Raw genomic sequence first — 58,243 nt, 5'->3', positions numbered from 1 at the left:
TGTTCTAGATGGGAATGCTTCTACCCATTTTGTAAACGTGTCTATAACAACTAACACATATTTGTGACTATTCCTGCAAGGGGGCAATGGTCCTATAAAATCAATCTGGAGGTTAGTCCAGGGGCCATTAACGGGGCAGGTGTGGCTAAGCTGAGCTTTCCTTGCATATCTGTCCGGATTGTTTTGGGCACAGATAAGGCAATTTTCAACATAGTGCGTGATGTCTTCCTTTAAATTCGGCCACCAACAGAGCTGCCTGAGTTCGGCTGATGTGGGGTCAATTCCCTGATGCCCATGACTATCATGGAACAAACAAATAAGCTGATTCCTGTCCTGTTCAAGAACCACATAAAGTGTGTCTTTTAGGACCACACCGTCATGTGTGGTCAGTGCACTTTTAAACCTATCGTATGGGGCTGGAAAGTTTCCTTTTAAAATCTCCCTGAGATTACTATCTTGCTTCTGGGCCTGCACTAAATCTTCGATATTTGTCTGTGAGACCTGAACTGCATTCGGGGGGGGGGGGGTTCCAAAAATGTCCATGTCTGGAACCTGCTTTAGCCAGTGCGTCGACTTTTACATTTCCAGGTGGGGAGGAACGGTGGTGATTTCATACTTTAATAATCCCAAATATCCTGTCCTGTGCTTTGTCCAAAATGTGCCGGAGCAATGGGGCTGAAGGGAGAGGTTTTCCGTCCGCGGAAACAAATCCTCTTGCTTTCCACAGGGGTAGGAATTCTGTGAGGCTGTTACAGACATAGAGGCTGTATGAGTATATGTCTGCTGGGCTGGGGAAGGAATCTGGGTGATCTATAATGTATGCAATGGCTGCTAGTTCTGCCGCCTGCGCGCCTAAGTGTCCTGGTAATTTTAATGAGATTTCTTCTAGGGCGCATCCCTGCGCGTCCTCAACATTGATGCTGCATCCTGTAATGCGCTTCCCGTTTAATATAGTGGAAGAACCATCCACATATATTCTCAAGGGTGCACACGTGTCTGTGTGCTGGGGGCTCTTGGGTGAACTACATATCTTTTTGGGGGGTGTTTTCGCGATAAAGGGGCCTGTGTTGTGGTGTGGTGAGATGATTTCACATTTGTGGGGGGTACCTGGGTACTGAAGGTTGTCGGCTAGGAAAATGTGGGTCTTGGTCCTTTTAACAGTGATGCCCCGTCCCTGCAAAAGGAGGGTCAATCTGGCTGCTCTGATCTGGCTTACTGTACCGCCCTTAAGTCGTCCGTCTAGTAAAAGTTGGGTGGGGGTGTGTTCCATGCGGATTGCGATGGGGTTTAGTCCGGTGATATATGAAAAGTATTGAACTGCCCAGAAAACTGCGAGCAGGTGCCTTTCACAGGCAGAAAATCCCTGCTCCACAGGATCTAAAACTCTGGAGGCGTAAGCCACGGGTCTTAACTGTTTGTGCCGTTCCTGGAGGAGCACGGCCGAAAGGGTATGATCTGTGCTAGCTATCTCTATATCATAGGGGGAAAGCGGGTCTGGAACCTGTAGTGCGGGGGCTGCAATGAGTGCGCTCTTTAAAGTATCTACAGCATCCGTGTGCCGCGGAAGCCATTCCCAAGGGGCTCCTTTCTTTAGGAGTTCCGAGAGGGGTGCTGCTTTGGTGGCGAAACCGTCAATATGGTTTCGGCAGTAGTCAACCAGACCTAAAAACGACCGGAGGGTGGAAACATTCTGGGGAAGGGGCAATTTGACAATCGAGTCAACTCTTTTATGCTCGATCTCGCGTTTATCATGCATGATAATCGTTCCCAAATATAAAACTTTGTTTTCCAAAATTTGGGCCTTCTTGTGGTTCACTTTACATCTAATTCGCTGTAGGAGTTCCAGGAGTTGACAGAAGCGCGATGTGCTCTGCCTTGGTGTCTGTCTGCAGTAATAGGTCGTCTACATACTGGACCAGACATTCGGAGCGAGAAAAATTTGATAAACCATTGGCCAGCTGTCGGTGGAAAATGGAGGGGGAGTTGTGGAATCCTTGTGGAAGGCATGTCCACGTGTACTGCTGACCTTTAAAAGTGAAGGCAAATTTGTACTGGCACGCTTTTGCCAATGGAATGGATCAGAATCCGTTACTGATGCCCAAAACTGTAAAATATCGTGAGTTGAGTCCCTGTTTGAGCATGGTCTCGGGACTTGTGGCTACCGTGGGGGCTGCTGCGGGGATTACTTTGTTGAGTTCCCGGTAATTGATGGTCAGTCGCCATGATCCATCGGACTTTCTCGCTGGCCAAATCGGGGCATTATTAGTAGAGGCTACTGATCTAAATACGCCTTGTTCTAATAAACTATCAATAACTTTTGAGATTTCTCCCTCCGACTCTTTGGGAAATCCATATTGCTGCTGGGGTCTAGGGTCAGGTCCTGTTATTTGAACTGAACCAGCCATCCTGCCGCAGTCATGTTTATGACTTGCAAATGCGGTCCTGTTTTTCTGGAGAACTGCCCTAACCTGTTTGTCTGTGCTAATCGTGGTCGGGTCAAAAAATCACGACTGCGCTAATCTTATTAGCATACTCACCTACTGTGAGCGTTGCGGGGGCTCTTGCTGACTTTGTCATTTTTCAGACACATTGATTTACTGGGTCAAATGATAGGTTGTGGGAGTTCATGAAATCGACGCCCAAAATGCGTTCTGCTGTGTGGGGCAGATCGACCAAAACTATGGGGTGTTTTGTTGTAATGTTGCCAATTTGAATGGGTACAGGGGCTGTGATGTGTCCTTGTTATGAGTGGCCTGTGAAGCCGCTGATGGTGATTGTGGCTGTCGTGGGCCATGTGTCTTTTTGGAACATGGTGGAGGAATTTATTGTGGTGCGGGACCCTCCAGTGTCCCAGAGAAATTCGATGGGCTGTCCCCGTATTTTCGCTGCAACGACTGGTCGGCCGGACCTATCCCAAAGGGTGTCGCAGACCCAGGTGGGGGAGCCCAAACACCGTCAGTCAGTTCTGTTCATGTCTGTCTGGTCTGAACGGGTGCTTACACTATGTATGGGCTTTGTCCTGTTTCTATTCAGAGTGCCTGCCTGCTGGGCTCTCTGTGGCTTTCGTGGGACATTGCACTCTCGTGCAAAGTGACCTAATTGTCCACAGTTGTAACACTCCTGTGGTTTCTGTGGGGGGCTGTTCATGCCTTCGTTCGCCCATGCGGGGTTCTGGTGCGCTTTAACTGCTTGAATATCTGCCTCTGCCTGCTGTTCTTCGGGTTTTCTAATCGCGGGTTTGTTGTGGACAGATTGCTCCCAGGTGCGGGACAACCTTTTTAAAACCCACTTTTCGTTGTGCGTTTCTTCCGAGGGGTCATAATTAGCACAAGCTTTTTGTCCTGCCTCTGTGGCATGGGAGATAAGGGTGCGGGTCCATTTGGCCATGTTGTCTGGGGACAAATGGGCGCGGTCTAAGTTTCCGAAAACGGCTGTAAAATGGATCCACAGGCGTCCAGCAAACGCTGTGGGGTGTTCTGCTTTCTTCTGCCTGCTCTTATTCAGGCCTTCTACTGGGTCACCTCTGTTATAACCGATCACGTCAAGAATCGCTGGGTGCATCTCTGCAAGGGTGCCTCCTCCTACATTCTGTGGGTCGGGAAGGGCTGCTACAACAGAAGGGTCTAAGCTTAAAACTGTGAGCTTCACTTGCTCACGCTCATCCAGGCCGTACATGGTCGCCTGCTGCTTTACTCTAGTAAAGGAGTGGTGGGGGTCTGAGGTGGTGAGGAACGGTGTGATCTTTTCGCACACGTCCGTAATTGGGTCACGGTTAAGGGGGTGGTGTAAAGGAATTCTGCGTCTCCGTCCGATGTGACTGTGCGGTGGGTAGTTACTGGATTCATGGGTGCCTGACCTATCTGCTCTGTGGGGGATTGGGGTGCTTTTCTCCTTTGGGGCTTTCCTTGCGCACATGTTCCCTGTACATATCTATGCGCGGTTTCATTTAGTTCTTGCCAATCAGGGCCATCTTCTTCATCTAATTGGGATCCAAAGGTGCTTTGAAACACATTTTGCACTGAAAGCAAAGACTGCAGTTCCACAATCTGCTTCCGGCATTTTGCATGATCCACTGAGCTTTGTCTGTGCTCTGTGGTGGCAGCATGGAGTGCTCTTAACGCTGCTTTTAGATCGCTGCTCTGCCTTTGCAATGCCTCAACCTGTTTCTCTGTCTCTTCTCTTACCAGGACTGCACGTTGCGTGTCCTGATAGGTCTTATCGTATTGAGTTTGGAAGCTGCTCAGATGCGCTAGACAAGACTGGTGTGCCACCTTGGCATCATCCACCTCTCCGTCCTTTGCTGCCAACTTCCTTCTCAATTCTACATTCTCTCTCTCGATCTCACTAACATCGACCTTGCTCATTCAATGTCTCTCTTCTATCTCTTTGCGGAGCGTCCGAACGACCTCCTCTGTGCCTCACAATTGTGCCAGACAGGACACGATTGCCATCGGCTTGCGAGCTTTCCCTAAGCTCTTCTTATGGATTTCGCTCAGGTTCTCCCACCAAGTATGTCCTATACTCCCGGGACCTGTTTCCTCATTATCACAGAATTCACTCCAAAGGGGCCATCCTTTCCCTTTGAGATATTTCCTGATCTCTTCTTCCCAAACGGGACACTGTCATACTCTGCTGCTGGTCGCAGCGACCACAAATTCGTGAGGGTTCATGAGGCATTCCATTGCCTTCATTGCCATTTTTCCTATCTGAATGCTCTCTTTTAAAATTTGGAACAAGGGGTACTAAGGCGGTGCTGTAAATACGGGTACGGCTTTCACTATTTTCCGGAATACAAACTCCCGACAGTTTTTCGCAACAAAATCTCTCAGTTTTACCTTATAGCCCTGTTAGTTACGCATGCATTAACACGCTTCCGAATTATGAGGATTGATCAGAACTGCTTGAACACTTGTGAATGTTTCTGTTCCCAATTGGATTCTCAATTCAAATTTTGGGTTCTCCCGGAGTGGTTAGGCCACTTCTAAGTCGGGTCCCACCAGAGTCCGCCAGTAAATGTTGCTCGTTGTGTCTTTACTTAATTTGCTCTGTTTCTATAACCTCTGCTCTAGAGTCGCCAGGTATCTTTATGATACCACCACGAGGTTCAAGTTCAAGTGCTGATCAATAACTCAATACACCAGTTAGTAAGCTTCAAATCAAAACACATTTATTATGCACAGCCAATCACTACTCATGCATAAAACTCTACTTACTAGACTATCTCTAACACTAAGAAGCCTATACTTAGCTTTGGAACTGGCCCACCAGGTCAGGGGAACAAATGGCCTTTTGTTCGATTCTGAGTCTGCAGGCTTCAAAGCTGGTATGGACTGGTAGCTAGGAGCGCCTATCTCGTAGCGTGCGTTGATTGGAGACTTACTTGGTTGATGCAGCTACTATGCAAGTCACTGTCAAGGGTTGTTTCGAGCTGCTGAGACACCCTACCAAGAAGGACGAATTGAACTTGGCGACTCTATTTTATTGTCCCCAGGGGCTTCGCGCCATTCGGGGCGGACCCCGTACCTGGTTCCAAGTGATTGGACTAAGTTCTGATCACTTGGATTGATTTCTCCAATACTGGAGCTGTTCCCTGATCGCTGGGCGGTTTCTAAGTGTCCGTTGGCCTTCCTTTGTCTTGGTCCTGCTGGCGCCGAGGAGTCTGGATTGGCCTTGTTTACCTTAACTGTTTCCAATTGTTCCCGGGGATCGCTCATTAATATGTAGATGGTTGTTAGTTTCAGTGCTGTCTAGGTTCCTGCAAGTTCTGATATACAGGAAACTTTGCACCTGCTGTTTTTCCTGCGTTTGACCGAATTTCCCTGCATTCTTAGCGGATCTCCATTTTAAAGTCGGTAAGTGGTCAACCCAGGTGGCTACACCACACCTGGAGTATTGTGTGCAGTTTTGGTGTCCATATCTGTGGAAGGATGTTCTTGTTATTGTGGTCAAATGGCCACCTAAGATGGTGGCTTGCATAGGATGCTGGGAGAATTGGCCAAGTTTAAGGACAAGCAGGCTGCAGCTCTGATGAATAAACTGCAGCCCAGACTCTCCAATACACAGGAGAAGGCCATCTCTAGGCCATCCCAGGAACAATAACACTATCCTGTCAATCACACTTGTTGACCAGACACAGCGGCACCTCAACTCCTTATTTGGAAGGGCCTACCTGCCCCCAATACTTGCAGGCATGACGGCTGAGTACCCACCCCAAAATCAATGTGGCAGCCCCTGATTGGACTTGATCGATCAGAGTGATCGAACCCTGGTCAATCAATTGACAATGACGCAGAGACCGCCCAAAAATGGGCACCAAATCCAAGCAGGTTAAAAGGTGCTGCACCACCTTACAATCTCTCTCTGCAGCAGCAACAGAACAACAGCGACTTTCACCGCCCAATGCGAGAAAGACCAGCACCCGACCAACTGAAGGAAGGCCCGAGCCAGAAACAGACCAGACCAAGGACTCAACATTGAGGACTACAAGATTCAAGATACAGATAAAGGCCAATATCTGTTTGTTACTTGCTCGTCACTCTGAAGTTAAGTTAAGGTCTCGCATGAACTTACTCTGTCATGTAATTGATATTGAGAGTGTGATTGCTGAATGTGTGCGAATAAATACTGATTTAAAGAAATAGTCATTTGTCCACCGTCTATGGGTTAAGGCACACTGTGGTTTAGCAACACTATAGAGGGAGTGCAGCAAAGGTTTACCAGGTTGATTCCTGGGATGGCGGGATCTCACATGAGACACTAAATCGGTTAGGATTATATTCATTGGTGTTTCGAAGAGTGAGGGGGCATCTTAAAGAAACTTATAAAATTCTAACAGGGTTAGACAGGATAGATTCAGAAAGAATGTTCCCGATGGTGGCGGAGTCCAGAACTAGGGGTTATTGTTTCAGGATCAGGGAATCTTTTAGGACTGAGATGAGGAGAAATGTCTTGATCCAGAGTGGTGAATCAATGGAATTCGCTACCTTAGAAAGTAGTTGAGGCCAACTCATTGTGTAATTTCTAGAAGGAATTAGACATAGCACTTGGAGAAAATGGGATCAAGGGATAGTGGGGGAAAGCGGGATCAGGGTATTGAACTCGATGATCAGCCATGATCATAATGAATGGCGGAGTAAGCTCCAAGGGCCAAAGGGCCTCTTCCTGCTTCTATTTTCTATGTATTTTTCTTTTAAAAAAAATAATTTTGGCCTTACATAAGCTTAACTTCACGAGGCTGGTGGAGCAGATGGAGGAGGAGTTTAAGAGGTGGGACGGGCTGCCACTCTCCCTGGCGGGTAGGGTGCAGTCAGTTAAAATGACGGTGCTCCTGAGGTTTTTGTTCCTGTTCCAGTGCCTCCCCATCCTGATCCCTAAGGACTTCTTCAGGCGGGTTAACAAGAGCTTTATGGGGTTTGTGTGGGCGCAGAAGACTCCGAGGGTGAGAAGGGTGTTCCTGGAGCGGTGCAGGGATGGGGGGGTTTGGCGCTGCCTAACTCTGTGGGTATTATTGGGCCGCCAACGTGGCGATGGTGTGTTAGTGGGTGATGGAGGGGAATGAGGCAGCATGGAAGAGGCTGGAGACGGCGTCCTGTGTGGGCATGAGCCTGGAGGCGCTGGTGACGGGGCTGCTGCCGCTTCCTCCAACGAGGTATACCACGAGCCCGGTGGCGGCGGCTACCCTCAAAATCTGGGGGCAATGGAGATGTCACAGGGGGGAGGTGGGGGCCTCGGTGTGGTCCCCGATACGGGGGAACCACCGGTTTGTCCCGGGGAGGATGGACGAAGGGTTCCTGAGCTGGCACAGGGCAGGTATTAGAAGGATGGGGGACCTGTTTGTGGACGGGAAGTTCGCGAGCCTGGGTGAGCTGGAGGAGATGTTCGGGCTCCCCCCCGGGGAACACCTTCAGATATATGCAGGTAAGGGGGTTTGTTCGGCAGCAGGTGGTGGAGTTCCCACCGCCCGGCGAAGGATTCTTCTTCAGTTGGTTTGTTTTTCATTTTTTTCTTGAGTGGGCGTGTGTATATTTGCCTTTGTGTGGATGAAGGCTGTTAATTTATTATTCCAGGTACCTGAAACTCCTCTTCGCCCTTTTTAGCAGGAGCTCACTAATCCCCCTCTCCTGGTCCCCCAGGTGCACTACGAACAACTCGCTCTTCCCCATATTAAGCTTGTACCCGGAAAAATCTGCAAACTCCCTAAGGATCCTCATCACCTCCGGCATTCCCCCCACCGGGTCCGCCACATATAGCAGCAAATCATCCGCATCGAGCGACACCCTATGCTCCTCCCCACCCCGCACCAGCCCCCTCCAGTTCCTTGACTTCCTCAACGCCATTGCCAGGGGTTCAATCGCCAGTGCAAAAAGCAGGGGGGACAGGGGACACCCCTGCTTCGTCCCCCGGTGTAGCCGGAAATACTCTGACATCCTTCTGTTCATGGCCACACTCGCCACCGGGGCCTCATACAGCAGCCTCACCCACCTGACGAACTCCTCCCCGAACCCGAACCTTTTCAACACCTCCCACAGGTACCCCCATTCCACCCTATCAAAGGCCTTCTCCGCATCCATCGCCGCCACTATCTCCACCTCCCCTTCCATCGCCGGCATCATTATAACATTCAAGAGCCTCCGTACATTGGTATTCAACTGCCTCCCTTTCACGAACCACGTCTGATCCTCATGTATGACCTGCGGCACACAGTCCTCTACCCTCATGGCCAAAACCTTTGCCAGAAACTTTGCGTCCACATTTAAGAGTGAGATCGGCCTGTATGACCCACATTGTAGGGGATCCTTGTCCCGCTTCAGGATCAGGGAAATCAGCGCTCTAGACATCGTCGGGGGCAGAGCCCCCCCTTCCCTTGCCTCGTTAAAGGTCCTTACCAACAGTGGGCCCAGCAGGTCCGCATACTTCTTGTAAAATTCAACCGGGAACCCATCCGGCCTCGGTGCCTTCCCCGCCTGCATGTTGCCTATCCCTTTGACCAACTCCTCCAACCCAACCGGCGCCCCCAGCCCCGCCACCTGCCCCTCCTCCACCCTCGGAAACCTCAGCCAATCCAGGAAGTGAACCATCCCTCCCTCTTCCAGTGGGGGCTGAGACCGGTATAGTTCCTTGTAGAAGTCCCTGAAGACCCCATTGATACCCACCGCACTTCGCACCGTGTTCCCTCCTCCATCCCTAACTCCCCCGATCTCCCTAGCTGCCTCTCGCTTCCGAAGCTGGTGCGCCAGCATCCGGCTCGCCTTTTCTCCGTATTCATATACCGCCCCCTGCGCCTTCCTCCACTGCGCCTCCGCCTTCCTGGTGGTCAACAAATCAAACTCAGCCTGGAAGCTACGCCGCTCCCTAAGCAATCCCTCCTCCGGGGCCTCCGCGTACCTCCTATCCACACTTACCATCTTCCCCACCAACCTCTCCCTCTCTCTCCTCTCCCCCTCTCCTTGTGTGCCCTAATGGAGATCAGCTCTTCTCTGACCACCGCTTTCAGGGCCTCCCAGACCACCCCTACCTGCACCTCCCTATTGTCATTAGCCTCCAGGTACCTCTCTATACACATCCGGACCCACCCGCTCACCTCCTCGTCCGCCAGCAACCCCACCTCTAGGCGCCACAGCGGGTGCTGGTCCCTCTCTTCCCCCAACTCGAGGTCCACCCAATGCGGAGCATGATCAGAAATGGCTATCGCCGAGTACTCAGTATCTTCCACTCTCGGAATCAGCGCCCTACTCATAACAAAGAAGTCAATCCGGGAATAGGCCTTGTGGACATGGGAGAAGAATGAAAATTCCCTGGTCCCTGGCCTCGCAAACCTCCATGGATCCACCCCTCCCATCTGGTTCATGAACCCCCTCAGCACCTTGGCCGCCGCCGGCCTCCTGCCCGTCCTAGACCTAGAGCGATCCAATGCTGGGCCCAGCACCGTGTTGATACCCCCCCCCCCATTATCAGGCCCCCTGTCTCCAGGTCCGGAATCCGGCCAAGCATAAGCCGCATGAAGCCCGCGTCGTCCCAATTCGGGGCATATACATTGACCAACACCACCAGCTCCCCCTGCAGCTTGCCACTTACCATGACATACCTACCGCCATTGTCTGTCACAATGCTCGACGCCTCGAACGACACTCTCTTCCCCACCAAGATCGCCACCCCCCCGATTTTTTGCATCCAAACCTGAATGAAACACCTGCCCTACCCACACTTTCTCAACCTTACCTGATCCGCCACCCTCAGGTGCGTCTCCTGCAGCATGGCCACATCAGCCTTCAGGTGCGTGAACACCCAGGCCCGCTTGACCGGCCTATTCAGCCCCCTTACATTCCAGGTTATTAGCCGGATCAGGGGGCTACTCACCCCTCTCCCCCAACCGACTAGCCATATCCCTTCCTAGGCCAGCCACGTGCCCGTGCCCCCCCGCACGGCTCATTCCCCACAGCGGCAGACCCCCGCCCTGACTTCCTCTACCAACTCCAGCTCCCCCTTGGCCATTCCAGCAGCAATCCGGTGACCCCCCCACCCCCCGCTAGGTCCCCCCCGAGCTGCATTGCTCCCCCCCATTGCACTCCCGTAAGTCAGCTGACTCCTGCTGACCCCGGCCACTCCCGCCGCTCCATCGACCCCCCCCCCCCCCCGCCCCAGTGTGGAACTTCCCCTCCCCCCCCCCTGTCCACCAGCGGGATCTCATCTATTACATTCCCAGCGCGGGAGAAAAAGCCCGCGCTTCCCAGCTCCGGCCCCGCCCCTTCAGCCCTAAACGCGGGGAAAAAAGCCCACGCGTTCCACTCGCCGCCCCCACCTCCCCTGGCGCAGCACCCTTTCCAGGCCCGCTCCCACTACCCCCAACTCAGGCCTCTCCCCCCCCCCCCCACCCCCCACGGGGCCCCATCTCCCCTACCGACCATCAACCCCCCCAAGCAGTTTTCCTATCCCCCCCCCCGAGCCCGCTCAGCGGACCTAATTAAAACGGCCAATCAACCCCCAAAAAACAAAGAACCCCCCCCTCGAAACACAACCCAACAATCCCCAACCATCTCCTCATCCCCGACCTTTAGTCTGAGTCCAGTTTTTCGGCCTGAACAAAGGCCCACGCCTCCTCCGGGGACTCAAAATAATGGTGCCGGTCCTTATAGGTGACCCACAGACGTGCCAGCTGCAGCATACCGAACTTCACCCCCTTCCTGTGCAGCACCGCCTTCGCCCGGTTGTAACCGGCCCTCTTCTTCGCCACCTCCGCGCTCCAATCCTGGTGGATCCGGACCTCCGCGTTCTCCCACCTGCTGCTCTGCTCCTTCTTGGCCCACCTTAACACACACTTTTGATCAGCAAACCGGTGAAACCGCATCAGCACCACCCACGGCGGCTCGCTGGGCTTGGGTCTCCTCGTCAGCACTCGGTGGGCCCCATCCAGCTCCAAGGGCCCCTGGAAGGCCCCCGCTCCCATCAGCGAATTCAGCATGGTGACCACGTAGGCCCCCACGTCTGATCCCTCCAGTCCCTCCGGGAGACCCCAGGTTTTTCCGCCTCGACCGGTTCTCCATCTCCTCGAACCTCGCCTGCCATTTCTTGTGGAGCGCCTCGTGCACCTCCACCTTCACCGCCAGGCCCAGGATCTCGTCCTCGTTCTCCGAGACCTTCTGCCGGACCTCCCTGATCGCCGCCCCTTGGGCTGTCTGTGTCTCCAGCAGCTTATCGATTGAAGCCTTCATTGGCTCCAGCAGCTCTGCTTTCAGTTCCTTAAAACAGGGCTGGAGAAGCTCCTGCTGCTCTTGCGTCCACTGCCTCCACGCTGCCTGGTCTCCGCCCACCGCCATCTTGGTCCTCCTCCCTCGCACCTTTCTTTGCTTCAATGCCACTTTTTAAATCGCCCCACTCCTGGTCCACTCCATACACTATCTGGGGAATGTTGCTGTCCTCTTCCCACACCGGGAAACGTAGAACAAGTGCCGTTACGGGCCCTAAAAAGAGCCCAGAAGCCGTTTTTAGCGGGAGCTGCCGAACATGCGACTTAGCTCCGCATAGCCGCAACCGGAAGTCTCTCTGTATTTTTCTGTGTATGCACGGCTGTGTCTGTCAGTGGATTAGATCAGTTCCAATGTAATACTGAATCCAACCCAGCTCCAAGATGAATCTACTTAACTCCCTCAAGGACATCAGTTGATTCATAACTATTTAGACACTTATCTGAACTGGTTCATTTTAAGATCATGTTTTTGTCCAAAGTCAAGCAAGCAGCTTTTTGATCAGTGAAATCAGCAAAACTACTGTGGATGCTAGAATCTGAAACAAGAACCAAAGACACTGGAAAAACACAGCAGGTCTGCCAGCATCTACCAAGAGAGAAACAGAGTTAACATTTCGAATCAATGGACTCTTCAGAAGATTGGATGTTGAAGGTGGTGGATGGGGTGATGCTCAGTTGGGTTGCTTTGTCTTCGTGGTGCCAAGCTGTTTGAGTGTTTGAAGGGCTGCATGATAAATGGAATAATTTCAGATATATTGTATTATACGTATTTAGAACATAGTACATAGAACAGGACAGCACAGAACAGGCCCTTCGGCCTTCAATGTTGTGCCGAGCCTTGTCCGAAACCAAGATCAAGCTATTCCACTCCCTGTCATTCTGGTGTGCTCCATGTGCCTATCCAATAACTGCTTGTAAGTTCTGTATTAAACCTATAAATCTCTATTAAGTTGCCTCTCATCCTCCTCCGCTCCAAAGAGAAAAGCCCTAGCTCCCTCAACCTTTCCTCATAAGACCTATCCTCCAAACCAGGCAGCATCCTGGTAAATCTCCTTTGCACCCTTTCCAATGCTTCCGCATCCTTCCTATAGTGAGGTAACCAGAACTGCACACAATACTCCAAATTGGTGCAGTAAAGGGTAAAAGCCTGGGTTAGTGTGTGTATGACTGCTGCAGTCATGTTTTTTAAAAATCCTGGTTTCCAAGGCAGCTAGGCTTTTTGGAGCCAGAGGCGTAATTAAAACATCGTAAAAGTTTGGGCTGATGGAATATTATTTAAATTAAGATGGTTCCCTGTGGTGTAGTTAATTAAAGACATTGTGTTCAGCTTAGTAGGATGACGTGGTTAATGGGAGGCAGGTATTAAGGTTCAGAGTTAGTTTCTGGCTGGAAGGTGAGCTGAGAAGGTTTCTGAAGAAATACAGCCAGAGATTCTGCATCATTCTGACAGGGTGTCAGGTTTCTGACTTTCAAGCAGTCTCAAAAGATCTCTCTTTCTCAAAGTGGAGTATCCAAGACATCTCTTTACAGCAAGAGCCTGCTAACGGTATTTAAATGTGGATTGTGACTTGAGATTGGTTTGTTATTTGAGTGAAAATAAAGATAGCAGTTAAGGGTTATTGTGTCACTGTATTGATTAGCATTTTTTAATAGGTAATTGTGAGCTATTTTCTTGTGTGACGTTGAAGATATTTTAATACTGTGTTCGTAATAAATTTACTTTAATATCCAATATCTCTATTTTGCGTGAAATCATTCTTGGAGGGAGGTATCTGTTCCTCACAGTCTTACAGAATTAAAATCAAATATTGGTGTTTCTGTCCAGTATCCTCGCCACTGTGGGGGTCTGGTCCAGGATTGTAATAGCTGTTACAATTAGGAAAACAATAATCAGGAATGATTCTAAAGGCTGGGGCTCTGAGAGAAGTCTTTAAAATGGTGATGACTTTTGATAAGCTGGGTTGGAGAAACACACACACAAATTTGCATAGCATACTTCAGTCCCATTAATTTCTGCAGTACCACATTTTTATTAATGCTAATTTCTTTCAATCTCGCTAGTCCCTTGTTCTCCAGTATTTCAGGGAGTTTTTTGGATCATCCTGTGTGACGACAGAGACAAAGTATTTGTTCAGTTTCTCTGCCATTTCCCTATTCACCATTATAAATTTTCTTTTCTCTGTCTGTAATGGGCCTACATTTGTCTTTGCTAATCTTTTCCTTTTTATGTATCTATATTGCCTTTTAAAGTTCATTTTTATGTTTCTCGCTAGTTTACTTTCATATTCTACTTCCCTTTTTTTAAAACCAGTTTCTGGTCCTTCTTTGCTGAACTCTAAAATGTCACCAAACCTTAGGCTTACTGATTTCTTTTGTCAACTTTGTAAGCCTCTCCCTTTGGTCTAATACAATCTTTAACTTCTCTTGTTAGCCATGCTTGGATTTATTTTCCTGTTAGGTTTGTGCACCTCAAAGGAATATATATTTATTGTAAACCGTGTCTTAATTTTTTTAATGCTAGCTATTGCCTATTTACCGTCATAACTTGTAATGTAGTTTTCCAATCTACCACAGCCAACTTGCCCCTCATATCTTTGTGATTTTCTTTATTTAGATATAAGATTCCAGTTTCGGATTGAACGACATCACTTCTAAACGTAATGTAAAATTCCAACATATTATGATCACTCTTCCCTAAATGATCATTTACAACAAGATTATTAATTAGCCCTTTCTCATTTCACAATACTAAATCTAAAATAGCTTTCTAGTTGGTTCCTCAACATACTGTTCTTGTTTACATTCGAGGAACTCATCCTCCACAGCATTAGTACTAATTAGGTTTATAATAATAATCTTTATTATTGTCACAAGTAGGCTTACATTAACACTGCAATGAAGTTACTGTGAAAATCCTCCATAATTACTGTACCTTATTACACATACCCCTAATTTCCTGATTTGCACCATGCCTTATCTTATCACTATTGTTTGGTGGCCTATAAACAACTTCCAGCAATGTTTGCTGCCCCTTGCTGTTTATTACTTCTCCCAAACTGATTCTCCATCTTGATCTTCCGATCTAAGATCCTGTCTCACTAATGTATTGATCTCATCCTTCATTAACATTACTACCCCACCACCTTTTCCTATTTCCCTATCCTTCCTAAATGTCAAATATCCTTGAAGATTCAGTTCCTTGCCTTGGTCACCTTGCAACCTCATGTCCATAATTGAAATTTGATCACCCATTTACTTATATTTGTGCCATCAATGTATCTGCCCTGTTGCGATACATGTGTGCATTCAGTTAGAGTGCATTTAATCTTGTCTTTTTAACAGCTTTCTATGTTTTTACCCTGTTTGATGTTGGCCTTTGTTTCCGCTGTCTTCCAATTTTGCTCACTACTTTTCTTCCTGTCATTACCTGCTTTGTTTCTCTCCTATCTAAATTCCTTCTCTGGATCCCACCCCATCAAGCTAGATTCATCTCTTTCCTGGTTCCCGAAAATCTGCTGTCGGGACCTCATTCCTCTTTCTACTTATGTTATTGCTACCAATGTGGATCATGGCCTCTGGTTGTGCACCCTCCCTCATAAGAATGTTATGCTAGGTGGCACCTAGAAGGCAACAAACTATCCCAGAGTCACATCTACACTCGCAGAAACAGCTGTCTGTCTCCCTAACTATTGGAGCCCTTATCACAATTGATTTTCCACCCTTCTTCCTCCCCTTCTGTGTAGTTGAGCCACCTGTGCCGCCATCCAGCTGCAATCCTCTGAGGAATCATTGCCCTCACCATGATTCCAAACAGAAAACCAGTTAGTGAGTGAGAGGGACTCAGGTTGCTCCTGGATTACCTGCATTGCCCTCCTGTTCCATCTCTACCTGCTCCCTCTCATCCTGCGGTGTGACCATCTCGCTAAACGTGATATCCACATAGCTCTCAGCCTCATGGATGTGCCACAATAATCCCTGCTGTAGCTCGAGTTCTGAAACCTAGAGCTCCTGTTTCTGCAGCTGGTACCACAAGTTGGCTAGGCCATGGAAAAAATCCACAACTTCCCATATTTCACAGGATGCACTTACCACACAGCTGAGCTGCCGTGCCTTACCTTATCTTTGTGCTCACTCCCATCAGTCTGTTTCCCACTCTTTCCCACTCTTGTTCATTCCCATTGCTCTCCAATTAGCTAATTAATGATTTTTTAAAATAATTTTGAAATTAATTTATGCCTCTCCTCACCATTACTAAGCATGGAACATAGAACTGTACAGCACAGTACAGGCCCTTCGGCCCACGATGTTGTGCCGAACTAGTCTGAAACTAAGATCAAATCAACTTACTCCCAATCATTCTAGTGCACTCCATTTTCCTATCCAATAACCGCTTGAAAGTTCCTAAAGTGTCTGACTCCACTACCATAGCTGGGAGTGCGTTTCACGCCCCAACCCCTCTCTGAGTAAAGAATCTACCTCTGACATCCCTCCTATATCTTCCACCATGAACCTTATAGTTATGCCCCCTTGTAACAGCTACATCCACCCGAGGAAAAAGTCGCTGAACGTCCACTCTATCTATCCCTCTCATCATCTTATACACCTCAATTAAGTCACCTCTCATCCTCCTTTGCTCCAATGAGAAAAGCCCTCGCTCCCTCAACCTTTCCTCATAGGACCTACCCTCCAATCCAGGCAGCATCCTTGTAAATCTCCTTTGCACCCTTTCCAATGCTTCCACATCCTTCCTATAATGAGGTGACCAGAACTGCACACAATACTCCAAATGTGGTCTAACCAAGGTCTTGTACAGTTGCAGCATAACCTCACGGCTCTTAAACTCAATCCCCCAGTTAATAAATGCTAACACACTATAGGCTTTCTTCATGGCTCTATCCATTTGGGTGGCAACTTTCAGAGATCTATGGACATGAACTCCGAGATCTCTCTGCTCCTCCACATTCTTCAGAACCCTGTCTAACCAAAACGAATCACCTCACACTTATCAGGGTTAAACTCCATCTGCCACTTTTCAGCCCAGCTCTGCATCCTATCAATGTCTCTTTGCAGCCTACAACAGCCCTCCACATTATCCACTACTCCACCAATCTTTGTGTCATCAGCAAATTTACTAACCCAACCTTCAACTCCATCATCCAAGTCATTGATAAAAATCAGAAATGGCAGAGGACCCAGCACCGATCCCTGTGGTACACCGCTGGTGACTGGGCTCCAGAATGAAAATTTACCATCTACCACCACCCTCTGTCTTCTATGTGATAGCCAGTCACTGATCCATTCGGCCAAATTTCCCTCTATGCCATGCCTCCTTACTTTCTGCATGAGCCGACCATGGGGTACCTTATCAAACGCCTTACTAAAATCCATGTATACAACATCAACTGCTCTACCTTCATCTATGTATTTAGTTACATCCTCAAAGAATACAATCAAACTTGAAGATGTACCCCTCACAAATCCGTGCTGACTATCCTGGATTAAGCTGTATCTTTCCAAATGATCATAAATCCTATCCCTCAGGACCCTTTCCAATAATTTACCTATGACCGAAGTGAGACTAACCGGCCTATAATTCCCAGGGTTATACCTATTCCCTTTCTTGAACAAGGTTACAACATTCGCCTCTCTCCAGTCTTCTGGCACTATTCCTGTGGACAGTGAACACATAAAGATCAAAGCCAAAGGCTCTTCAATCTCATCCCTCGCCTCCCAAAGAATCCTAGGATATATCCCATCAGGCCTAGGGGACCTATCTATCCTCAGGCTTCTCAAAATTTCTAACACATCTTCCTTCCGAATATCTACCTCCTCCAGCCTATCAGCCTCTATCGCACTATCCTCCTCAACAACATGGCCCCTCTCCTTTGTGAACACTGAAGAAAAGTATTCATTTAGGGCCTCTCCTATATCTTCAGACTCCATGCACATGTTCCCACTACTGTCCTTGACAGGCCCTAACTTCACCTTGGTCATTCTTTTATTCCTCACATAAGTGTAAAAAGCCTTGGGGTTTTCCTTGATCCTGCCCACCAAGGACTTCTCATGCCCCCTCCTAGCTCTCCTAAGCCCTTCCTTGAGCTCCTTCCTAGCTATCTTGTATCCCTCAAGTGCCCTAACTGAACCTTGTTTTCTCATCCTTACATAAGCCCCCTTCTCCCTCTTGACAAGACATTCAACCTCTTTTGTAAACCATGGTTCCCTCACTCAACCATTTCCTCCCTGCCTGACAGGGCCATACATATCAAGGACATGCAGTATTTGCTCCTTGAACAAGCTCCACATCTGTTTGGAGACTTGGGCGGAGAGATGGCAGATGGAGATTAATCCGGACAAATGTGAGCTAATGCATTTTGGAAGGTCTAATGCAGGCAGGGAATGTACAGTGAATGGTAGAACCCTCAAGAGAATTGAAAGTCAGAGAGATCTAAATGTACAGGTCCACAGGTCACTGAAAGGGGCAACACAGGTGGAGAAGGTAGTCAAGAAGGCATACGACATGCTTGCCTTCATTGGCCGGGGCATTGAGTATAAGAAATGGCAAGTCATGTTGCAGCTGTATAGAACCTTAGTTAGGCCACACTTGGAGTATAGTGTTCCATTCTGGTCGCCACACTACCAGAAGGATGTGGAGGCTTTAGAGAGGGTGCAGAAGAGATTTACCAGAATGTTGCCTTGTATGGAGGGCATTAGCTATGAGGAACGGTTGAATAAACTCGGTTTGTTCTCACTGGAACGACGGAGGTTGAGGGGCGACCTGATAGAGGTCTACAAAATTATGAGGGGCATAGACAGAGTGGATAGTCAGAGGCTTTTCCCCAGGGTAGAGGGGTCAATTACAAGGGGGCATAGGTTTAAGGTGCAAGTGGCAAGGTTTAGAGTAGATGTACGAGCTAAGTTTTTTACGCAGAGGGTAGTGGGTGCCTGGAACTCGCTACCGGAGGAGGTGGTGGAAGCAGGGACGATAGTGACATTTAAGGGGCATCTTGACAAATACATGAATAGGATGGGAATAGAGGGATACGGACCCAGTACGTGTAGAAGATTGTAATTTAGTCGGGCAGCATGGTTGGCACGGGCTTGGAGGGCCGAAGGGCCTGTTCCTGCGCTGTACTTTGCTTTGTTCTTGTTCTTTGTTCAATTGTGCCTATCCCTGACACAGAGAGAGTCAGTTGGATTAACAACTCAGTTCAGGGTTAAGAAGGATATCAAAGCTATGGAAATAGTTCAGGCTGAGACAGTGGCTGTGGCGAGGGAGTGGAATTCATGCAAAGATGATGCATTCAGTCTTCCCAAAGTTTATCTGGAAGTTAATGGACAGGGGATGTAGCTTCGCAAGCTGCCTGGAGAAGGTGCACAATTCCAAATTTGCCACCAAGCCACACACCACCCTGACTTGAAATTATATCGGCGTTGCTTCATCACTGAATCAAATTCTTGGAACATTAATAGCACATGGCAAGCAAGTTATAGCTCAGTTGCCAGAACAGTTGGTTTGTGATGCAGAATGAGGCCAACAGCGCAGGTTCAATTCCCGTACCGGCTGATGTTATTCATGAAGGTCGTGCCTTCTCAACCTTGTCCCTCACCTGAGGTGTGGTGAACCTCAGTCTAAATCACCACCTCAAAGGGGAAAGCAGTCCCTGGTCATCTGGGACTATGGCAACTTTACTTTCCTTCATCACAGGGACTGTGCTACCTCTGGGAAGTCATTCATCACCATCTTCTCATGGGCTATAAAGGCAGGCACTTCTGGTGATGCCCCTATCCTGGGAATCTGTACCTTAAACTAACTCTCAGCTCGGGAAATAAAACCTGGCATCTAAGTCAGAAGCAGTTGTAAGGCGGCATGTGGAGAAGGGGGAGTCTATCTGAATGAATTGGCACCCTTCAGTTATACCGTTTAGCCCCACTGGCGGGACATCAGTTTATGCTGTGTTTCTGGGCGAGCAGAGTGGGGTCCTCAGGAAGTTAGTTATCTATGTGTGGGGAGAGCTGTCTCTGGACATGCATGGCTGTCCCATCCCTCTCACCTCGGCCATAGAGCTATTGACCTGTTCCGCAGCTACACTCAAACCCAGGAGTGCCCCCACCCCCGCTCAAGCAACTTTTAATGTTTCAGCAATATACAGCCTGCGAGCCCTGCTCTCCAAGCCTCTGTTACAAACACTAAAATACCATTTCCACCAATAGACATTTCTTTCAAAGTTCGGTATTTGATGAACCTCATCATCCTGGCCCCGCCTATGGGCGGGTCCTAGGTAATGAGGTAGGGCGGGTGCTATAAAAGCTGGAAGGAGCTGGGATAGGGATCGCGTCTTTCATCAAGCTTTGCATTTTTTTCGGAGTATGTGAGGGCGCTCTTATTTGTGCGCCTCGGTGTTTTTCTTGTTAAAGTTCTGTAAGTATATTTTCTCCTAGTTAAGTGTTTTTCGTAGTTTTGGAGCCCATTTAGTTATCCGCTGATGTAATGTGACCCTCCAATCTACTCCATGGTTGAGTTTGTGCGGTTGTCTCAGTGGGTTTGCTCTCATCTGCGAACCTTGTTGTCCTTCCAGTTGCTGCTGGTCATAATTTGTGACTTGAGTTTGAGGCTAGCTTTATTTTGAACGAGAGAAGGCTGCAGGAAATGGTGCATGTTTCAATGTTGTAGCCTTCTGAAATATGGCAGTAATGGGTTTGATGACATTGGAGTTGGTTCCTGAACAGTTCAAGCACTTTTACTTAGCAAAAGTTGAGGCATTGGGTGATGTTTTGTCTTGCTATTTTAGTTTGACTTTACTTTATTGGACTACAACACAAAGAATTAGTTATGCTGACCCCATATATATAATGTTCTTGACTTCTAAGCTTGTATGGGGAGGAAAATGTTTTATCTACAATTGGACAATTCTGGTCATCAGATTGAACCAGGTGGCCATTTGTTAATTCAGAATCTTTTATGGTGGCTAACCTGTTGACTACCAATAGATTCCTGAGGTTGTGGCTGGTGTGCATTTCTTTATCCCTTTATTAAATGTGCCTCCACAATCTATAAAAACATACTGAGTTCTACATGTATACTCGTGACCTGTAGCTCCATTGTGCTTCACCTAACTAACTTTAATTTGTTACACTACACTATCTATCACTCTACTGGATGAGTAGAACATTTTACTAAACAGAGGGGAAGACTTGGTAAGCTTGCTGTCCCCCATATTGCAACTGTTTCTGTTAAAATCCTCATTTGACAGACTTGACCATTCCAATGGTCTCCTGGCTAGCATTCATATATTCCTGCCTCTATATTCTGTGTCTGTTTGCCTGTGTTTCTTATGTCAGATCAGCCCAGTTTAAACTTTCCCAACTTGTCCTGCCCCCTTTCCCTTCACAACCTCTTAAGCTCTGCTTTTTATACCCTTGATTTTAATTTATCTAATCTGGTGATAAATACCTTCATCTGCTTGTCCCAAGTCCTGGAGTAACTTCCTGAATTGCTCCTTGAGGTGATACCAACTATCATAATTCCATATCTGGCTGGAGCCGCTCTGTAAATGTGTTGAGATAAAAACAATTATTTTGTTTGCCTCCACCCCCCACCACCACTGTCTCCCTTTGTAACCTCCAGCAGCTGTGAGCTGAATGCTGTGACTTGGTACATTGTTGGGGCAGTTTAATCTCTCTCCATCTGTGGAGCTTGATCTTGTGATTTTGTTTTTTAAATTAACATCTGGATCAAGCTGGTTTTGCTTTTGGAGGGGGTGGAATGACTTGCTCTGGCAAGGTGCTGAAATATGGGCTAATAGCAAGTTGGCTTTCTTGATGAGGACTGGACTAAAGATGGAGGCTGTTAATAATAAAGCTTTAGTTCAACCCAACCCTATCTCTGAGCATGACAAAGAAGGATATTGTGCCCTTGGTATGGGGTACAGTGAAATATCCAGCTTCTGTGCTGACCTAGCTGAAATGTGGGCTTTGAATGGGAACAGTAATTGGTCTTGTTGTGTTCTTTTTTTTTTTTTTTTTTTTTTCCCCCCAGTTGTAGGTTAAAACTAATCTTGGTTTGGGTTTCCATTACAGCTGTAAAGCCGGCAACATGAAGCTCCTGATGTTCCTCTTGGTTACTGTGGTCAACTCTCTACAATGTGGTAAGTCTGAAATGATGGAGGTATAACCTCCTATTACGATTCCTGAATTTGGTTCCTCCAAGCAGAGTGAACATTGCCCAAGTGCTTTTATCTCATCTTTTAAGCTATTTCTGAAAAAGCAGTCCCATTTGATTTGTGAACATGAGCCCAGTGCTTGGCTTGAGGAGTTTGTAATGACTGCTGCAATTACAATATCAACTCTTTTCTTGTGTCAGTGTGGAGGACCAATGCTGAAATGTTCATGACGGGCCTGAAGTGCTGTGTGGATGATCCATCTTGGCCTCATCCAGTGGTCCCCAGCATCAAATGCCAGTCTTTAAACCATTTTATTCATGTCATGTGATGTATGTGGAAATGGTGGAAGACACTGGTATTTCAAAGACAATGGTTCCTGACATAGTACAGGAGACTCTTGTTCCAAAACTTGCCAATTCCTAGTCAAGCTGACCCAGTGCTGCTGAAACACTGGAGTGGGAAAACTGCCGAATATTGTTCTGTGAAGGCAAGTCCCAACCTTGCCAATTACAATGATGAAAGGGATATAAGAGTTACATTTGCTCAGCAATAACCTGCCCACTGATGTAGTTTGGGTTCCACCAGGGTGACTCTGCTCCTGACCTCATTACAGCTGTGGCCCAAAAGAGTGGATTTGACTGGATTGTGGCATCAACGAGCCCTCATAAAAGGGAGTCTGGATTTTGGCATTGAGGAGCCCTAGTAAAATGGAGAGGGAGGCAATGTGAGGGGGGTGGTGCTGGAGGTTCTCTGGCTTTGGAGCCATACCTGGTACAAAAGATGACTGTAGAAGCATCAGGGCATCACTGCAGAGTTCCTCTGGTCAGTGTCTGAAGCCAAATGTCTTCAACTGCTTCATCAATGACTTTTCTTCCATCTTCATGCTGCAAGTGATTGTACATATCAGCACGGTTTGTAACTCTACTGATGCAAGTGGTCCATTTGCAAATGAATGACACATGGACAATATCTAAGCTTTGAGTGGAAAGTGGCATTTGCACTAGTGCCAGGCACTGACTGTCTCCACTGCCCCTTGACACAATGGCATTGCCATCATAATCTCCCACTATCAACATCCTGGTGGGTGGACTAGTCATCAAAATACTGTAGCTACAAGAGCAGAGCAGGTTAAGAGGCTAGGAATGCTGCAGTGAGTAACTTGCTGCCTGTCTGCCACTTACAAGGTACAAGCCAGGAATGTGATGGAAAACCCTTTTATTTGCCTGGAAATGCTCCACTTAATAGAGGGAGTGCTGGTCAAAGAACACCAGCTCAACATCGACAAAGTGGCCTGCTTGTTGGCATTACCTGACTACTGTTGCTGTGAATCCTCTACAAGATGCATTGCAGGAACTCACTAAATCTCCTTGGGCACCAAATCCAAACCCATATCTGGATACCGTCTAGGAGGATGAGGGCAGTCGACTTGTATAGACACCGCCATTTAGCAGTTCCTCATCAAACCACTCCCCATCTGTCACTGTCTGGGCCGAACACTCCCTAACAGCAATGGCTGTATGTACACCACACCGTAGGGTTCAAGAAGGCAGTTCATCACCATCTTGAGGGCAATTGGTGTTGGGCAATAAATTATGAGCAATACCCACCTGATCAATGAAGTTTCCATGTTGTTGCTGCCCTTGAAGCCATTCAAAACCATTTATTTTTTATCTTAAATTATTTCCATCAACCCCCAGTCGCTTTAGTCTTGTGTGCCCCCCCCCCCCACATAAGAAATCGGAACAAGTAGCAGCTATAATTTCAGCAAGGCTAGTAAGCATCCTTTCTACAAGGTGGTAGAGAATTCGAATATCTTTCTACATCCCCTTGAACTTGATTAGGGGAGTAGATAGTGGGAAGCTGATATCTGAGCAAACACAAATTCTTCAATCCCATAAGAACTATCCTTTGATCTGTCCTGTAAGGGACATCATTCTCTCTGGCAATTGGAAGCTACTCCTTTCACAGCCCCAGCTGTCTGGCATTTCCATTTTAAATTGGCTAGAGTTGAACCCTTTCTTGTGTCCCTGGAATTTAGGAAGCCAAGGAGATTTTGAAGGCATTTCATGGGGTGCAGAAACCTTTAGAATCTGGGCTGGAATTCTCCAATCATTGCTTTCAATTTTCCTGGCAGCAGGTTTCATGGCTGGGGTGGTTAAAATGGGAAATCCCATTAATTGGCAGGAAGATCGAACCCTGCCACCAGATAGCACAGACATGTGGCTGGGGACCTGAACAGAAATGCCTAGTTTTGCAATGACACTTAAAGCACTTCTTCCCCTTATTTCCAGAACTATTTGAATGTTTGAAGTCTTAAGACCTCAAGGCTGGTAATGGATAATCTAGCCTAATCCTGTTTAAAATAGGTGGTGAATTGACATGGCTGTATTTGCTTACAGAAGCCTCTGAGATGCTAATTGTGCCAGAAGTTGTTAGCTTGGAAATCCACAGCTTTCAAGATGTTGGAATTGCTTTGAGGTATGTTCTGGTGCAATTTCAAGGTTTAAAACTACAATAACAGCTACTCTTGGTAACTGGTTTAACTTTTGTCTTGCTCTCCCAGTACTCCCCTGCAGGAGACCATAATCATCACATTCAATGTGACTTTCTCATCCAAGCAAACCTGCATTGTTCAACTACCTGAGCAAGTAAGTATATTCTTCACTTTGTGGGAACTAGAACCAAACGGCGGTGAAATATCATAAACTGAAATGTTGGACCCCCAATTAACTTCAAATGGCCAAAGGTTTTGAGTGTGATTCTGATTGCATGGGCTCCTTCATAAGCCTGGGTCCATGTTGTCCAGAGTGAGGTGTCTATGCTGGAATGAAAGCAAATTGTAGTTTGAAGCTAGAAATCCTTGGGTGCTGAGAAAAGGTGCCACAAACACTGCCTCCATGCTCCTCCTCCCCTCTGACTGAATTCCTTGGAGTTGGTCAGTGCTGTTGCCAGTAGGCTAAATACTTTGTTCTCCTGGTCAGCTACTGTAGCTTTGATATTTTGATAATTCATATACAGCCAGTGACAGGGAATCTAGTCAGTAACTTACTGAGGTTTTCATTTGTAATGGTGACCTGATTTTCCTTTGCTGCCACCAACCATATCACAGAATCTTGAGCCACATTTTCCTTCTGTTGTATCAGGTCCATCACACATTGCTCTACTCTCTCTGGACTTTCTATGACTGAATTGATTTGTGCTTGTTGGCAATTAGTTAGTTGCTCCTGTCTTCCACATGCGCACAGCCCTACTTTGTCACTACTGCTGGCCCCCAATTCTGAAATGTGCCACCACAACTTGATCAAACAATTTATATAAAAAAAATCTTTAACCTTTCTAATTAAGGGGCAATTTAGCCTGACCAATCACCTGTCCTGCACAGCTTCAGGTTGTGTGGGTGCAGCCCATGCATACACTGGGAGAATGTGCAAGCTCCACACAGACAGTGGGCTGAGATTGAACCCAGGTCCTTGACTGCCATGAAGCTGCAGTGTTGACCACTGGGCCACCATGCTGCCCTTTGGTCAGACCAATTAAATAGTCTCTACCATCACCATTTCCATACTGCACTTGCACAAACCGTTTCCCTTTTAAGGGACTGTCCCTTTGTTTGTCTCTTGGTTCATTTGATTTCAGTAGTTCATGCGTTTGAATAGTTAGTACTCGAGCAATATATCCTTTGCATGGTAAATATTGCCTGCTTCCAACTCTGCTGCACATCCTTTTATTTACTGTGAAAACATCCCATGCCTTTACTTAGTACAATCCTATATAATGCATGCAAACTCTTTTCTATATTTGTTTCTGTAATTATAAATCTCTTTATGGGCTTGCATGCCTGTCAATTTAACTACTTCTATTTCCTCAACATTACTGTTAGTAGCTGCTACATAAGCCCAATCTATTCCTTTAAACAAGCTTCCTAATATCTGCACCTGTCCTGGGCCTCAATCAACTCATTTGAGCTACTACCCCAGAGAACCTCTGAAGGAGCAGCCTCCTCTGTTGTTCTGAGTGCATCACAACTTGCAACATTGGTTTGTGGGGATGTCTTGGGTGTGACCAGTCACATGGAATCCTAGTGAGAATAACCAGCCCAGTCACCTAACAATTAAGAAATTGAACTCCTTCCCCTTCCCCCAAACAACATCACATTAAATCTATAAATCAAATCCTGCTTGTTGTTACCACACATGCAGTAGTCCAAGTCTGGGCAATATCTTTCCTTAATCCAGCCTTGGCTTCATGACTTCAATGTAACATGGCTGAGTTATGACCTGCCTTACAGGCTAGAGGTAAGCTCCTCCTGAGGGTGCTGGAAATTATACTACTGTTCCCCCTTTGACTGTCTGCTTTTCTCATTATTTGACTCCTGATATTAGCATAATGTATACTCTACTGATCTCCCAATTGTCTAAGTAAACTGTAATTTTCTCATCTTACTCCTGATTCTGACTATAATCTTATTATTGGTAAAAACTGCTCTTGCTTGAATACTGGCTACTGCTGTTGCTGTGCAGATCACATTGTTGCCCTTTTTAATAATGAGGCTCTATTTATAATATGTTATCACCCAACAGCATTGCCAATACTGTGGGTATTTACCTCGGTGAACCACAAGTCTTTCCCTTTATATCGGTCAAATGACCACACAACCAGTTAGTCAGTTCAAAAGATGGTTTATTTACACACGAGGATCACTTCGACATGCAAACAAAATATCTACTGCAAGTTAAACTACACCAGCTACAATAACTTATACTTCAGGTCGGCCTTTATCTTGATTTCACGTGTCTCTGCCTCTGCTGGGCTCATCAGTTAGGTAGCGAACATTGGTGTTGAACTTGGCTGTCTGGTTGTTATGCTGCAATTGGGCTGGCACAGGCTGGATCCAGAAGAGACAACACATGGCTGTCCTTTTTAAAAAAAAATTTATTTTTATCCCTCCGAGATTTCACACTCCTTTGGGGTGTTCCTTAACCTTGGACCCAGTAGTTCAACATGGCTCTGATCACTGCCTTCGATTTCAGCCAATAAAGGGGCAGGTGCCTTGGTAGCTGGGTGGATCCTTAGCGGTCATTGACCTTGGCAGTTGGGCTCTGAGTAAAGGGAGTGGCGCGAATCAGTCTGTGGCTGTACTGGTTTCTTGATTTGGAGTTCTATTATTCTGGGGAACAGGCCATTAAAATGCAAACAAGCTGGGGTTTCACTCTGGTCTAGCTACCTGTGTTTCAAATACACAAGCTCTGTATCTGTCCAAGTCCTGGGTTGGCCATAATTCCCATGGTCCTTTGCAGGTGGCCATCTCAGATGGCTACATCTGAACATGGAAGTGTGGTAGATAACACTGTTGATCCCTTATCATCCTTGGCAGCGGTGCCATTACAAGTGTCCCTAGGCTGGTACCTTTGCATAAGGCTGACTCTAACCGCTCCCACATCAACTACTCTCTCAATACCCACTTACTAATCATGGCCATGTTAGCCACCCAATAGTAGCTGCAAAAGTTCTGCAGTGCCCCCCCCCCCCCCCCCCCCCCCCCCCCCCCCCCCCCCCCCCCCGGACTGTGCTCTAGGCACAGTCTCTTTTAGTGGAGTTTATTTGCGAATCCTGAGATTTTGTTCACCTGCTTAAAGAAGGACTTGGGGATGAAGATGGGAAGGCACTGGAAGACTAACAGAAATCTGGGGAGAACCATCTTAACAGTCTGCACCCTCCCTGCGAGAGATAGCGGGAGCATGTCCCACCTTTTTTTGAAGTCCTCGACCAGCTGAGATAGATTAAACTTGTGGAGGACATCCCACTTTGAGCCACCTGTATCCCTAGGTAATGAAAGCTCTTCTTGACCATCTTCAGCAGAAGCTCTCCCAGTCACTTTCCCTTCCCCTTAGCTTGGATCACAAACATCTCTTTTCTTTTCGTTTAGTTTGTACCCTGTGCAATTGCCAAGTCCCTCAGAATCTGCATGACCTCCCCCATCCCCTCTAGTGGGTCTGAGCTGTACAAGAGCAGATCATCCGCATAGCAAGACCTGATGCTCCAACCCCTGTCAGTTCTTTGACATCAGCAGCACAATAGCCAGTGGCTCTATCGCAAGGGCAAATAATAAGAGGGGGCACCCCTGCCTTGTCCCCTGGTGGAGCCTAAAGTATTCCAGCCTCTCCCTGTTGATGCACGCTTGCCATAGGGGCCTGGTAGAGCAGCTGGACCCAACCTATGAACCCCCTCACTGAATCAGAACCTTCTTAGTGCTTCCTGCAGGTACACTCATTCCACCTGGTCAAAGGCTTTCTGTGTCCATAGCCACCACTACTTCTGCCTCCCCTCCCTCTGAGGGCATCCTGATGTTTAGGAGCCTCCATACATTTGGAGTTCAATTGCCTGTCTGATCCTCCCCTATCACTCCAGGGACACAGTCCTCAATTCTAGCAGACAAGATCTTGGCCAGCAGTTTGGTGTCCATGCTCAGGAGCGATATCGATCTATAAGATCCACACTGTAGCTCTTTCTCTCGTTTGAGAATGAGTGAAATCGAAGCCTGTGACATTGTTTGTGGGGGGGGGGGGGTCCCTCTCTTTGGCCTCCATTGAAGGTCCTTGGCAGGAGTGGGCACAGCAGCTCCGAAAATCTCTTGTATAATTCTACAGGGTAGCTGTCTGGCCCTGGGGCCTTGCCCGACTGTATGTTCCCTAATCCCTTTACCATCTCCTCCAGCTCTATCGGAGCCCCCAGTCCCTCCACCAAATCCTCTTCCACCTTTGGAAACCCCAGTTGGTCATGAATTTCTTCATCCCTTCCCCTCCCAGCAGAGGCTCTGACTCATACAATTTACTGTAAAATGCCCTAAAGACTTTGTTCATGACTGTGTTGCCCTCCTTCTGCTGTACTTCCCCAATTTCCCTGGCTGCCCCCTCTTGTGAAGTTGGTGCACCAGCATTCTACTCTCTTTCTCCCTGTATTCGTAGACTGCCCCTTGTCCTTCCTCAGCTGTGCTACCACCTTCCCAGTGGTCAGCAGGTCAAATTCCACCTCCAGTGCTCTTTCAGTTGCCCTGTTGCGGGGGGGGGGGGTCTCTGCATAACTCCTGTCTACTCTTAGTATTTCCTCTACTCGCCTTTCTCTCTTCGCTCTTTCTTTCTTCTCTCTATGGGATCTGATGGAGATTAACTCTCCTCTGATAGCTGCCTTCAGGGCCTCCTACACTGTGGACGCTGCTACCTCCCCCGTATCATTGGTTTCCAGGTAATTTTTAATGTTCATCCTTATCCACCCACAAACCTTGTCATCTGCTAGCAGCCCCACATCTAGCCTCCATAGTGGGGGCTGACCTCTCTTTTCTTTTCCCCCCCCCCCCCCCATGCAAATCCACCCAGTGTGGAGCATGATTGGAGACTGCAATGGTCGAGTATTCTGTCCCCTCCACCCTAGGGGTTAATGCCCTGCTCATCACAAAGAAATGTATACGGGAGTAAACTGTGGACATAGGGAAAAGAAAGAACTCCTTTGCCCTTGGTCGGGCGAGTCTACCCCCCCCCCCCCCAAAAAACCTGTTCCATGAATCCCCTCTGTTCTTTAGCTGCTGCTGGTCATTTCCCCGACCTGGAGTTTGACCAGTCCAATACAGGGTCTATAAACTATTAAAGTCACCCCCCCATAATCAGATTGAGTCAAAGTCTGGAATTTTACCCAGCATGCATCTCATGAATTCCACGTCGACCCAGTCCGGGGTGTAACGTTCACTAACAACACCCAAGTCCCCTGCAGCTTCCTGCTAACCATTATGTATCTGCCTGCCCCCCCCCCCCTGTCAGCCACAATTCCCTGCCTCAAAAGGCACCAGTTTGTTGACCAGGGTTGCTGCTACTCTGGTTTTTGAATCCAGCCCTGAATGGAACACCTGGCCCACCCACACTTTTCTCAATCTTGTTTGGTCCGCAAGTTTTAGGTGCGCCTCCTGTAGCATGGCTACATCTGTCTTTAACCCCTTTAGGTGCGAGAACATGCAAGCCCTCTTGACTGGCCCATTCAGGCCCTGCACATCAGCCTGGATGAGGGGCTAACCCCCCCCCCCCCCCCAGCCTGGATGAGGGGCTACCTCCCCCTCCCCCCCCCCCCCCCCCCCCCTCTGAGTGAGCCTGTCCCCTGCTTACTCGAGCCCTCCCATTGGAGCCCCCCGACTCTCGCTCTGTTTTCCCCCCCATGTTGGCTCCTTTTCTGTCAGCAAAGCAGCATCCCATCTCTTTCCCCCCCCCCCCCCCACCCTGTGATCCCAAGTCTAGCACCTGCTTGACACTGGCTCTTCTTTTTCTTTCCCCCCCCCCCTCATTATGCTTTCTGCTGACCCTGGCCACTCCCACCTCTGTCTCCAATTATTCAGATGCCTCATTTTTCAGGCCCCTCCATCCCTGTGAAAAGCTCTCAAAGAACATTTTCTGCCCCCCCCCCCCCCCCCCCCCAAACGAAACAAACCACAACCCTGGGCGCAAACCTGGCCCCACCAAAAAACTGCTTCAGCCGCCAGGAGAGCTGCCCTCCATGTAGAGCCCCTCCTCCCTCTGGCCAAACTCTCAAAAGCCAAAAACATGGCCAAAGAAAAAGGGAACAAACAAAAATAAGAGGGAACAACATAATGCCGCTCCCTCTGGCTACCCGGCAATTAACATCCCCACCAGAGTAACTTCCCAGTGTGGCTGTCCTTTAGGTCGAGTCCAACTTTTCTTGCTTGATAAAATTCCGCACCTCATCCCTCATCCTGTGTATCAAAGTAATGGTAGCGATCTTGATATGTGACTGACAGCCTCACTGGATGCAACAGCCAGAACTTCACCCCTTTGCTGTGGAGGGCTGCCTTAGCCCGGTTGAATCCAGCGTGCCTCGTGGCCAGTTCTGCTCCCAGGTCCTGGTAGATGCAGATTACGCAGCTCTCCCACCTGCTGCATCGCTCCTTTTTAGCCCATCGCAGGACTTGTTCCTTATCTGAGAAGTGGTGGAACTGTACCACCATGGCCCTCGGTGGTTCATTCCTTTTGGGTTTCCTTGCAAGGACTCTGTGCGCCCCATCCATTTCCAGAGGCTGTGGAAATGCTCCTAACCCCCATCAGGGTCCCCAACAACATGGTCACAAATGTCCTCGCGTCCAAACCCTCTGCACCCTCCGGTAGGCCCAGAATGTGCAGGTTTTGCCTCCTGGACCTGTTTTCAAGGTCTTCCAGCCTCTCCTGCCACCTCTTATGCAGGGTGTTGTGTGCTTCCACCCTGATGGCCCGGCCCAGTATCTCCTCTTCTTTATCCGAGAACTTTTTCTCAATCTCCTTGATCGCCTTCTCCTGCATTTTCTGGGTCTCTACCATTTTCTCCATTGGGGCCAGCATCTGTTTTCAGGTCAGCAAAGCCGCTTCTAAGGAACTCCTGCTGTTCCTGTGACCACTGGGCCCATGCTGCCTGATCTGAGCCGGCTGCCATTTTCTGTTCCTGTGCCCGTTCCTGCTGTTTCTCTCTGGTCGTTTGTTTGCTCCTGGTTCCCTCCATAAACTGCTGTGGGGAGCATTCTAGTGCCATTTGCCAGCTGATTTACATCAAAAAGGGCCTGTTAGTCCATTAGTGGCAGAGCTGCTGAAAATATTACCTAACTGTGCTTGGCCACCACTGGAAGTCCCACATCACACATTCATGATCTCTAACAGGTCACTATAAAACATTTAACCTATCTGTACAGTTGATCACTAACTTAAACACTATCTAAGCTACTCGTGCTGCTGGCGAATATCAAGGGACTTGTGTACAGTACAAAAATTAAAACAGCAGTGTCACATTTCTACTTGAACCTAGCAAAGTTAGAGGTACATGGTTATAATTCTTGCAGCAGGTAATTCCGTTTTGTTGAAGGCCAAAAAAGGGGGCTTGAACTGTATATATCAGGGCTTTTGCTTACCATTTACAGAGTTGAAGTGTCTGAATGACACTGCAGATTATTGCAATTATTAGAAGGGCCCCTACTGTGTATGGAAGGGGGTACCATTTGGCAATGTTTTCACATCCAAGTGGGGGTTTCAGTGTCTATCTCGATGTGGTGTCTGGGCTACGGGTGTCATGTGTGGTAGTGTTCGGGTCTGGTGTGGTGTATATTAAAACAGTCTACTGCTTGTGCAGTTGCTGAAGTCCAGCCATGATAAAAATGTCAGTGGTCCTTGCTCCTTGCTTCATGTCTTCTGCGTTCCATGTCATCCTGGGAGTGCAAGCATAGCTATCATCTTTGGTGAATATCTCGTTTTACTTGTCTTTCTCTCAATCTACTTTCCCATTATGATCGTCACCATGTGTGACTCCCTCTTATTTTTTTTGAAATAACATTGAGACGAAACATGCCAAAAAGTGCAGAGATTCTCGCAGCTTGTGGTCGATGTGGAGTGGCAGGACTGTTTCTCTGACCAGTCTTTTCTTTACTGCAACCATTGATGGTTGAGGCTCATCATAACCAGCTGAATTTTAGGGCAGCCAGTTTTATAAAGTTTCTTTGTCCCAGGGTCCAGAGGTGCATCGTGTGTAGCAGCATATGTTGCAAACGGGTGTCAAACGTGTAAATAGCAGGTGGGGAACAACCAGAGGGTCACAGAAGGTAAAGAGATGTGCACAGACTGGCAAAGGGCATTCTTTACAGCACAAAAGAGCTGAGAAGGGAAAACTAAGACCTGCCAAAGACTGAAGAACCATTCCAGAGTACTCTAAGTGACAGGAATATTCAGTTCATGTGGGTGTGGCAGGGCAAAAATGGGTGGTATCCCCAGGTAGGGCGGTGATCAGTGCTGTTGCTTCACTACCCGAGCTTAACTGACTGGATGCATTTGGGGTCCTTGGGTAGGGTGGGGATTAGTACTGTTGCTCCCTACCTGGGTGACCAGTCCTGAGATCCAACAATTGTACCAATAGCCATTGGTCAGTAAATTGCATGTGTCTCAAGAGTAACTGAGTGTACCATGTGACAAGAGGAAAAGAAGGAAGCAGGCAGGCTCCATCAAAAAAATAGGACACTGTAATTCTTTGCAGTGTCTTTTCCTCATCTGGACACCTTGGGGTTCTGTACCAAACAGCATTGTAAAAGGATTACTGAGACGAGACCGAATCTGAATCATCACCATCTCCCTGTTGCCAGACTAGTATCTGCTGTTTTTGTGCTGTGACTGCACGAGCAGTCATGCGATCCTAAAATTGTCTCGCTAGTCTACAAGAGTTGGCACGGTGCCGAAGAGGGGCTTGTTTGTTGTGAGGTGGTGGGAGTGGAGGGAAGTTACTGTCATCAGGCGGTGGCTGTTGAAGGAGAGGTAGGGGGGGCAAAGATATCCTTGTCATGGTTCTGGGGCCTGGGGTGACTGGGGGAAGAGATCGTACCATTGGTCAGGATAGCAATCAATTTGGGAAGGCTGTTGCTGTTGTCTTGAGTCAAGGTGGTGTGGGCAGACTAGTTCAGGTCTATGGGCATGGACATGCTGGGGGAGGGTTGGACTAGGTTGTTGATGGGTGGGGTGGAATCGTCTCCTATTGCCAGAGATATGGTGGGAGTGACTACATTGTGTTCCATAGACTGTTCCGTTCCATAGACTTTGAGCTGGTTGATGTGGAACTGACCAGTATTGCCAGTGGGGTACATTATCACACTGAGGGGCTCACTTTGTCTGAAATGGAGTAGGGTCCTGCAAATTTGGGGAGAGTAAAGAACTGGTGTTATAAAGGGAAACCATTACTTTGCTGACTGACTCTACTCCACAGGGTGGACTATTTTGTCAACGCAGGCTTTACTCTGCTTCCTTCTAGCATCTAGTCGGACGAGCTGTGCTGCTTTAATATCTGACCTGTTGGACTGCTTTTTCATGGGTGAGGGTGGTGACTGGGGCTTGTCAAATCGAGACTTAATAAATATTCAATTCCCTTCATGGGCCATCTGGTCATGGGTGGGGTGGGGTGGGGGGGGGGGGGGGGTGAAATCTGTAAGGTGAAATGGGAGAACTTTGTCCCATGTGGTGGTGTTCTGCTGCACCATCTTTCTAATGGTCACTTTAAAGTGCCATTCATTTGTTCAGCTATGCTGCTGGATTGGGGGTGATATGCTTATGTGATTTGTGATTCCAAAAATTAGAACATTTTGCATGACTGTCGGTGAAGTGGGAACCTTGGTCTGACTCAATGCTGTGGGGGAGACCCCAGTGTTTTGGGTCAATCTTAGCAGTGGCCTTTGCTCTGTTTGTCCATGAGAGAAATGCTTCTGCTCATTTAAAGGTGTCGATTACAACTAGCACTTGAAACCATTTCTGCGAGGGGGAGGGCAGGACCAATGTAGTCAAGTTGCAAATTTGTCCAAGGGCCAATGGGTTGGGTGAGGCACAATTGTCCTTTGTTTGAAGAATTGTTTTGTGTTGTGTACAGATAAGATCATTCTCTACAATGTTACAGGTTTTTAAATCGGGCCACCAATGGTATTGTCTGCCACCGTTTCTGTCATGAAACTGGTAAATTATCTGGTTTCTGTCTTGGCTGGGGCCACATAACCTGAGGGTGTCCTCTGCTTTTTTGGGCCTGATAGATCCTCCATATTCTGTGAAACCTGGACTCCATCGGTTAGCTTGCTGGGGGCTGCCAAAAGTGACCATGGTGTGATCCTGCCTTGGCTAGGGTGTCTGCCTTTACATTACCAGGTGGGGACAAGCGATGAAGGCTCATTATTAAAAGTAATACCATATCTGTGGTGTCCTGAGAATATGCTTTAACAACAGAGTAGGGGTTTTCAATCAGCTGATACGAAACCTCTATTCCCACAGGTAGAAATGTTGTTGTGCACATAAAGGCTCAGCCTGTATGTCTGCAGGGATTGGGAAAGCATCAGGGTGCTGAACTACATATGCTATGGCTGAGTTTTGCTGCTTGTGAACCTAGGTGGCCGGGCAATTTCAAAGATCTCTTCCAGTGTGCATCCCTGCACGTCTTCTACATAAATTCCACAACCAGTTATTCTCTTTCCATTGTTGATCGTGGAGGAACGGTCTACAAAGTTTTTAAAGTGTTCCCTGTGGTTTGGGAATGCTGTGCTTTACTGCCTGCTCATGGGTGTAGTGACTTTGGGATTAAAAGGTCCTGTGTGGTGTTGGGCTGCTATGATATGGCACTTGTGTGGGGTCCCTGCATACTGAAGATTGTCAGCTAGAAATGTGTGGGTCTTGGTACGTTTGACTAATGTCCCTTCCTTGTAACAACAGTGTCCAGTGAGCTGCTCTGATTTGGCTGACTGAACTGCCCTTTAATCTACCGTCTAGTAATAGTTGTGTGGGGGTGTGATCAATCAAGATGGTTAAGGCCTGTGATGTATGCAAAATACTACTGCCCAAAAGACAGTATGCAAGTGTCATTCGCAGGCTTGAGAATCCTTGCTCTACGGGGTCCAAAACTCGTGAGGCATAGGCTACCGGTCCTAAGCGATCATGTCATTCTTGCAGGAGTACTGCTGATGGGGTTCGGTCGGTGGTTGCCACTTTGATGGCAGAGGGTGAGTCTGGAACTTGCAAAGCAGGGGCTGTGCCTAGGGTGTGTTTTAAATCTTCAATGGCGTCTGTGCTGCGGAAGCCATTCCCATGGGATGTTCTTTTTAAGGAGTCCTGTGAGTGGGGCTGCTTTTGTGGCAAAACAATCTATTACTGGCAATATCCTACTACCTAGGAATGACCGGCAGTGACTATTAGGGGCAGAGGCAACTTGACTATCGATCGTTTCTGTTCAATTTCTCTCCCTGTGGGTGGTGATGGTGCCTAAATAAAGAAGCATTTCTTTTAAAATCTGGACCTTTTTGGGGTTAACTTTGCATCTGATGGATTGCAGGAGGCCAAGTATTCCAATAGGAGCTGGACATGCTCCTTGTGTCAGTTTGCAGGAGCAAAACATCCACATTGTACAAGACGTTCGGGTTGGGAAAATTTTAGAAAGTCCGTTGGCCAATTGTCAGTGGAAAATGGGAGGAGAGTTATGGAAGCCTTGCAGGAGGCATGTTAACATGTACTGCTGCCCTTGAATCTGACAGGCCTTGTCTAGTGGGATGGACCAAAAGCCATTGTCCAGCACGGAAGTACTTTGCCTGTACTCCCTGATTGAGCATGGTCTCAGGACACATGGCAATGGTGAGGGCTGCTAAAGGGGTTACCTTAAGTTTTCAGTCGATCGTGAGTCACCATGAACCATCTGATTTCTTACAGGCCAAATTGGGGCATTATTTGTTGATGCTATGGGCCGACTCCTTGGTCTAATAAACTATCAATAACTTTAGAAATCTCACCCTCTGCTTGCTGTAGGAAACTGTATTGCTTCTGTGGCTTTGGATCAGGACCTGAAATTGTGATTGTACCTGGGATCTTCCCACAATAGTGTTTGTGTTGTGTGTAACACCATGTATGGGCCTAACATTGTTCCTAGGTGGGGGTCCTGGTTGTTGGTGTCATTGCTGGTTTGGGGGGTTTGTCTGCATTCGTGGGTGCACTGCCCGAAGTATCCACAATTGTAGCACCCTCGTGGTGCCTGTACTCTGTCTTGTCTACCCTAGTTTGTCCATGCTGGGTCCTGGCTAGTCCTGACTGGGTGCATATTTGCTTCCTGATCTGCCTGTCTGTGGGGATTGTTACCATGCTCTGGAGAGCCTGTGGGGTTATATTCACACTAGCCTTTTGGCCTGCTTCTGTGGCATGAGTGCGGGGCCATTTAGTGGTGTCGTCCTCATAGTGTGTGCAGTTCAAATCCCCAAATACTGCCTTTAAAATGGATCCAAAGGTGACCTGCAAATGTGGTCAGATGCACTCTCTCATTTTGCCTACAACGGTTTAAACCTTGGATCTCCCTTGTACCCAATTGCACCTAAAATGGCTGTTTTCATCTCCTGTAGGGTTCCTTCTGCTACATTGAGGTTTGGGCAAAGCTGATCTTGCAGACTGGCTAAGGCTCATTAGTTTAACTTCCCTCTTTCGTCTAGACTGTACATAACTTTCTGTGGTGGGCTGAACTGGAATGGTTTTGGTGCAAGCATCTCAACTGGGTTATGGATAGTGGGGTGGTGAACAAAATCAGGCTCTGCCTGATGAGGACTTGTGCCGTGTGGTGACCAGGTTCATGGGGGTGTGCTGCCTGTGCAGTCGGTGGTGCAGGTGCTTTCCTTTGGGGGCATGGGGAGGCTCTATTCTGATTTCCTATATCCTCAATGTATCTCTGGGTGCTTTCATTTAATTCTTGCCAATTGGGGGCACCTTCCTCATCTAAATTTTATACCTAAATCTATTCTGCACTGACTGTAATTTGTCTAGTCTGCGTTTCGCATGGTCTAATGTTAGGTCTCTGTTCTGGAGCTGTGGGAGCGCTCGCAAAGCTGCTTTTAAATCTGCACATTGACTCATTAACTGTGCTACCTGCTGTTCTGTCTCTTCTCGTACCAGGACTGCGTGCTGTGTATCTTGATAGACTTTGGTAGACTTTATCATACTGGGTCTGAAAGCTGCTAAGGTGAACTAAACCAGATTGGTGTGCTCGTTTTGCATCAGCCATCACCTTATCTTTCGCTGCTAACTGTTCCTGGAGTTGCTCAATTATCTTTTTGCTTTCACTATTGTTTTCCTTGTTCTCCTCCTCTTTCTCAACTAACTGCCTGCAGAGTGTCTTCATGACCTCCTCTGTGCCTCACAACTGTGCCAAGGCTTTCAGTTCGGTGCATTTTTCTTATGGACCTCAGTTAGGTTGTCCCACCAAGTTTGTCCTATGCTTCTTGGACCTGACTTGTCAGTCGCACAAAATTGGACCAAAAGGGCCATCCTTTCCCCTTCAAATAATTTCTCAACTCTTCCTCCGATATGGGGCATTGCTCTGCTCTGTTGGTCGCTGTGACCTTGGGTTACTGTGGGTTCATTAAACATTCCATCACATTAGTGCCATTGCTTCTAATATCTCTTTTGCTCCACCTAGTATCTCTTGCTCTACTTTTAACTTCTCTTTCCCTACCTTTAATTTGGGACAGGGGAATAAAGCGGCGATTTGAACAGTGGGTATGGCCTAAGCTATTTTTAATTTCACAATTCGTTCAATTTTACTATGTAACAAGTTTGCCTTGTATCCCTGTTAGTACGCATGCAGTGGTCCTTTGCAGGTGGCCATCTCAGATGACTACAACATCCATAGGTCTTGTTAAATTAATTTTACTACTAAGCAAATTCATGACCAACTCCTCCAGGTCACATTCATTATATTATACAGTTGGTTGGTCAGTATGCAGAACATTCAATCGTGCCAACATTTTAAACCTTCACCCAAAAGCTTGACTGTAATCTTCGAGCTTCTAAACTGTGTTGGTCAGTTTGGCTAATCTCTGGTCCTTGATTATTGAATCTATTTCCCTCTTTCATTAAACCAATCTCTCAACAATATCATTTTTCATTCTAATCAGATCAAGTTGCCTAAATCTGTAAACTCGTCGTCTTTCACCATTCAAGGAATTGAAGTTGGACAGGTCACTGCCTACCTCCAGAGTAATCGCAATCTCATCAGGTATGTCTGACTATGAAGCTAATTAAGAGTTCTTTTCCCCCAGTCTCGTAGTATTTGACTGCATTCACTCTGGCTTCAAGCACTTTGTATAAAGTAGTTTTGTCTTGATGTGGGCAAACCAAATCCTCTAATGCTAACCCTTTTGGAATTCAAAGACTTAAATGTTCCTCTTGGCTCACTCCACTAGCTTAATATGATACATCTCTCCAGAACCTGCTGCATTGACTATCACTGATGTAATTTATCCTGCATGCAGGTCAGTCAGTTGTAGTGACACTGGAATTTTACAGACAACATGGTTCAATCTCTGGCTGTGATCGTTCCCAGGCCATGTCCCATGTATAATAATCAATTCACTTATTGAGGGGGGGGGAGGAGGAGAAGGAGGAATTATAACCTCTCCATGACTAATTTATTATGGGTGGTGCACTGATTAGCAGTACGACCCAGTTCAATCCTGGCCCTGGGTCACTGTCTGTGTGGAGTTTGCGCTGCAATTTCATCAGTATTTTATGTAGTTAGTCCGTACCCCAGTTAGGTGCTGGCATTTGCATATTCAATTTCTAGTTCCAATTTGTCCAGAATTTAGTTTTCACCCAGGGATAGCTAGTAGATGGTGAGTCTGGTTCAATTCCAGCCTTGAGTGACATGTGGAGTTTGTACATTTCTCCCCATGTCTATAGGTTTACTCTGGTTTCCTCCCGAACTGCAGGGTTGGGTGGGGCGTTGCAGGGATGTGGGCCTAGTAAGGCCTTTTTGGAAGGTCAATGTAGACTTGATGGGCCAAATAGCCTCTTGCACTGTAGGGTTTCTATGTAGCTTGGTGGAGTTGCACCAATACCTGTAACTTTAGGTAATACTCCCGAAGCAAGGGGAAGGATTTGAAGAAAGCTGTGGCTGAAAAGGTTTTGGGAATCCTTTCCCTGCTGAAGCAATTATTTTGCCCCTTTATTTATTCCTTTTGTACGCATCACTGGCAAGACAACCATTTATTTCCCATCCCTAATTGCCCTTGATAATGAGCATCTGCAGTCTGTGATATGACTTGAGCATATTAATACCACCTGAATATCTCTCTTTTTTTTTTTGGAGAGCAGTCCACCACATGCAATGAGTCTGTAGTTGCATAGAGGGCCAGACCAGGTAAGAACAGCAGATTCCATTGCACCATATTGCTGTGGTGGGATGTGAACCAGTGTCCCCAGCACATTCGAACTTGCCGAATAATTGTGCTCATAGCTGCACCAACAAATACAAGTCCAGTTTATAACTTGCTCAATTTAGGCTTGGCTGGAAACAACACTCTTGCTTCCTTTTTGTCAAACAGAGCTTGTTGGCTAACGTTGCCATGAAAGTTGGCATTTTTCTGTCTGTCCCTGATTGAGTGCAACGTTAATAACTTGGCACCCATGTCTCAAATATAATCCTTCCAAAACGTAAATAATTCCGTGCCTCACCTGAGTATTTCCTGCATTCTGTTTTCTATTAGTTCTCCATTCCTTTCCTGGTACAATCTCTGATCCCTTCTGAACCCTGTAGTGTGACCAGACTGTGTTCTGGCTGTAGTGATTATACAGTTCTAGCATAACCTTGAGCTTGTACTTGCCTTGACTATCACTGCCTGCTGCTGACCACCACCCTGGTGTACCTGTTCTGTGTCCATGCACTCAATGTTCCTTTGTAATTCAGTACTTATTTATTGCAGTGTATTCCCATTCATCTTTCCCAAATGCATGTCACTTTTTGCCTGTCCATCAACTACATAGTCCATTTATTCTGTACACATTGGTCTGCATTGTTTTGCAGGAGTCCTACACGAATGCGTTTCCTTGTGGTGCACAGCAATGCCCTGAAAATCATAAACCAGTGATTGGCTGGATTTATTTTGTGGCTTGGTCCATTTCATTCTACCCACAGGTTATTGAAAACTGGCGGCGAAGAGGTAAAGCCTCAACTTTTTAAACTTTACTGAAACTTCCTGTTCGGCTCTTTGCTTTAAAACATGGCTGATGGGGCTGCACAATGGCACAATGGTTAGCCCTGCAGCCTCCCAGCACAGGTCCCAGGTTCAATCCCAGCACTGGGTCACAGTCCATGTGGAGTTTGCACATTCTCCCCATTTTTGCATGGGTTTCACCCCCAAAGATGTGCAGGCTAGGTGGATTTGCCATGCTAAATGCCCCTAAATTGGAAAAATTTAATTGGGCACACTAAATTTATATATTTAAAAAAAAAAAAAATGGATGAAGGAAATGTGGTGGTGCTGCTGGACTGCTTGATGATAACTAAGCTGCGAAAAAAACTAACTTCAAGCACTAGATATGAGGAAATGACATCTCCTTTTGGAGTAAATGACATTTCATTGGTTGTTAATCTGCATTTGGGAAAGATTTTGACGTCTGCCTGGAATTCCATGTGCAGTAGTTTTTTGCTGTTTTCCAGTGTCATCTGTTGGTGTTTCTAGCTTTGCTGAGAGCAAGGTCAATTTAGTGGTCTATGCAACTATCTTTCTTTGACTTTGCACTTGTGTTATGGACTGAAGAATCTGTTAACGGACTTAAGAATCTAACAACTGGAACAAGGCCCAGACCAATAGTAAACAGCAAGAGGCAAAGAATAGCTAACCATGAACTTGCTGTGCTAGTTTGTTTTCAGCATGTGGGGACTCTACTTTTTTTTTTCAATGGAAAATCCCCCATCTGGTTGTGAACCCTTTTTGTAGGGTAGAACATTAATTGTCTAACACCCAAAGCTTCAGGTTGTGAACGGCAGAAATTCTGCTACAACTCTGACCATGGTGTTCAATGCTGCTGCAGTGTGACCATTGACCTTATTCTCATGCTCACCTGTTCAATATTTCTGTTCTCAACAGTGTAATTGGATTGAATTTTGACTTTCTGGCTCTGAATCTGACTGGTCACTTGGCATATGGAGTGTTTAACGTTAGCCTTTTCTGGATTCCGAATATTAAGGTAATTCTATTTTGACTTGTCTGGCTGTAGAAGTGGACTCTTAAGCTAATTTCTCATGAGCTGGTTGTAGATGAGTCTATAAGATCTAAGGAACTACTGTACACACTAGTGTATGGTCCCGATTAAACATCACCAGATTTGCTATTGCATGTGAGCAGTGTGGTTTCCTCATTTACCCTATGCCCAAACCCCTTAAACTACAAGACTATTTAACGTTAACTACAAGGCATTTATGCCTTTGTCATGTGAGTGTACCGTTAAGAAATGAACGCTTAAAAAAATTAACCTTTTTTAAGAAATGGGTGTTCATCTGTGTGGGTGGAGTGGGCTGTCAGCTTTTTACTTTCATTTTAGGCTGTTGCTGCAGGGTGTGTTAGTTCATTTTCAGAGCTGGATAGCTGCAGTCACAGCCAGAAGGTGTATAGTCTGTCTGTAACTGTAAATCGATCCTCGTGATTTAAAACTAATAATAGTGACTTTCACCTGATGTGTTTTGAGTCTTATGGATGTTAAAAGAAAGCTTAAAGGATTGCTTAGTGTTGTATTCTTTGGGGGTTGTATTTTAATTAATGGTTGCTAAGATGTTCACTATGTTTTAAAAAGGTTAACTTGACTGCATAAAATAACCTTTGTTTTGCTTTTTTTAAAAAAAAAAAAAACTTTTCCATTTCTGCTCTACCCACACCTGTAGAGTGGGCCGTGTGCTCCCCATACCACAATCTAGTAAAAGTTGTGGGTCAGGTGAACTCCATGATACACTTTGGGGTTCTCTAAACCCTGGGCCCATAACAAATTGGGGGCTCGAGGGGGATGAAAGTCTTCTATCTATTGGATTGGCTTAGTGAACCTAAAGGCAGTGAGGGGTGAACATATTGTGGTTGCTTTTCAGTTGTGGTATTTCAGTTTAAGTAGGGAGAGTGTTGTGGACAATGGGCTCTTTTCAGAGGCTCTGAAGTTTTTGGGAGTGGAGACAGTCACATGCAGTACCTTCTGGACAGATATTAAAAGCAGATTGTTCGATTTGGCAAAAACATGCAGTTACCATTACATCATATCACATTGTCAGGTAATGATGGCAGTGGCTAAGCATTTAAAGTTGCCTGAGATATACTTTGACTCATTGGAAATGGCACAAATTCAGTTACTAATTAAACAAAATGGAACATGAGAGAATTAAAGCAGCTTTAAAAAGAGACCAGAAAGGAAAACTAAATAGTCCTAGCATAACAAGAAGAAAGTGGACGAGAGATACAGAAAATGGCCATGAAACATGACAGTCAGTTAAAATTGGCAGACATAAAGGGAAATGTGAGTTGGATGATACTGATGAGGATAGTGAGTGTCGAAGTCTAAGGCTTGGTGGGGATCTGTTAAATGTCCAAGGTTTGACGAGAAGGAAGTGGAAGCCCTTTTTCATTTCATTTGAGAAGGTAGTTAAACAAATGCAATGGCCACAGGACATGTGGGTATTACTGATTCAAACAAAGCTGGTAGGTAGGGCTAGTGGAGTGTTTGCATCACTATCGGAGGAGGTGTCTGGGATGTATGAGGTAGATGTGCATATGAACTAGTGCCTGAAGCCTGCAGACAAAGGTTTAGAAATTTACAGAAAGAATTTGGTCAAACATACATGGAGTTTGAAAGGCTCAAACAGAGTAATTTTGATAGGTGGATAAGGGCTTTGAAAATAGACAACGTATGAAGCTCTCAGAAATTATGCTTTGAGGGGTTTAAAAATTTCCTGATGTAGTGAGAACTCATGTGGAAGAGCAGAGGGTTAAAATTGCGAGATTAGCAGCAGAAATGGCAGATGATTATGAATTAGTTCATAAATCAAAGATTGGTTTCCGAAATCAGTTTCAGCCTGAGGGATGGAAACTGGGGTCATAAGAAATACTTGAGTGGTAAAGGTGATCTGATGGGAGACAGTGTACGTCAGATTAAAATAGAAATCCAGGAGGGTGGAAGAGACATGCAGTTTCAGATGTTTTCACTGTATAAACTAGACCATGTAAAGTCAGTGTTGGTAGTTGAAGAAAAGCAGTGGTAAAGGAAAGCCCAAGGGAAGGTGGTGCAAAAGATTGTACAGCCTGATCAAGAGGTGATTGATAACGAGGTGTCCAATCTAGAATTTACTTGTGTTGGGTCAAGTTTACTCTGTATAGCAGGAGGAGTAGGTAAAGAAGTCACAATTTATAGGAGCTAGTCATGAGGAGTTACATAGTTTGGGAAGAATATTGCCAGAAAAGGTGGTAATATGAGAATTCTGGGTGAGAAGAGTAGTGTTCAATTATATAAGGTAAGGTTGGAAAGTCCAGTGAAGAGTGGTGAAGTGGTAGTAGGAGTAATAGAGAAACTATCTTGTCCAGGAATACAGTTTATCTTGGGTCATGATATAGCTGGATCGCAGGTGGGAGTGATGCCTACTGTGGTTGATAAGCCAGTGGAAAATCAGACAACTGAAGCGTTGAAGGACTAATCCTGGGATTTTTCTGGATTGTGTAGTAAGGTTGAAAAGTCACCGGTTCAGACGAGAGGAGAAATCAAGAATGAAGTGTAATTAGCAAACTATTTTTGATCAGATGGTTGAACAAGAACAGGTGGAGGATGAGGCAGAATTTTACTTCAGGAAAATTGGTGGAGTTACAACAAAGATGTACACCGGAGCAATCTGTGTATACCAGAGTGTTATTACCGTAAGAGTGATATCTTGATGAGAAAATGGAGATCTGTACATATGCAGGCGGATGAAAAGTGGGCACAAGTTCATCAAGTAGCATTGCCGGTAGGGTATAGAAAGGCGGTTTTGCGAGTTGCATATGAGGTACCAGTGGGAGGTCATTTGGGGATAAGGAAAACTCAAGCTAAAATCCAGAAACATTTTTATTGGCCTGGACTACATAAAGATGTAGTTAAATTTTGTCAATCATGTCACACATGTCAAGTGATAGGGAAACCTCAAGCAGTGATAAAACCAGCGCCCCATACCCACCAGCATTTGAGCAACGTTTTAGTGCTTTTAACATTGCGTAGGCCCGCTTCCTAAAACAAAGTGGGAATCAATATCTTTTGACTAATGGATGTTTCTACTAGGTTTCCAGAGGTCATTCCAGTATGTAATATTACAGCTAACAAGATTGTGGAGGAGCTACTTAAATTCTTCACTAGATATGGACTACCCACCCACAGAACAGAAATACAATCGGATCAAATTTTACTTTCAGGTTATTCAAAAGTTATGGACAGCTTGAGAATAAAACAATTTAAAAGAATCCGTTTAAGGTCGCATCAGACATGTTGAGGGTTATTGTCAAGATTATCCAGAGGATTGGGATAAAGGCATTCCATTTGTACTGTTTGCAATTAGGGATGCACCTAAAGGAGTCAACCAAATTTAGTCCAAGGTAAGAGGACAACTTTAATTGACAAAGGAAAAATTGGTGAGAAATCAGAACTTTATTGGATTACATGTCAAATTTTACACAATGATTAAATTGAGCAGGTGAATTGGCTAGACAACATTAAAGTTGCACAATGTGGGAAATGGGTAGCGGACAAGAAATCTGAAGTTCATAGTTTTGCCAGTGGAGATAAAGTTTTAGTATTGTTGCCAGTGGTAGGTGAACCTTTAAAAGCAAGGTTTTGTGGACCTTATCAGATTGAAAGGAAATTAAGTGACATGAATTATGTGGTTTAAAAACACCAGATAGAAGGATGACTCACCGAGTGTGCCATGTGAATAGGCTTAAAAGGGACTTTGAAAGGGAAGGAGAGAAAAAGGAGGAGGTTTTAATGATTCTAACCCAAAGTGACAAACCAAATCCAGATGACTTGATCAATTAGGCCAGTGGGCCGACGAATGGCAGATGGAGTTTAATTTAGATAAATGTGAGGTGATGCATTTTGGCAGATCGAATCAGGCCAGGACCTACTCAGTTAATGGTATGGCGTTGGGGAGAGTTATAGAACAAAGAGATCTAGGAGTACAGGTTCATAGCTCCTTGAAGGTGGAGTCGCAGGTGGACAGGGTGGTGAAGAAGGCATTCGGCATGCTTGGTTTCATTGGTCAGAACATTGAATATAGGAGTTGGGACGTCTTGTTGAAGTTGTACAAGACATTGGTACGGCCACACTTGGAATACTGTGTGCAGTTCTGGTCACCCTATTATAGAAAGGATATTATTAAACTAGAAAGAGTGCAGAAAAGATTTACGAGGATGTTGCCGGGACTTGATGGTTTGAGTTATAAGGAGAGGCTGGATAGACTGGGACTTTTTTCCCTGGAGCGTAGGAGGCTTAGGGGTGATCTTATAGAGGTCTATAAAATAATGAGGGGCATAGATAAGGTAGATAGTCAACATCTTTTCCCAAAGGTAGGGGAGTCTAAAACTAGAGGGCATAGGTTTAAGGTGAGAGGGGAGAGATTCAGAAGGGCCCATAGGGGCAATTTCTTCACTCAGAGGGTAGTGAGTGTCTGGAATGGGCTGCCAGAGGTAGTAGTAGAAGCGGGTACAATTGTGTCTTTCAAAAAGCATTTAGATGGTTACATGGGTAAGATGGGTATAGAGGGTTATGGGCCAAGTGCGGGCAACTGGGACTAGCTTAATGGTAAAAAACTGGGCGGCATGGACTGGTTGGGCCGAAGGGCCTGTTTCCATGCTGTAAACTTCTATGATTCTATGATTCTATGACTGAATTTGACATGCCTCAAATTAAATTGGAAAATGAGGATGTTCTTAAATTGTTGAGTTACCTTCCAGAGGCAAAACGGACTGACATAGAGTTATTGATATCAAATGGGCAAGTTTGTAGAGATATCACATGGGCAAGTTTGTAGAGATAAATTGGGAAGTACTAAAATGGCTATACATGATGTAGATGTGGGAAATGCTGTTCCAATCAAACATCCATACAGACTTAAAATTGGCACAGGTTAACAGATTGTGATGCTTAAAAATGGCATAATTGAAGTGGGTTGCAGCCAATAGAGCTTGCCCATAGTGATGATGCCTAAACCAGACTGTACCCAACGTTTATGCATGGACTATAGAAAGGTTAATGCAGTTACAAGAACTGACTCTTGTCCTATCCCACGTTTGGAGGACTGCATTGAGAAGTGGGACAATCCGTTTTTATTTCTAAACTGGATTTAAAGGTTACTGGCAGATACCTTTTTATCTGAAAGGGTGAAGGAGATTTTGCTACTGTGACTCCAAATGGTATATACCAATAAAGTTCTGCCATTTGGCATGAAAAACATCCCAGCCACACTTCAACAGTTAACTGAAGTCGTTTCAGGATTACCCAATTGTGCGGCATACATCGACGATCTGAATTTTCAGCCCGACATGGAAAGAACATTTAAAACCTCTGGAGTTATTTGATCGACTTCAGGAGGTGGGTTTGGTGATCAACCTAACCAAGTGAGTTTGGAAAAGCCCAAGTCACTTTCCTTGGCCATTCAATCGGACAGGGTCGAATGGTCACACGGGATGTTGAGGAGTTTCCAATACCCTCCAGACAAAGGGAAATAATTTCTTGGCATGAGTGGATTTGATCGAACGTTTGTGCAAATGTTTTTTAGCATAATTGCTCCACTGATGGACTTACTGAAGAAAAGTCAAATTTCAGTGGACGGCGGACTTTCAAGTCATTTGACAGCCTGAAAGCTGTGATACCCAATGCTCCTGTGTTGGAGAATTACAAGGGACTCTTGTGATCAGATTGAATTGAAGTATCTGACTTTAAAGAGAAATGCTGAGATGTAGAGAAATGGACAGATTGTGCAGAGACCTTGTTCAAAGACTGTCAATTGAGAAGGATTTCAGTTGGAGGAAGAATGGGGGAAAAAAGTCACTTTATACCTGTGAATGTATTTTTTAACTAAAAACAAAGTATATTGTGTGCATTTTTTAAAAGGATAGTGAAAAAATGAAACCATCTTTAAGTTGGATGGTTGATTTTTTTCTTGGGGGGGGGGGGGGGGGGGGGAGAGGGGGAAGAGGAGAGAGAAAGAGGTGTCATGTGAGTACCTATGAAATGGGGTGTGTCAGTGTGGGTGGAGCTGGGCTGTCAGCTTTTTACTTTCGTCTTGAGCTGTTTGCTGCAGGGGTGTTTTAGTTCCGTTTTCAGTGTTGGAGCTGAAGCCAGACCAAGCAGGTGTACTGCTGTTCTCTCTGCCATGAAAAGATTCTCTTGATCATTTGGTGAATTCTAAATGTTCTCAGCAGTGAATAGTAAAACCTAATGTGCTGCTTTTAAAAGGTGTTTCTTTTGTCTTCTGGATGTTGTTTGGGACGTTATTAAGGATTGGTGTTGTATTCTTTGTGGGTTATATTTGAATTAAATGGTTGCTAAGATGTTCACTTTTTAAAAAGGTCAACTTGAGTTCATACAATAAACATTTGTTTTGCTTTATAAAAAAAAAACTTTTCCATTTCTGCTCTACCACACTGACGAATGGGCTGCTCCTCATACCACAATCAAGTTGAGTCAGGTGAACTCTGATACACTTTGGGGGTTCTCTAAACCCTGGCCCATAACACCCTATAGTAAACTCCATTGGACTACACATTAACAGATGTGGTAACTGTCACGCCTTACCCCACATCAATTGGAGGAATTTGGTTGCTAGATCACTCTTCTCCCAACTACTGTCATTGGTATCTTGGCAAATTTGGCAAATAACTTGACTCCCAGGTGCTACTTTGGACCTTGAGTGCCCATTCAGAATCTTGAGCAGCCCAAAATGTCTGATTTATAATCTCAATACAAGCCAGAAGGCCAAGAAGCGTCTTCATGGCTTGTATCATCGGAGTTATGATTTTCAGTAAACTGATTTTTTGACCTGGTCAAAACCCTAAATTTTCTTTCCAGAAACAATTTCTTGAGCATAACCCAGAAGGAGTGAACCCAGTTGAAGCAAATGATGTATTTTTCAGCCTCCATGCTATCTTACTAACCACAGTTACAATCTTCCAGTGTTTCATCTATGAGGTTAGTGTGCCCAATGCCATGAGGCAATTTGTCACTTCATAAAGGTAACCTGTTTTTTTTCTAAATTTTAATCGTTACCATGTAGAAGTGTGCCATTTAACCCAAGTTTGCACAAACCCTTGGAAGAGCATTCGGGTCCATTCCACTGTCACTTAACCTGCGCATGTCCTGGGGGAGGAAGCCCACTGAACATGTGGACCAAAAAGGAACCCATGTCCTGGTGCTGAGGCAGCAGTGCTAACCACTGCCACCATGGTTGCATTTCTCTCCCTTCTCCTCTTCTCTCCCCCCCCCCCCCCCCCCCCCCCTCCCCAAAAGATATGGCCCAGCCAGCAATGCTCCCATTGCATGAAAGAATAAGGAAAAATGTCCAAACTTGCCCCTCTACCGTGCCTGAGACATCATTGCACACCTAAGGCCTCAGTATTGAAAGAACCTGCTTCCAGTAAATGATTTAATTGTTTGGTCTTAAATTATTTAATTTAGGCCAATAATTTTACACATCAGGTCTGTTGCACCATTGCCATTTTTATTAACCATTTGTGGTGCTCCAGATCTAACTCTTGAATAGAGCATAAGAACATAGTGCAGAAGGAGGCCATTCGGCCCATTGAGTCTGCACCGACTCGCTTAACACACTTCCATTCTATCCCTGTAACCCAATAACCCCATCTAACCTTTTTTGGTCACGAAGGGCAATTTATCATGGCCAGTCCACCTAACCTGCATGTCTTTGGCCTGTGGGAGGTAACCCACGCAAACACTCGGAGAATGTGCCGACTCCACACAGACCGTGACCCATTGGTAATTCAAACCTGGGACCCTGGTGCTCAGCTATTTTGATTCATTATATATCCCAGCATAAATGAAACTGCCCCTCCCACTTAGCAATCAGCAGATGTCTCTGTTCCTTGCACACTTATCCAACTTCACTCCTTTTGCATCACTGTCTTCCAATTGTAGCTCTCCTTTTGCTAGAGCACTGCACCCCTGTTTCACTGCTGTTGACCAGCTCCCTTGTTTCACTGTCTGAGGCTTAATTTATGCAAATTTTAAACAGTGCTAACTTGTAAATTTTAACTATGCAATTCATCGCTAGGGTACTGGAGCTGTTTTTTTTTTTTTTGTCACCAAGCCCAATCTCCTTGAAATCAACTTTGTTTTAAAAGGTAAATTTAAGCAAATGTTTAAAGATTGTATAAATGCCTATTGCTGATCAATCCATTTTCTATTTTGCTGGAATAAAGCAAGGGGAACAGAAAGTATCCAAGATTGCTACTGGACTGGTGATCACTGCATGGCTATGTGCCCTTGTCATTTCCATCATAGCACTAGCTGGCCAAATAACATGGCTTCAACTCGTCTACTATTTCTCCTATATCAAACTTGGCATCGTACTTGTGAAATATGTCCCTCAGGTAAGGGTTTATATTTTCTATAACCTTGAGAAAGTCTGGTTGAACTGCAAGCAGATATATTCACAGTGGCCCTTGGGGTGGCCCAGGCAGTCACTTGCTGATCCGACCAATTAATACCCATAATGTCAAATGGATGAGGATGAGACTCCATGTAGTGGCTTGGTCAATAATTACCTCTTGTTTCTCACCCTTGTCAAAACATAAGGATTCTCCCACAAATTTCCACCTGTGGTGGGTTCAGTTTCCGAACACTCTTCGGACACTGTCCTAGGGAGTTACTCACTGGTTCAGCCCACACTTAGAATTATATTTTTAGAACTGATGGTGCCCTGATCTGTGCTTGTGGGTCATCCTCTCTTCAAAGATCCCCCAGCTGTCACTCCCTCAGCTCCCAGAGGCCACTGTGTACCCACCACTTTCATTGACATAGCCCCCCTCTGGCCAGGGCAGTATCACCCAGGCAGTGCTCCAGCCAGCATGGCAGTACCAAGGTACCCACATTCCAGGCAAGGGCCAGGGAGCCAACCTGACCACCCAAGGGCCTCCCATGGCCTGGAAGACTCCCAGGTGCCATCTGACTGGTCCACTTGTGAAGTGATTGGTACCCAGCTGCAGCCTCCCTGGGAGGGGGGGGGCAGTGTTTCCTGGGCAGGTGGGCCTGTCAGTTTGACCTATTTCCATGAGCATTGTTTGGCCACTCCTTTAGGGCAGTATTGTGAATCCCGCTAGGCACGGAGGTTGCCAGAAGCCCACGAGAGGGCTCTCCTGAGATTCACTTGCATGAGCCCAATGTGACGAGAGAATTGCACCCATCACAATTGGAGCAGGAGGTCATTTGGCCCTTCAAGCATGCTCTGCCATTCATTATGATCATGGCAATTATCCAGCACTGACTTAATCCTGTTCACCTCCTTATGTCCACCCTCCCATCACCCTAAGTGCTATATCTAATTGTGACGTGGAGATGCTGGTGTTGGACTGGGGTGAGCACACAATGCTAGGAATGCGACCATTAGCAGGTGATTAAATCTTTACAGATTAAATCTCAGGAGGACCTGGGATTCATGTCGCATTACATGCATCCCCCACCATCTGGCCTGCGAAATCCTACCAACTGTCCTGGCTTGACACAATTCACACCTCTTTAAACTGGGGTTACCCCATCTCTGGATCTGTAAAGATTTAATCACCTGCTAATGCTCCCATTCCTAGCATTGTTTGGCATCTTTGAATTTGTCTATATATGTGTTTCTGGAACAGACCTCTGCATTCACCTGAGGAAGGAGCAGCGCTCCGAAAGCTAGTGACATCGAAACAAACCTGTTGGACTTTAACCTGGTGTTGTAAGACTTCGTACTATATCTAATTGCTTCTTGAACATACAAATGCTTTGTCTTCCACAACTTCACCATTCTATGGTGTGAAGACATTTCTCCTCCATCATAGAATCATAAAATTTACACTGCAGAATGAAGCCATTCAGTCCATCCAAGTCTACACTGGCCCTTGGACAAGCCTAAACCTCCACCCTATCCCCATAATCCCACCGTACATAGCCAATCCACCTCACCTGCACCTCTTTGGCCTATGGGAGGAAACCGAAGCACCCAGAGGAAACTCTCATAGACAGTGGGAGAGCATGCAGACTCTGCATGGACAGTGACCCAAGTCCAGAATCTAATCTGGAGCTGTGAAGCAACAGCACTTACTACTGTGCCATCCTTGAGGCTTTTAAAATTAACTTTGTTGCAGACTGTGACCTCTGGTTTTGGAAACCACCACCATTGGGAACATCCTGCCTAGTCCTGTTATAATTTTATAGGTTTGAGTTTCTCATTCTTCTCAACTCTTAGCAAATACAATCCTAACCCTGACTCAGTCCTGTCATCCCAGGATAAACTGCAAATATTCCAGCTGTGGCCTCACCAAGGCTCTGTATAATTGCAGCAAGACATCCCTGTTCCTGTACTAATCTTCCAATATGAAGGTTGTGAGGTAATGATTATGCTTGCCTGAGCATATTTGTAATGCAGTTTGGTCAAGAAGTCTTTACTATTGCCTGATTTAGCTTGCTAATTTCAATTTATTGTCCTTGAGGCTTTTTAAATTAACTTTGTTGCATCTAAAGTAGGGCTCATTTCATTGCTTTTATAGCTGGAGCTGATTACCAGATACTGCCCCTGCGAGTATCTATTTCCTAAACAGACACTGGAGATTTGAGTGAGACCAAATGTCTGTTCTGTGTGCATTCACTCTGTGGAACATATCATCACCACGTTGAATTATTTCAGTTGGTATCACACTTTCAACACTGCGGTCTCTATTCCAGGCTTACATGAACTACCAGAGAAAAAGCACTGTTGGATGGAGCATTTGGAATGCCCTGCTGGATATTACTGGAGGAATTTTCAGCCTGCTGCAGATGTTCTTGCAATCATATAACAATGGTAAGGCACCATGCAATATGAATGCTCCGGACTTGTTGTTGTGCCTCTGCCGGCTGTAACTTACAAATGCAGACAGAATTCCAGGTCGGGTTGATTTACCTTTTTAAATACAGCAACTTGGTTATTTTTCTCAAATTTTTAGTTAACCCTTAAAGCTAATCTCCAGTTCCATAACTAAGGTATTGTTCTGAAATATCCAGCTGTCAGTCACTTTGTCTGTTCCCAGAAAATTTCACATGGGGCAGCCTTATCTATTGGTACCTTACCATCATGCTTCATAATCCAATGTTGCCCATTGTCCTCTTTACCATGTCTTCAGCTTAATGTTGGCAATTGTCCCACTTGGCATGTAATGAGGCACTCGTGTGACACTGCAGAGAGCCAAACCTACTCTAGGAACCAAATTGGGAGGGTGGGGAATTGGTATACTGATGCTTGGCCATGCATTCTTTGCCCTGTCATTGAGCATAAAGGTTGACAGTGTATATTACTATGGTGTTCTATGGTGTTCTTGATGTACAGACTAATTCTACCAGGTACCAAGATTGGCAGGCTTATTCTGTTGGACATAACTTGTGACAGTCCTGGCCAACAAACTGGTGCTAATCTGATCTACTTTCTATTGCAGATGAAGAGATGCTGATTTTTGGTGATCCAACTAAGTTTGGTCTGGGGTTGATATCCATGTTGTTTGACATTATCTTCCTGGTGCAGCATTACGTTCTATATAGGAAACGCAAAGTTTATATGTCACTAAATAATGATGGAGCATCTTCTGTGAAAGGACACTGAAAACACAGGTGCTGGTTAATTGTTGCAATAACTTTGTTTGCTGGTAATGATTTCAGAATTAATTGCACCACAACCAAATTACCGTTTTAAATGGCTATTTAACTGAACATAGCTGCTTTAACAACCCCCCCACTTTGTCCCACACAACTCCAATTGGACGTTTGCTGTTTAAAAATTCAGATTATTTTTGTAGTTTGAGATACTTTTATTGTACTGTGCACTTCAGGTAAAAGTTGACTACTTTATTGGTTTCCTATATGGGTGTGTTCACTTTGTATCCTCACTCTTGTCAAATATTAAATATTTTAGCTCTATAATTAAAGCCTTTTCCTTTTGGGCTAAACTTGGTTTAGATCAGCCATTACTCTTACACTGCACAATTGGTAAATATCCAAAAGTTTTTTGGGGTTAGATTTCTTCTTGCACGCACGTGTGCACACGTGTTGGGGCATTCCCTCTCGGGGCAGCAGGGTAGGTGCTAGGTCCTAGTTGGATGCTGAGCCCCGCAAACAAACCAGGTTACCCCGAGTGGATGCAGGTAGGGTATGGTTGAGATTCAGGGGGATGGCAGTAACACTCCAGCTGGTACATAGCCAATTGCAGGAGTCCCCAGGTGCAAGAAATGGCACCAGCAATCTTTGGCAGAGGCCCCCACTGTTGGGAGCTGACCAGTGGAGAGCCTGGTGCATGATGTCCACAGCATGAGTGGAGTTGTCCAAGGAGTATCTGTTGGTGATTGCAGTCTGCCCTAGTCACTGGGGAATATCACCCAGTACCAGCTGGGCATTGCCAAGGTGCTGCAGTACATGTCCTAGTCACTGTTGACAAGCCACACCATGTTGCAGACATTGGGGTGGCTGGCAGTCAGCAGTCATGCATTCACTGGCAGTGCTGCCAGTCCCAGTCCTATTGCCATAGAGTAATGTTACACCGACGCTGGGTGTAATGGGGAAGGGCTGAAAAGGCCATGTCCTTGGTGAAGATGAGGGCCTCCCTGCAGGCTAGGCAGACACTCTCTGCTTCCACCTGAACTCTGTCCTCCTGGGGGTCCTTCCCAGGCTCATCTTCCTCCAGCACATTGCCCTTCTGTGGCAGGTTCTGCAGAAGTCTGCAACCCTGTGGGGGCTGTACTGCAGTGCACCACCAGAGCATTTGAGGCATCAGAACTGCATCTAAGCTCACTGACAGCCCAGGTGGCCATAGCATGGTCCTCCTTGTATCTGGTCTCCTGGTCACCGGCCACCAACCTCCATACTACCATCATTGGCCAGGTCCTCATCTCTTCTCCCCCCCCCTGCTCCCTGTCTGCCCCAAGAGTGAACCAGCCATCCTGGTGGATGAGCTGTCATGCACACTCTCTGGTAAGCATGTGCTTGTGCATGATCTTCAGGTGGTCAAATTGATGTCCAGGTAGTGGAGCCCTTTCCTGTTTATGCAGGACACATGAGGGCCTGGGGCATGCATGTTGCCTTGCATTCACATCTAGTAGTCCTTGGACTCAGTCTCGAGGCTGAATACAAAACACTGCAGATAGTGAAATAAAAACAATGCTGGAAACACTTAGCAGGTCTGGCAGTATCTCTGTTACATTAATCATAGATTCTTTCAGTTGTACAAATCTGATCCTTTCCTGTGCCACAGCTTGTCCAGTGTGTAAGATGTTGGGGCTGGAAGATTTGGCCCAATTGATCCTTGCAGAGGATGTGGCAGAGTACAGTCTGGCATTCTCCGCAGGTCAGCAGAGTCGGTGAACATGAGCACATCAACGTAAGCCGAAAGGACCACCAAATGCCCAGCCCCTGCAGTTGCAGTCCCGACCACCTCCACAGGAGGCGCAGGAAAGGTTGTCTGGCCAAATCTATTCGATTTGCATGGAAAGGGTGGTCCTGACTCACTCCTCTCCCAAAGTGAAGGGGTGCTGTCAGGGACCTGTTAACCTTAACCAGACACACTGCGGCAGCGTACAGAAGTCCGATCCAGGTGACTAATTGCATCTTGCTTGCAGAGTCCCGAATAAATATTAGTGATGCACCCTGTCGAATGACTTCTCCTGATCAAGGAACAGGAAGGTGTTCAACATACCAGCCCTCTGTGATGGACCAGGTTCCAGACCAGTTGGATGTTGACGTTGTCGTGGATCGTGCAGCCTGAGACTGTCTGACAGGCCAGTGTGGATTGTGGTCCAACATGGTGCCAAGGCATTGCCTTGGCTGAAATCTTGTAATCTGTGCCAAGGAGGGAGACTGGATGCCAGTGCCAGTTTAAGATGGCTACCCCCCCCGGGCAGCTTGGTAATAGTGGCTTTGCACCATGAGGGGCATCTGCCTGGTTGTGATACATTTCCCCCAGGACCCCAACATGGTCGCTTTCCAGAATGCCCTGAAGAACTCCACGGTCAGCCCATCCAGCCTTGACAGGCCGTCCAGGGAGGTGGTCAGCTCCCCCAAGCTTATGCTATCAAGCCGCCCTCCGGGCTGACCTGCGGCGGCCCTCCCACAAGCATCCTCATTAGACAGATCCGGAGAGAAGACTGCTGTAGAAGCTTCAAATCTGGGCCCTGCGGCAAGGGACCCGTCATCGTCCAGCAGCGGAGCTGTTGACGGTTCCCACACCATTTTTCCAGTGAGTAGTAGAAGGGTCCATGTCCATGCGGAGCTGGATCCGTGATCTCAGATAGGTGCCCGGGACCTGACAATTTTCAGGTCCTGCAGTGAGCCCTTCTCTCTGTGCAGAGGCAGGGCCGTGTCCTCATCGGGCTGACTTGAGCCATGACTCCAGGTCGAGCACCTCTTTCTCCAACTTCTCGACCCTGGATTTCCGCCTCGTCAATCCCCTCGCTTGCTCCTGACAGAAGGTACGCAGATGTGTCTTGCCCACGTCCCACCACAGCCTCCAGGAGAGGAAACCTCCCCGCTTCCCCCTCCAGCTGGTCCAGAAATGACAAAACTAACCCAGGAACCGCTCATCCTCCAGCAGCAGGTTGTTAAAAGTGCCAGTACGCAGACCGCAACTGTGAGACAGGGTGAACCCCGCCTACACGAGACGGTGGTTCCAGCACAGCACCTGCTGCACAGAGGCTGCCACCACCCCCACATAGGTGGCTCTGGTCATCCCTGCCACCCACCGGTGTGGCCATCAGGGCAAGGGCCGTGCCCAGCCCAATGTGGGCTTTGTCGCGTTGGACTTAATTGACAAAATGGACCGAGGGAACGGGGTGTGAGGGGAAGAGCAAGGTGGAATGACTTACTCTTCCCTCTAGGAAGGTATATGGCGGAGGAAGGAAAGGGAGAACAAGGGACACAGTGGGAGGAGGTCAGCAACACTAAGGTGGGGCACTGTAGATGGAATGGTGCCTGAGGTAAGAGACTCCTGAGGCTTCGGATGAAGCTGGAGGGTGGGAGGAGGATTGGGGATCTTCAGCCCAGGAGGGGGCCCAGCAAAAAACACAGACCATACTCCCACCCTAGGTCATCACACTGAGGCAAGTGACGCTAGTTTGAAAATGTCTTTGGCCCAAGTAGGGCTCTGCAAAATGCAGTCTCCTGCCCTGGAACATCCAACCCAATGGAATCGACTTCCTCCCTGCTGGTGTATGGGGTCTTCAGCCTGGGAAGGGCCCAGCAACCAACCGATCTCCCCGTCCCGGAACAAACGCAACCGGATAGAACTAGGAAGGCCTGACGTTGGGAGAGCTGGGCCCTCCACCTGGAAGGAGCCCAACAAACAAGCAGTCCAAAGGGGCTTTAGTACCACCTTGTTGTTGCAGCCACCTTCCTTTTATTTTTTTCCTTTTCTCCTCTCTCATTCCCCCTCTCCTCTCTCTTGGGGCAGTGGGGTAGCAGTGGTTTGTATTAAGTTGATCTTTTCTCTCCATTCTAGTTTTGACTGTAACAATACATTCTGTAGTCTCTCCTGCCATATGTACGGTATGCGTTGTCTGTATAGCATGCAAGAACCAATACTATTCACTGTATACTAATGTGACAATAATAAAATCAAAAGTTGCTTCAGGGTCTCCGGTTCAATTCCTGCTTGAGTCACTGCTTGTGCAAAATGGCTGAACTGAGCTCCGCTCTACCCACTCTGACATCACTTTTCTTAAAAGGTATATTGCTTACACATCCATTTCTTAAAGATACTCTAACATGACACTTGTTTAAGAAGAGGTGCAAGGATAAAGCCGGTAACTACAAACCATACAGTTTGACTTAAACTTCTGGAAATTACAACTCAATAAAATCAATGGTCACTGAGACAAGGGCAGGAAAATTAAGGAAAGACAGCATGGATTAACTAACTTGCTGGAGTGTTTTGAGGAGGTAACCGAGAAGGTTGATAAGAGTAATGTTGTTGATATGATGTCTATGGATTTTCAAAAGGCTTTGATACAGTGCCACAAAACAGACTTGTGAGCAATATTCTAGCCAAAGGGAAGGTAGACACTTGGATAAGAAATTGACCGAGTGCCAGGAAACCGAGAGTAGTGACAAATGATTGTTTTTCAGATTTGAGGAAGGTTTGTGGCGGAGTTCCTCAGGGGTCAAGGTTGGGACCCTTGTTTTTCCTGATTATATATTAGTGACCCACCTCGACTGGTGTGTTCAAGGCATGATTTCAAAATTAGCAGGTAATACAAAGATTGGAAACATTGTCAACTGTGATGTGGATAGTCTTGAATTTCGAAAGGACATTGACATGCTGGTGGATTGGGCAGACAAGTGGCAGATGACATACAATGTAGAGAAGTCACAGGTGATGCATTTTGGCAGGAAGAATATGGAAAGAGAGAACAAACAAAGGGAGTGCAGGAACAGCGAGACTTCAGTGTAAATGTGCATAAGGCATTGAGGATGCAAGGCAGTTTAAGCGAGCAGTTCATGAATCATATAGCATTTGAGGCTTTATTTATAGGGCATTGGGTCCAAGAATAAGGAGATCATGTTCAACTTGTATAAGACACTAGTTAGGCCCCATCTGGAGTTCCCCATCCAGTTCTGGGTGAGGAAGGATGGGAAGGCATTGGACAGAGGAGATTCATAAGACTCATTCCAGGGATAAAACAACTGTAGCTATGAGGATAGATCTGAAAGTTTGGGACTGCTTTCCTTGGAGAAAAGAAGGTTGAGATGAGGTTTGATACATCTGTGTGGAGTTTGCA

General features: G+C 46.4%; 1 protein-coding gene across 1 annotated transcript; it reads left to right on the top strand.

Annotated features, from left to right (window-relative positions):
- Window positions 1–20,046: 20,046 nt before the first annotated feature.
- LOC140394823 (cystinosin-like) lies at window positions 20,047–53,433 on the top strand. Its single transcript, XM_072482004.1, is given in 12 exon segments — window positions 20,047–20,162; window positions 21,821–21,888; window positions 24,303–24,381; window positions 24,467–24,551; window positions 38,360–38,460; window positions 40,267–40,319; window positions 40,322–40,401; window positions 41,331–41,432; window positions 48,309–48,428; window positions 49,676–49,846; window positions 52,176–52,293; window positions 52,922–53,433. Coding segments are annotated over 11 exon segments (1,125 nt in total). The 5' UTR covers window positions 20,047–20,162; window positions 21,821–21,836; the 3' UTR covers window positions 53,086–53,433.
- Window positions 53,434–58,243: the final 4,810 nt, after the last annotated feature.

Source organism: Scyliorhinus torazame, chromosome 18, assembly GCF_047496885.1.
Source record: "Scyliorhinus torazame isolate Kashiwa2021f chromosome 18, sScyTor2.1, whole genome shotgun sequence".
Lineage (NCBI taxonomy): Eukaryota > Metazoa > Chordata > Chondrichthyes > Carcharhiniformes > Scyliorhinidae > Scyliorhinus > Scyliorhinus torazame.
Note: the sequence above shows the minus strand (reverse complement) of the source record. Positions and strands in the feature narration are given on the sequence as shown.